The sequence below is a fragment of the Rattus rattus genome, chromosome 7, assembly GCF_011064425.1.
Source record: "Rattus rattus isolate New Zealand chromosome 7, Rrattus_CSIRO_v1, whole genome shotgun sequence".
NCBI classification, from domain to species: domain Eukaryota; kingdom Metazoa; phylum Chordata; class Mammalia; order Rodentia; family Muridae; genus Rattus; species Rattus rattus.
In genome coordinates this window covers 11,282,822-11,354,910 of record NC_046160.1, presented here as the reverse complement: position 1 = coordinate 11,354,910, position 72,089 = coordinate 11,282,822, and the positions used below count along the sequence as shown (strand labels likewise).

The 72,089-nt window shown below is 39.1% G+C and overlaps 1 protein-coding gene, 1 long non-coding RNA gene and 1 other non-coding gene across 3 annotated transcripts in view; 2 read left to right on the top strand and 1 right to left on the bottom strand.

The window, feature by feature from the left end:
- Positions 1 to 11,383, bottom strand: part of Slc8a1 (solute carrier family 8 member A1) — a 336,986-nt gene extending 325,603 nt beyond the window's left edge. The window contains exon 1 of the mRNA XM_032908798.1: positions 11,276 to 11,383. The gene's annotated coding sequence lies outside the window, so the exon portion shown is untranslated. The remainder of the gene's footprint in view (positions 1 to 11,275) is intronic.
- On the top strand, positions 4,394 to 4,536 carry LOC116906515. The gene has a single exon (XR_004388741.1). It is a non-coding gene; the product is annotated as a U4 spliceosomal RNA (small nuclear RNA).
- A 26,747-nt stretch (positions 11,384 to 38,130) lies between the features above and the next one.
- LOC116906299 lies at positions 38,131 to 66,939 on the top strand. Its single transcript, XR_004388591.1, has 2 exons — positions 38,131 to 38,184; positions 66,778 to 66,939. It is a non-coding gene; the product is annotated as an uncharacterized LOC116906299 (long non-coding RNA).
- The last annotated feature ends 5,150 nt before the right edge of the window (positions 66,940 to 72,089 follow it).

Below are 72,089 nucleotides of genomic sequence, written 5' to 3'. Positions count from 1 at the left end.
CTTATGAAGCTAGGCAGAGCCACACACCTCTGCTCAGTTTAGAAGATTGATATTTCAAAATAGCATTTCCAATTTCCAAACGGCATCTCTCTCCTTCTAGATACTTTGATTGGCAAGCACTTGCTTTTGACATATGTGTGCTCTTTTGATGAATATGGATGCAGGGTAGCTACTTCACTTTGGAAAATAAAGCTGTAACTGAATCAGTGATACTTAGACTGAGCATTTCTAGAAATCCCCCAGTGTAGCCAGACAGGAAAATGCCTTACGGAATAGAAATAGGGGTGGAGGAACATCGAGCACGCTTCATGCTTCATTGTGCCCTTTGGTGGTTGTCCCTTTCACCTCAAGAAGGAATCTCAATGCCCACCACTTCCTCATCCAACACATTCATGGGGCCTGTGCAGAGGTTAATGGCAAGAATGTGTCACTGTCTTATGCAAAGTGTGCCAGTGTTTCCAACAGTGTTAAAAAATAAGCATCTATGAGGCGCCTACTATGTCACTCTACTCTCCCCTGTCCCCTGAAGTAAGATCTTAGTCACCAGCGTTGCCTATGTCATTCCTAAGCATACCCCAAATTTCACTCTCAGAGTAAAGTGCCTTCTTTTCTAGGATCCTTAATAAGATTCTGGTTTGTTTTCTTGGATTCACCCCAGGCCATTGAATATATAGACAGAGACGCAAAGTGAATAGAATTCTAGAAGTGAACTCTGGCTGACTGAACTTATAGTCATCTTAAAACTTCAATTTGACAGAGTCTATATGGTTTCCATCCCCAGGGCATTTCCCTTGCATCAGTGTTCATCTGACCTGCACACAACAGTACAACCATTTCAGTGCAGTGTGCACGGTGGAATTCCTCAGGGCTCATAATACAACCGTGGCTATTCTACAGGAATGTAACAGTGTGACTTCTTCATATCTGAAAGGATCCTGACGTTTGTGTAATAGTTCATAGACAGATTTTCCTCGTACTGCAACCATATCAATATTACTACATTTAAAGAACTCTTTCTCAGACCACATTTTGGAAAACCTGGTTTGAAGCTTGCAGCCTTGCTCAGTCTTTGAAGATATAGTTCTCAATCCCTGGCACTAATGCTCAGGATGCATTTCACTGAAAACGAACAATCTGTCAAGTACTTGTGGCATACTTTTTACCTATATTCAAAATGATAATTTGAATGCACATATTGGTTATATTCATTATTTATGTAGCTTGTGTTTTTCAAAGTGTAGGCCCTTTACTTTGACTTTAAGACACAGTAATTGATCAGGTTAAATACATATTAACAGAGTTTTGTTTTTATTTTTATGTCATTTTGAATGTCTATATTTAGTGTATTGGGTGTGGAGACTTTTTTTCTCAAAAATTTTTCCTTTTGTTCATGTGTGTGTGTGTGTGTGTGTGTGTGTGTGTGTGTGTGTGTGTGTGTGTATGTGTGAGTGTGTGTGTGTGTGCATGCTTATGGCATGCATAACTTGTGGAGGTCAGAAATGACCTTGAGTGTTGTCCTTCACCTTCTACCTTGCTTAAGACAAGTCACTGTGCTCACTTATGTGCTCTCCAGATGACTTAGCAGAGGAACTTTGGGGGATTCTATTGTTTCTGCATCATTCCTATCTCTACCAGGGAACACAGGCATTGCAGGTACACGCTAAGTGCCTGGCTTCTCACTGGTCTGGGGATTTGAAGCCATACCCTTGTGACTGTACAGCAGGCATTTTTTACTTACCCAGACCTTCAGTGTTTTTAATTGCTCAGAAAGTTATGCTATATAGTTTATGAATTACTGTGGTGGTTGATTGTGTACTGGTTCCTGATAATGTTTTTAAATGAAGCTTATCCAAGTTTACAGACACCTAGGGGCTGAGAGTACTCTATTATTTGTGCCTCTCATCTTTCTTGTTCCCATTTCTCCTGTCCATTTCATAATACCACCCCCTCTCTCTCTCAAAGCAAAAGAGTACTTATGTTGCAGAGACAGGCAGATAGATCAGTGAAATAGAATAGAAATGAACCCACACACCTATGGTCACTTGATCTTTGACAACGGAGCTAAAACCATCCAATGGAAGAAAGATAGCATTTTCAACAAATGGTGCTGGTTCAACTGGAAGTCAGCACATAGAAGAATGCAGATCGATCCATTCTTATCACCATGTACAAAGCTTAAGTCCAAGTGGATCGAGGACCTCCACATCAAACCAGACACACTCAAACTAATAGACGAAAAAGTGGGGAAGAGTCTCAAACACATGGGCACTGGAGAAAATTTCATGAACAAAACACCAATGGCTTATGCTCTAAGATCAAGAATAAACAAATGGGACTTCATAAAAGTGCAAAGCTTCTGTAAGGCAAAAGGTACTGTCATTAGGACAAAACGGCAACCAACAGATTGGGAAAAGATCTTTATCAATCCTACATCTGATAGAGGTCTAATATTCAGTATATGCAAAGAACTCATGAAGTTAGACCCCAGAGAGCTAAACCCTATTACAAATGGGGTATAGAGCTAAACAAAACATTCACAGCTAAGGATTATGGAATGGCCAAAAAGCACCTAAAGAAATGTTCAACATCCTTAGTCATCAGGGAAATGCACATCAAAACAACCCTGAGATTCTACCTCACACCAGTCAGAATGGCTAAGATCAAAAAGTCCGGTGACAGCAGATGCTGGCAAGGATGTGGAGAAAGAGGAACACTGCTCCATTGTTTGTTGGATTGCAAACTGGTACAACCACTCTGGAAATCAGTCTGGAGGTTACTCAGAAAATTCGACATTCCACTACCTGACTATACCCAGCTATACCTCTCCTGGCCATATACCCAAAAGATGCTCCAACATACAACAAAGACACGTGCTCCACTATGTTCATAGCAGCATTATTTATAATAGCCAGAAGCTGGAAAGAACTCAGATGCCCTTAAACAGAGGAATGGATACAGAAAATGTGGTACATCTACACAATGGAATATGACTCAGCTATTTTAAAACAATGAATACATGAAATTCTTAGGCAAATGAATGGAACTAGAAAATACCATCCTGAGTGAGGTAACCCAGCCACAAAAGAACACACATATCCATATTCACTAATAAGTAGATATTAGCCCTACAGCTCAAAATATCCAAGAAACAATTCACAGACCATATGAAGCTCAAGAAGAAGGAAGACCAAAATGTGGATGCTTCAGTCCTTCTTAGAAGGAAGAGCAAAATACTTACGGAAGGAAATACAGGGACAAAGAGTGGAGCAGGGACTGATGGAAAGGTCATCCAGAGACAGCCCCACCTGGAGATCCATCCCTATGCAGCCACCAAACCTAGTCACTATTGCTAATGCCAAGAAGTGCTTTCTTACAGAAGCCTGATATGGATGTCACCTGAGAGGTTGTGTCAGATACAGAGAAAGATGAGGATGCTTGCAGCTAGCCATTGGACTGAACAGGGGAACTACAATGGAGGAGCCAGGAAAAAGGACTGAAGGAGCCCAAGGGGATTGCAACCCTAGAGGAAGAACAACAATATCAACTAACCATACACCCCAGATCTCCCAGGGACTAAACCACCAACCAATGAGTACACATGGAGGGAACGTTGACTCCAGCCTCAGACAAGGATGGCATTGTCTGGCATCAGTGGAAGGAGAAGCCTTTGGTCCTGTGAAGGTTTGTTTCCCCAGTGTAGAGGAATGCCAGGGCATTGAGGTGGGATTGGGTGGGCGGAAATGGGAGCATCTTCATAGAAGTAGGGAGCATATAGGAGAGTGGGGGGGAAGGGGAAACATTTGAAATAGAAATACATAAAATATCCATTAAAATAAAATAAAATAAAAAAGCCACCTTTAGGGAAACAATATAACAAACTTGTGAATGTGTAGTGAGGAAATACAAAAGCATTAGAAAGTGGATTTGACAAAGTCCTATGCATGCTCATGAGGAGAGGAGGAGGAGGAGAAAAGACTTGTTTTCACTATATCTTCTTGCAAAATGAAAAGCTGACCAATTTTTATTGCTTTACTTTTAGTTTTCATCATAATTTTTATTAAATTAAGTGCATGACTCAAAATATTTTACATTAAATTTCCAGAGGTCCTGAGCTCATAAGTGTAATTTAAAATGTAAGTTGAACATCAAGTGGGTTTTTGTTCTTGGCTTTAGATTTGTGAATTTGAATTTAAATGGGATTTAACACATATGGGAGAATTATAATACTTCCATTTAAAGATTCTTATCTCATTTTTTTTTATCCAAATTCCCATGCTCTATGACAGTGAAGAGTGCTGGAAAGGGTGATTAGAATTTCTGTACAATTTATTCGAATATGAGCCATATGACAGGCTTGATAAGGATGCAAATATAGTCAATAAGAAATGGTTTAAGCTTTGCGCAGTGGCAGCATCATAGCCAATGAGGTTTCTCCGAGGCGTGATTATTGCTAATAGAAATGGTTTAGCTTCCATTTCAGAAGAATGCCCGTGTGACAATCTGAAAACATTAAATTTCTCAGAGCAATTAATATTACTTCTTAATTGGCTGATACTCACAAGGAGCATTTCAAGTGATTAGTTTATTAAACATTTGAAATTAAATAAATGCAACCCAAAATAGCGTCATTTCGTTCTGTGCGCTTGACAGTACTATACAGACTACTTTTAACATATCAGCTTGACTAATTCTTATGTTTAAGAAACCATTATTGGATGGCGTATGGCAGAAACAAAGCCTGGGCTTCCTATTCTGCCTTATTGGTTCCCTGTATGACGTTAGACATCATTTGTCTGGGCATTGGCATCACCATCGGTAATGTGAATGATCACCTCATAGGCCATTCGTCAGGATTAATGAGTGAGTGCATGCTTTTTTGCTTAGAAATGTGAGGAGAAGATAGAAAGGATTCAACCTCTATCAAGATAAATCTTAGTAACTTCGCCTTCAATATGCTAGCAAGCTATCTCGTTGGCATTTAACCATGAGTTTTTCTGAACTTGAACTGAGGCTTTCAGCACATAAAATAATTTCCATCCCACAAAACGTATTTCATACCGATGGATGGCACAGTAGTGAATTTAGTTAAGATTTGCAGATAGTTTGGTAAACTTATGTTTACTGACAATAAATTTAATAGCTTGCTATTGAGCATGTCCCATAATGCCATTTCATATATGATTGTGTCTTATCTCTCAGAACACAGGCTGCTAGATGGAGAGTGAAGTTACAATATTATGTATTGTCATCGTTCCCCGTAATCTAATAAACTACTCTGAGAAAACCTTCAGTGGATTCCTCTGTCTTATTTTCCTCAAAAACACAAGGCTCAGAAAATAATTTATGATACTGATTGTTTCTTGGTTCCTTGCCATAATGATACAACTTAGAAGTTGTATTATGTTTATGTATGTTATTATTCATAAATCTAGAAACTGGAGAGTTGTTACAGCAGGTAGGAACACATATTGCCCTTGCAGGGGACACAGGTTCAGTTCCCAGCACCTGCACAGCAGTTCAACACTTCCTGTAACTCCAATTTTGGGAGATTTGACATGTTCTTTTGACCTCTGCACGGACTTCACATGCACAGACACAGACACAGACACAGACACAGACACAGACACAGATACAGACACACACACCCCTGCTCCCCACTACATAATACACACACACACACACACACACACACACACACACACACACACACACATTCCAAAACACATAGGCAAAACTCATATGCACATAAAGTAGAAACTGATAAAGTGAAATATTCATAACTCCATATACATCTGCGTCTGTGTTTGACCCTGGATATGATATTATTCAGGTTCACCTTGGTGGGATTCAGAACAAATCACAAATTCAGTAGCCTTCATCAGCTTGAGTCTTCAGACAATTCATCTCGGAATGGCCAAATCATTCAAGAAACTTAAAAGAAGCTATGTCTACCCTCCTAGAAGTGACCACTCTTCCCTCAGTGAGCATATTTAGTGATCAGAAAATGAATTGGACTTGGGGGAAATACAAACTACTTATAAGAATGATACCATCATGAGTTGTCATAGAAACTATTAGTAGGGAATAATAGCAAACCGTGTTCACTGTCTAAATTAAACAGTCAGTAACACACCCAAAGAGCCAGGCTGAAACTCACACTGTATCCACAAAGTACCCTTAGCTCTCATCATCGTGACAGCCACCCCTCCTCATAGACTTGCCCAGTGATCTTCCTGTCCTGACTTCCTCAATTCACTTGTAGGCCACCGTGACAGGAAGTTTTAAGTAGGTCTTGGAGACTGAACTGGACTCCCATGTTTGCAAGCAGTTTATCCACTGAGCTACATCAACAGTCCTAAAGTGAGGTTTATCTCTATACATTTTGATATATTTTTGAGGTGAATTAATATTAACATTTTTTGCATAAATTTATACACACCCTCTCCTCAGAGTTCTTGGCCCCTACTGGAAAGATAAAAGGCAAGTGGCATAATTTTTTCATTAATTATTGCTACCAGACGTAATATGCCCATTCAAGATGGCTGTGTGATGATTTGTTAAGCAATATGAAATTTCATTTAGCAGTAACAGTTAAGAACCATAATGTTAATATGCATGGTTTATACTTTTTAATAATTGTGGCTAGTGTTCACATAGGATTTGGGTTAAAGAGTATGAAATATATCAAATATGTGTGGCAGTTCCATCTACAGAGAAATTCTATTTACATATGCTGAAGCTTTTAATCCCCAGCAAACATTACATAGGTTATCCTTTGTTCTCTCTCTCTCTCTCTCTCTCTCTCTCTCTCTCTCTCTCTCTCTCTCTCTCTCTCATCTTCCCTTCCCTCTCCCAGAGTGTATGACTATAGCCCCAATTGGCTTCAAACTCACACTCCTATCTCTGCCTCACCAGTACAGGCATTTTCTGACATTTCCTGCAAACCCTGGCTTTTATTGTTAGTTTATAATCTTCAGCTGTAGACATTTCATTCCCCTTGTTACAATAAACGAGATCGATTACTATGTTTTTATGTTTTTATTGCAAGCGGCGAGTCTTAGTCTTGGCTGTGTGCTGAAATTTTGTGGGTGCATTCAGAAACTGAGCTACCCCTGTCTGGTCCCCACCAGACTATTCGGTTCATCCGAGGTGCCGCTGAGCCTCAACTTCCCTGAGCGACAGAAAGGCACAGGCAGGGTTGAGAACTGTGATTCAGCAAGGAGGGAACAGTGATTGGGAGAGAAGGTGGCTCCTTTTAAATAATGCTAAATGCTGCCCCCCAAATTGCTCTCCCTTTGATTATGTGTGTAATTTGAAAATACCCGCAATAATGTTTTGATGTACAATATTTTTTAGTACGTTGACATGAGACAATCTGTAACTTTAAGCAGGTGAAAGAGCTGTTTCTTGGGCAGGGCAGCTCGCTTATGACCTGGGAGTCTAGGGAATTTCCACTGTTACTCATTGACCTGCAGAAATCAGTCTCTGTTCTTCAAACTCTTCTCTAGTCGATGGTTCCTTGAGTCGTATGCTGTTTGTAATTTTGTTTTTTAATCCTCCTGAGATTTTGGATGCTCTGCTTGGAACCAATCAATGTCTCATTTTTAAGCATCCAGCAAACAGAGTTGTTTAGGGTTTTTTTTTTTTTTTTTTCTCCATCTTTATTAACTTGGGTGTTTCTTATTTACATTTCGACTGTTATTCCCTTTCCCAGTTTTCAGGCCAACATCCCCCTACCAACTCCCCCTCCCCTTCAATATGTGTGTTCCCCTTCCCATCCTCTCCCCATTACCGCCCTCCCCCCAATAGTCACGTTCACTGGGGGTTCAGTCTTAGCAGGACCCAGGGCTTCCCCTTCCACTGGTGCTCTTACTAGGATATTCATTGCTACCTATGAGGTTGGAGCCCAGGGTCAGTCCATGTATAGTCTTTGGGTAGTGGCTTAGTCCCTGGAAGCTCTGGTTGCTTGGCATTGTTGTTCATATGGGGTCTCGAGCCCCTTCAAGCTCTTTCAGTTCTTATTTAAAAAAATAACCAATGGTATTTCCCCCTAAAATGTGGTAAGCTTTCATTTGGACCAAATTGCCCATAGTTCCAGAACGGGAAGAACTAACACTTACTCTCCTATAGACTCGCTCCATTCCCATCATTCCCCCTCAAACCTCCTCGAGCACGTTCTCCTTGTACCTATTATGAAATAATACATCGCAAGAAGCGCAAGGTACCCTTTCTGGCTCCACAATGAAGACCAAAAGCATCGGCTCTGTGTTATGTGCTACCTAGACCCATGCTAGCTTTTGTCACCGTGAATAAGCCTCAGACGTCAGGTTCCTCTACCTACAACATTAAATCCATTCCGTTCTCTTATGAAACACTTTAGTTCTCTCAGGGTAAGATCTTAGAATCAATTTTCTACAATTCACAGTCGCATCTCAATGGATAGGAAGTCGTGAGTCACTGGGGTTTTAATCTCCTCTCTGACTTGGGTTTTCTATTGCCGTGATGAAGCACCATGATAGAAAAACAAACAAACCCCAAACAAACAAAAAACAATAAATAAAAACTAAAAAACCCAACTTGGGTAATAAAGTGTTTATTTCATCTTTCACGTCTCAGGTCCTAGTTCATCATTGAGGGACGTCAGAGCAGACAGTTGAGTTAGGAGCTTGGAGTCAGGAACTGATGCAGAAGCCATGCGAAACACCCCTGGCTTGCGCAGCCTGATTTCATATACAGCTCAAAAGCCACCTGTCCAAGGTGGCACTGTCCCCAACCCTGTCAATCAGTAATCAATATCATACACTAGAGTTCCTGCAGGCAATCTCAGGGGAGGCATTTTCTCAATCGATGGTCCTCTTTGATAATTGTAGCTTGTGTCAAGTTGACAAAACAAAACAAAACCATCATAATTCTCTGATTTCTTTTTCCTTGGGTTGGACATTAACCTTGGAGGGAGATAGTGTGCGTGCTTTGGGCGGAGTTGGAGGGAGACAGTTAGTGATGGATATGGTCAATATAAAGGGTATAAACTTACGGAACATGGCACAAATCGGAAGGACAAGGAGCTTGACCGTCATTAACGTTAGCCTACCACACATAAAACAGCAGCCAATCGCTTCTGTCACATAGAGTGTTTCTTAAATTTGTTTATTAGGGGGGAAACCAGGACCAGACATTTGCCCTGAGTGTGAATTTGCAATGCGCTTGGCAGAATGAGACTGAGAGAAGCGCGACCAGCAACAGGTGAGCATTGCATCTCGTCAGAATGCTGCTAGCACCGGCAGCCTTCTATGACCCTTCTCTATACCGAGACCTGGGAGGGTTCCCTGCGCTGTTTCTCTCTGAAAGCCAGCTGGTATGTGATGTTTAGTTAAGCATTATAGAGCCGTTCTTTTGGCCTTTTCCAGGCCTGTTTCACTTTAGCTAAAGTTATGACAGCTTTGCTCTGTTAGTAAAGAATGTACAACCTCTTTCTTCTCTTCCCCTCTCCCCTCCCCTTCCCTTCCCTCCCCTCTCCTTTGCCCTTCTCTCCCCTCCTCTCCCCTCCTCTCCTCTCCCCTCCCCTTTCTTGTCTTCTCCCCTCTCCACTCCCCTCTCCTCTCAACTCCTCTCTCCTTCTCTCCCCATCCCTCTCCATTTCTCTTACTGTTCTTTTCCCATCTATCTTCTCTTACCCCCTCTCTTTCTCTCTCACAGAATATTAGCATCCTTTAGTGCAGTTTAAGCTACCTTAGAAAGGAAAAGTGCTAAGTGCAAATGTGTTATAAATTGAATGTATTTACCAATATAAATGGATAGGTAGAATAATAGTTTAATTCAAACCCCATCCTTCAGCTCTGAGAGTCTCATGATAGTGATATTGTATTGTTGAAATAAAACTGTAGCTTCTCTTTTCCTGCCTTGTTTGTTTGTTTAAGTGAAGTGAAACATAGCATAGACCAAAACCAAAACGCTATGCACACTTCCTCTGTATTTGTCAAACCTTTTCCCAGAAACTATCTATCCAGAGAACATTTCCCTGCTCGGTATTGCAAGCTATACTTATATATTCAGTATGTTCATGTCATATTTGTTACCAGAAAAAAATCACATTAAATATTTCTGTCCCCCAAAACACGTTATGTCACACAATTGAAACCTAAGGTAAACGGGAGTTGGGTCAAATCTGATACAAATCGTACACACATTGTGCTTAACAAGATAGCTCTGGAATCTGAATTTTATCATCCTTTATAAGAAATATTTCAGTTTCATCTTGGGAAAAAAACTCATGTATTTTGTAAGCTTAGCTTATGTTTTCCTCCTTAACTCTCATGAGTGGTTGCCAGATATACTTTGCTCACAATATTAATAGAAGTCCTTCATTTAATGACCACAGTGTGGCAACTATCTGGAATGGCATTTCAAACTGCAAGGAACATGATTGTCTGGTTAATCAGTTTTCCAGAAACTACTGTAATCACAGAGATGCTGGTGTTGCTACTCTTGTCTTTATGTACGTACTTTGACCCTGAATTCCTGAGTGGGAGTTTTTCCTATTCTGGTGCAAGCCACTATTATCAAAACATGACTAATGAAAAGAGAACGGTAACATTTAGAAGTATTTTCTTTCAAGTTGTTAAGATTTTTGTACCCCTACAATGGAGAAAGAAGTAAAAGAGCCAAAAATACTTAGAAAAAAAGCAGGACATATAGCTACCTTTAATCATCTTAACCCACATGCAGCACACTTAGGAAAACAAACCCGGAATCTTTGAACAGGATGTGACCAATCTATGAGCTGCTGAGAAAAACTGAAAAACTGACTTCAGTTGCTAAAAATAATAATGCCTTTCACCAATCTCTCCCTGTTTATCCAAGAAGAACTAGCCACACATGTGAGTATTTCCAACGAACATGCAAGAACACACACATTGCCCCCACCTACCCTAAAGCACACAGAGTATAGCAGAGCCTCTCATCTAGCCCATCCCCAAACATGATGGTAATATCAAGGGAAAACTAGGTTCACACAAATCTGAATGGCGAGTGACTCAGGAGATTTAATTTGCTAGCCAGTCTGGGTTATCACTTTCTCTCAGTAGTTAAGCTGTCCTGCTTGGTGAAGGAGTAGGTGTTAAATACCTCAGTCATCCACCTCAACTCAAATCTCAAACTCTTTCTAATTTTTTTTTTCAAAAATATTTTGGCATCCTCTCTTAAGAACACCAAGGGCTCTGCTGGGAGTAGCGGCGTATCATGTCTTACGTATGTTTTGTAAAAGCTTTGCACCTACCTGTGTCACGCCGTCTCTGTCTGCAGGGGCTGGATGAGAAACCAACTCGCTCCGAAGGCTGCTCCAGATTGACCAGAAAGAAAGGACCCGGGAAGTTTGTCCTGCGCGTCTCTAAGCATGGCTGCATAGCTGGCTCTCAGCTTATCTGTGCCTTTCGGCTTTCGCTTCCATACATGGACCTGTTCCCAACAGTAACGCCAAGCTGTCGACAAGCTATCTGGCAGCTCTCAGCCTCATCCAACACATGGGTGATAAAAATACACATATAGACATCCTTCCAGCCAGCCCGTTTCCCACCCACAATTCTGTCACTACACACTCTTACGAGTATGCGTTAGAGATTGGCAGCCTTAGTCTCCAGATTTTGGCGTACAATCAATTTCTACCTGATTCACACACAAAGTTTGCAGGGTGTGGGCTTGCTTGAGTCTGGCTGCTTACCAGCCTCTTCACGCGGAGAGACTTAGTAATAAGATGCTAATGGGAACTGAGAGACATTTATTAGATGGATGGACGAATGAATGAATGAATGAACAATAGTTGAATGAACACTCCTCTCCCCCCACTACAGATGAACTACTAGATCTATCTTGAGACATTTATTTAACTGGACATGATTTTTTTTTTGTTGGTGTTTTGCAGTATAGTTTATTTTTTTTTGTAGAGTTCTTTGTTTTCAAGTTTTTAATTGAATATATTTTATGTATTTGCATTTCAAATGTTATCCCCTTTCCCAGTTCCCTTCTCTCCCATCCTCCCCCTGCTTCCACGAGGGTGCTCCCCCACCCACCCACCCACTCCCACCTCGCCGCCTAGGCATTCTCCTACACTGGAGCATCGAGCCTTCACAGGACCAAGGGTTTCTCCTCCCATTGATGCCAGACAATGCCACCGTCTGCTACATATGCGACTGGGGCCATGGGTCCCTCCATGTGTACTCTTTGGTTGGTGGTTTATTCCCTGGGAGCCGTGGGATGTCTGTATGGTTGATATTGTTGTTCTTCCTATGGGGTTGCAAACCCCTTCAGCTCCCTCTGGATGATTCATCTTAAAGGAAAGACATCATTGAGCCAAAGCGGTCAAAATCTCCCTGACAGGAGAGGCAGGTTTTTATTTAAGCAGCTTTACATTTGGGATACTGCGGCAGGCCCACTAAGCTAGTAAGACTTGGTTGAAAAGTCAGGACTTAGAAGATGTTTTCACTGTTACAGAACGTTAGCCTAAGCAAACACATTATCACTGATAATGGTTTTTGTGGCATGCTACTCGGATTTAATCCTTATTCAGGGAATCATTCTGCCCTGAAGAGTAGAGAAGGGACTCCTTGGTGGCACGTAGACTGGGCCTTTTGTTTTGCTTGCTTGTTTGTTTTTTGTTTTTTTTTTTTAATTTAGACTTTGATTTTTCAGGTTTTGTTTTGGAAGTGGAGCTATCCTCCTTATTCTCGACGTCTCTAATATGTGGCACTAATCCCCGAGTTCATTCGTTTTAATTAAAAATCAATTTCATTGTTTCTCCCTAAGAGGAATTAGTGTAGCTGATACATCCACGGGCGTGTATATAAAAATATTCTTTAAATTTGTATTTGTTTTAAAATTTCTGTTATACATTGAAAAGGACAGTCTGGCAGAGTGAGGCCTTCCTCCAATCCAGCACTAGGGAAATGGAGGTAAGAGCACAGGACTTTAAAGTCATCCTCAACTACACAGCAAGACTGGGCTGTGCATACCAGACCCCTTCTCAAACAAACAAATAAACAAGAAAGGAGCACCAAAGGAATTAGGGGAAGAGAGAACTGATAACGTGAAACTATGTAGTAAAAAAATAAGTACAAAAAAGAAGCATTGGTGGAAAGCTTAAGTTTTCTGTAGTTTCTTACACTACAGATAAGCAAGAGGTTCAGAACAATGGCATGTAATAGGTAATAGTATATATATTTATTTTATACTATGTAATATATTTTATAATATTTAATACATATTAAATGGATGACCTTTTATTTCTAATGTAAACTATATCTAGTCCATTTAAAATGATAATTTTAATTTACGACAAAAACTAAACCAGGGCGTATTTAAAAAACCAACCTCATGCAGCCAAGTACTGGGCCTGGCTGATGACCACCTAATTCAGGAGCTGTTTTTACGGTCACCTCCCATAGGAGCTGTTAATACCTAATCTTCTTTTGTCTTTTTCTACTTCTTAAGTCCTAAACAAAGCACTTTATTTTCTTGTTGCCCATAACTAAGAATGACCAAGTAACAGTGTTTCAGGTCAAAAGGTTCTGACAGACCCGAAGGTGACTTCACTGGAGTGATTCATTTACCTGTTAGCGAAGGACCCAGGATTTATCTCTCCAACTTCCTCCTTGAAGAACAAAGTTGAAATGTCCAAGTACACCAAAGTGAGATAGACTTTAGGACAAACGTTACAAGGGGACACAAATAGAGTAGAAGCCAGAATTAAACAAGTACCCTTCAGTTCCTCCTACTACCACCGAGTAGCTGTAGCAAGCAGAACCAGACTTAGTGTTAAGCCTGCATTCCAGATAATAAACTCAGATGCAAGCTATGCTCAGGTCATCGCTTCACTAGCTGAACCCTTCTGACTTCTTGCATGGTACTGTTTACTTCATATAATTCTACTCCCTCTTCTGTCAAGACAGCAGCCATTTTCCTTAGGACAGACTTTATTCCACAGACTAATGTGATGTAGTATCTTAGCACATTGGAAGATGCTAGGTATTTATTCTACAAGGTGATTGATACACAGGCCCCACAGTGACGCTGCAGCTAAATATAACAGGGATGGGGTGTCTGCTTTCTGTCGAGAGGATTTGCAGACATTTGCTTTGACTGGCTGAACTTCAAAACTCTTGGGAATTCTGCTCTGATGTTAGGAGCATCCAAGGTATGGAGTGCTTGTGTATTCCAAATTGTGTTTGCCATGTTGAGCTTGCCAAATTGAATTGGCATGTTCTTGTCGAGGTTGCAGCAAAATGGGCCAGTTTCCTGATTTGCCTTGGATAGGCAGTACTCTAGGGAAAGGGAACTCTCAGGAGACTCATGTTTATTCTATTTTTTTTCCTACTCTTAGGGATGATTTATAGGTCACTTCAATATCTCATGAGAAAGATAAAGAGTTCTTTCCAGGGAAAAAGAGCGAAAGGATTCCTGCGAACTTTGTGGGGGTTATGACTTTATGTATCAACATGTATTTGCCTTACTCTGAGAATAAGAAGTGAAAACAGTTATCTGGGTATGCTGTTTCTTTTGGGGTACTTTGCAGCAACTGTTCATTCAATAAAGTGGATTGCATTTTTTGTCAAAAGTGCATACATATACACACACTTGCAAACACACACACACACACACACACACACATCTATACTCCAGTTTCACATGAATGTGACTCAGCTCAATGTCTCTTTTGAAGTTTTACTTCTATCATTTACTCTTTAAGACTCATAGTAAGTCCCACATCAACTTTTCTGCTTTACGTATTGAATTTTAGCTCCTATAGGACAGGAACTTTGTATTATGTATTGGTGTATCTTCAGCACCCAGAAACATCTGTATTATACAAATCAAACCTTAACATTTATTTATGAAAGAGTCCAATGCACTACTAAATGAAAAAAAAGGATAATTGATAGTTAACTATCAACTATTGATCATTCACTTGGCAGCTCTCTGGCTGTATAAGAAGATATAAACCAGAGATAGCCTGTTGTGCATGTGGATAAACATTGTGAATAGATGTATGAAAAACACAATTTTAAAATATCAACAACATTGACTTAAGCAGATAACCGGGGATTTTCAGGTTTTACTTGAGAACACTGGTCATTATTTTGTGCTTGTCATTCTCATATTGTTTGCCAATTATAGATACAAAACATGGGATCTGATACTAATAAGAATCACGACACTTAAAAACATTACTGATACTCAGTTATTTGTCAATCCATCATTTTTGTCTGAGAATGAAAAGATGTAATGCATGATATGATAAGATTTGAAAGAATTTTGAGGCAGAAGAATAGTGAAATGCCTAGTTTCTTTCAAGATTTAAAGCAGTTGTAATTAACAACTACAAAGCAGAAATTTAAGTAATATATTCATCTATGTACATTTCTGTTTACATTTAGTTCATATCAATATCTTGAATCACTGACTTAATCTGGGACTAAATAAATCATCAGGACTCAAGTCTGGGCTGTATGCAAAAAAAGCAAAAATATAATATGTAAGGCTTTATACAAGTGGGAAGAGTCCAAGAAAGGCTCTTGCTCCCTCTTGAAGAGTTGCCTCAGAATTCACCTTCTCTGAGGTTTTCATGGCCTGTCCTTGGCAGCACAGTCGGTAAGATGACTGAGTTTTATCATCCTTGAGTTCAAACAGCACACATCTAGATTTCTGTTGTAGAGAGCAGCTTTATTGACACATAATCCACATACCATGCAATTACTAGGTTAAGGTGTATAATTCAATGGTATATAATTTACATCCTCTCAAAAATGTGTGAGGGTTTAGCTTCTCCATGTACAATTCGTTTTGGAGTTTGAGTCTCATATATCGCAGTCTGACCATAACCTTCAGTTCTACTCCTTCTTCTGGGATCTCCTGTGTGCTGGGAACTGACTCACAGCTCTGTGCATCCTAGGCAAGAATTCCACCAGCTCTACCAGCCCTCTGGCAGTTCTTACAGTGTAACTTTCTGATTTTAGCTCTCCAAGGACACATAAAAGGGTCACCATCATTTCTATCTTCAATTCACTTATGACTGATATTGTCAAGCAACTTCTTTTTTTTTTTTTTTTCTTTTTTTTTTTCGAGCTGGGGACCGAACCCAGGGCCTTATGCTTTGCTAGGGCAAGCGCTCTACCACTGAGCTAAATCCCCAACCCGTCAAGCAACTTCTTATATATGAATTGTCTGTCTGTACATCTTCCTCAGGAAAGGTTTACTAAGATGCTGATATCATTTTAAAGTTATTTTTTCATCATTCCTGAGCTGAATGTGTTCATACAATTCAGATGTAAGACTTTTATCAAATAAATGCATGGTTGGGAACGTGATCCCCGTCTGCTGTGTAGTTCTTAACTTTCTTCACAGTGTCTTTAGAAGAACAAAAGGTTTTCAATTTTTGTGATGTTCAGTTTATTATTTTCTTCCTTTGCTCATTCTTTTATAACTGTATCTAAAGACCTCTTTGCCAAATTCAAGGTCATGAATATTTTTCTTCTTTGTTTTATTGAAAGAATTGTATGGTTTTAGCTCTTAAATTTCCATCTTTGATCCATGTTTAGTTACTTTGTTTTTAGTTGAGCTTTGATGTGAGACTGAGTTCAATTTCATTCTTTTGCCTTGGATAACTAGTTATTCCAGCGCTGTCAGTAGAGGCTAATTCTTCTCTCTCTCTGAATGGGTTGACTATCCTTGTTGAAGATCAGTTGGCTGTAATCATATGAGTTTATGTAAAGTTCTTCTATCCTGCTCCTGGAGCCACCCTGTGTGGAACACTATAGCTTTGGAATAAGACTTGAAATAAGGAGATATGGTCTTTGTGTTTCTTTTCAACTCACTGGGAACTTCAGAACCTGGTTTTGAATTCTGCAGTAAAGTCAGCTGTGGTTCTAACACTGTGCTAGATACACAGGCTTAGAGAGTGCTGGCATCTTACCAGTGCTAAGCTGTCTGGTCTGTGATAGTGAGATGTTTTCTCTCTTCTGTAGGCCTTTAGTTTCTTTGAATAATGATTTATCACTAGCAGAATATTGATTCATACTTCTTTTGTATTTATGCATGCATATTTCATTATTTTTTGAAGAGTCACAATTTGTGCAATTATGAGTAGAATCTTCTCTTTAATTTCTAGATTGTTCTTTGTAAGTGTATATATAATATAAATAGTTTCTGGTATACTGTTTTTGGGTTCTGCAACCTCAATGGAAGTAATTTACTGGTACATATAGTTCTAGTGGATCCCTTTGGTTTTTCTATGTATGCTCTCTCAATATTGTCAAATACTTGTAATTTCTAGTCAAATATTAACAAGGAAACATGCATGTGTCTTTTCCTTGATCTTATGGGACAGAACATTGAGCTTTTCACCACTCACCATGCTACTGTAAGGATTTCTTAGATGATTTCTTCCAACAGACAGTTCTCTGTATTCAGAGCTTTGAGATCTTTTTCATTTTCTTTTCTTTTAAATCATGGAAAGATGCTGGGTTAAAAAATAGTAGTTGTGTTAACAACTATTGAGGCAATCATGTGATTTTCATTTTAGTGATATTGATATTATATATTAATTTAATTTATACCAAGTCATATTTTTATTTCTGGAGTGTAACCTCAAGATCAGTCTGAGTCTTTTCATTTAGAGCTGGATTTCACTTGTGAGATCTTTACTGAAGACTTTTTGTCCATGTTCATGTTCTCAAGCGTAATTGGTTTATATTTTTCTGGTTATTTCACTCTCTACTTTTGGTGTTGAAGTAACATTGGCCTCATGAAATGCACTGGGAAGTTTATTTACTGGAAGAGCAAATGAAGAATCGTCTCTTCTTAGGAGCTTATAAATTGGTAAGTTTTTGAAGACCAACTCAATCTCTTTACCAATACAGGTCTACTTGGATGATTTGTTCTTGAGCCAACCCAGGTACATTAAAACTTGCTAGGAATTTGTTTATATTTTCTAAGTCACCTATTTTTTTTAAAGCATTCATTTAAGAAATTCTCAAAAAGAGACTTAAGTTAGAGGAGGAATAAATTGTGTACCATTGGATTAATTTATATGTGTTAATTTATATGTGAGGCTAATTTTGTTATTTCTTTATTTTGCTCTTTCTTTCCATGAGATACTGTCTTCTCATTCATTCTGGGCTGGTTTTGAACTCCCTGTGTCACCTAGGCTGGCCTTTAAATTCTCCTGCTTCAACCTCCTCAATGGAGGGGTTATGTTTTTCATGCGAGTCCCAAGACTGACTTATTTACCTCCTCCTCCTTCCTTTGCTTTTTCCTGCTGCAAACAAGGATCTGGAGAAAGAGTTGCCTCCAAAATGTCCATGTGAAATAAGTGTCAGTACAACTGCTAAGAATTAACACGTTTTTCCTGCAGGGAGGTCAGTGACCATGTCCTCTGTTACTTTTTTTTAAAAACCTTGTACCTTAGGCCTTCTCGTTGTTTCTCTTGGTGAATCTAGACACCTCAGTTTGATTCTTACCATGTCACAGAGCATTCCTTTTTAGAGCTGTGTCATGCCCTTTTGTGGTAAAGTCTATCCTGTCCAAATTACTTCAGCCACCTCAGCTTTTGTCTGGTTGGTACTCACGTGCTCGGACGTCCACATTATTTTAAGTGTGTCTTCTGTAAGCAGCATACTTGGATCTTGATTTTCTTTGTATAAATCCAGTCTGACAACCATTGCCTTTTGATTGGATTATTGAATTTGCTGCACGATGATCCAGCTTTCTGTCCCTGCCATAAATCCCATGAGACAAAGCGCTTAAAGGTCGAACTATTTATTTTGGTTCATGGTTTCAAAGTTTTAGTTCACGTTCTTTATTTCTTTTTACCACTTTCTTCTGTTTTAGGTAAATAATTCTTACACAGGAAGTTAATTTATTTAATTATCTTTTTCTACCATACTTTTGCTAGCATTCATCACGTACATATTGGATTATAAAATCCAAAACCAAAGCAAAAACCAAATCCGAAATAAACAAAACAACAAAGCAGCCTGAGGTTTAAGCAATCTGATCTGAAGTCTGATTTAATTCCAGTGATCTGGAGTTCTATTCTTTCTTCTTTGTTTTAGTTATTCTTCTCCCAAATATTACCTCATGACTGCAGTTTCCCCTCCCTCTTCTCCTGTCAGTCTCCCTCCTCCCTCACATACACTGTTACTTTCCCATTTCTCTTCAGAAAATGGTGGGTCTCCTATGGATGTCAACCAAACATTTGGAGCATTACTCTTAACTACTGAACATACATTAATCCTAACAAGACAATAAATAAAAAAAATACAGTGTTAAAATGACTTTACACTTTCTGTTGATACTCTTAGGTTCTTCTAGCATTTTTTCTCCTTACTGCCTTTGAGATGTTGTTAAGAGATATATTCGACACATTATATTTACTATATCATGCTATATATTTTTTAGTTATAGAATCAATAATATATTACATATATAAGTTATAGTCAAAGTTGTAAATAACTGCCATTTAAATTGGCTAATGGAGGGAGAACATATACATTTCTTGTACCTCTAAAGTTTATTATTACATGTATTTATGTTGTATCTTCATGTGTACATGTGCCACAGTGTGCCTATGTGAAGTCAGAAGAAATTTATACTTAGTGTCTTCTCTGTCAACTCCTTGGGTCAAGGCCATCAAATTCAGGTCAAATTCAGGCTTGGAGACAAAGTCCTTTATCCACTGAGTCATCTTCCCATCCATACGTCTTTTAGCGCTATATAGTTACATTTACAGTTAGCCACTGGCTGGCTTCATGTAACCCGATGTTACTGTGTTCAGTCTAACATATTTATAAGGGGATTATTCTAGACAGAAATTGTCTCAGCTGCTGCTTATCAGTTAGGTCTTTTCCTTGCCTTCTTGAAAGTGTTTCTTTCTGGTCATAGGACTCATAGTAGATATTTCTTTTTTGAATACAGCGTATGATGCCCCACAGATAGCTAAGTCTGCTTTTCCATGACAATCTGTTCATCTTACTCTTTTTTCCCTTTTTTATTGAATATTTTTTAATTTAGATTTCAAACTTTATCCCTTTCATGGTTTCCCTCCATAAATCTCCTATCCCATTGCTAATCCTTCTCCTTCTATGACGGTGTTAACCCACCCATCCACCCACCCTTTCCCGCCTCCCTGCCTGTACATTCCCCCCTCACTGGGGCATCAAGCCTTGACAAGACCAAGGGCTTCTCCTCCCACTGGTGCCCCAAAAGGCCATCTCTGCTACATATGCAGCTGGAGCCATGGGTCTGTCCATGTGTAATCTTTGGATAGTGGTTTAGTCCCTGGGAGCTCTAGTTGGTTGGTAGTGTTGTTCTTATCGGGTTTCAAACCCCTTTAGCTCCTTCAATCCATTCTCTAATTCCTCCAATGGGGACCCCTCCTCAGTTTAATAGTTGGCTGATAGTGTCCACTTCTGTGTTTGTCATGCTCTGGCAAAGCATCTCATGAGACAGCTATATCAGGCTCCTGTCAGCATGCACTTCTTGGTATCAGCAATATCGTCTGGGTTTGGTGGCTGTATGTGTATGGGCTGGATGCCCAGGTGGGGCAGGCTCTGAATGGCCATTCCTTCAGTCTCTGCTCCAAACTTTGTCTCCGAATTTCCTCCTGTGAATATTTTTGTTCCCCCTTTTAAGAAGGTCTGAAGCATCTGCACTTTGGTCATCCTTCTTCTTGAGCTTCATGTGGTCTGTGGATTATATCTTGGTTAATCCCAGCTTTTGGGCTAATATCCACTTAATAGTGAATGCATAACAAGTGTGTTTTTCTGTTATTGGACTGCCTCACTCAGGATGATATTTTCTAGTTCAAACCATTTGCCTATGAATTTCATGAAGTCATTGTTTTTAATAGCAGAGTAGAACTCCATTGTGTAGATGTACCACATTTTCTGTATCCATTCCTCTATTGAGGAACATCTGGGTGCTTTCCAGCTTCTGGCTATTATAAATAAGGCTGCTATGAACATAGTGGAGCATGTGTCTTTGTTGTATGTTGGGGCATATTTGGGTATATGCTCAAGAGAGGTATAGCTGGGTCCTCAGATAGTGCAATGTCCAATTTTCTGAGGAACCTCCAGACTGATTTCCAGAGTGGTTGTGACAGTTTGCAATCCCACCAACAATGGAGGAATGTTCCTCTTTCTTTACATCCTCACCAGCATCTGTTGTCACCTGAGTTTCTATCTCAGCCATTATGACTGGTGTGAGGTGGAATCTCAGGTTATTTTGATTTGTATTTCCCTGATGACCAAGGATGTTGAACATTTCTTTAGGTGCTTCTCAGCCATTCAATATTCCTCAGTTAAGAACTCTTTGATTAGCTCTGTACCCCATTTTTAATAGTCTTATTTGATTCCCGGAGTCTAACTTATTGAGTTCTTTGTATATACTGGATATTAACCCTCTATCAGAGGTAAGATTGGTAAAACTCTTTCCCAATCTGTTGGGCTGCCATTATGTCCTAATGACAGTGTCCTTTGCCTTACAGACGCTGTGTAGTTTTATGAGGTCCCATTTGTTGATTCTTGATCTTAGAGCATAAGTCATTGGTGTTCTGTTCAGGAAATTTTCCCCAGTGCCCATGTAATCAAGACTCCTCCACACTTTTTCTTCTATGAGTTTGAGTGTATCTGGTTTATGTGGAGGTCCTTGATCCACATGGACTTAAGCTTTGTACATGGCTATAAGAATGGATTGATTTTCATTCTTCTATATGCTGACCTCCACTTGAACCAGCACCATTTGTTGAAAATGCTATCTTTTTTCTATTGGATGGTTTTAGCTCCTTTGTCAAAGATCAAGTGACTATATGTGTGTGGTTCATTTCTGGGTCTTCAAGTCTATCCCACTGATCTACCTGCCTGTCTCTGTACCAGTTCCATACAGTTTTTTATCACTATTGCTCTGCAATACAGCTTGATATCAGGAATGGTGATTCCCCCAGAAATTCTTTTGTTATTTAGAATAGTTTTTGCTATCCTTGTTTTTTTGTTATTCCAAATGAATTTGTAGATTATTCTTTCTAACTCTCTGAAGAATTGAGTTAGAATTTTGAGGGGGATTGCATTGAATCTATAGAATGCCTTGGAAAGATGATCATTTTTACAATATCAATCCTGCCAATCCATCAGCATGGGAGATCTTTTTATCTTCTGAGATTTTCAATTTCTTTCTTCAGAATCTTGAAATTCTTGTCATACAGATCTTTCACTTGCTTGGTTAGAGTCACACTGAGGTATTTTATATTATTTGTGACTATTGTGAAGGGTGTCCTTCCCCTTTCCTGTTGGGTTGCCATTGTGTCCTAATGACAGTGTCCTTTGCCTTACAGAAGCTTTGTAGTTTTATGAGATCTCATTCACTGATTCTTGATCTTAGAGCATAAGCCATTGGTGTTCTGTTCAAGACATTTTCTTTTTCATCCTGTTTATCTTTTGAGTAGAGGAAGGCTACTGGTTTGTCTGAGTTAATTTTATATCCAGTCACTTTGCTAGAGGTGTTTATCAGCTGTATGAATTCTCTGGAGGAATTTTTAGGGTCACTTAAATATACTACCCTATAATCTGGAAACAGCGATATTTTGACTTCTTCCTTTCCAATTCATATCCCTTTGACCTCCTTTTTGTGCCTAAATGCTGTGGCTAAGACTCTCATGTCCTGAGGGCTCCAGGCTGCTCCAGTCTCTTGGAGCAGAAAAGTTGGTCTTACCTCTGCTCTCAGGTATGTCAGCACTCCTGGAGCCTGGCTTTCTCCTAGCAGGATCTGGGTACCTTTTTATCTTACTCTTATCCCCCTATAAATGGCAAATTGTTTTCTCTTGCCATTTTCAAGATTTCCCACATATTAGACTTTTTAGTTTTTTTTTTTTTTCACTTTTTTTTTTTTTTTTTTTTCCGGAGCTGGGGACCAACCCAGGGCCTTGCGCTCACTAGGCAAGCGCTCTACCGCTGAGCTAAATCCCAACCCCACTTTTAGTTTTTTAATGCTTTACATGCTTGTTTTTCTCTTTGATGTGAAACTCGGTTAGATTATTTTTGGTCAAACATTTGAGAGTTTCAACCTTTATTTTTCCACTTTTCCCCCTTTTCTTTCTTCCATGGGTCTCTGAAAATATCTGTACATGTTTGGTATACTTAATGTATCCTACATTTTCCCAAGGCTCTATAATTTCTCTCTTTCATCAATATATTAATTTGTAAGTGTGTGTGTGTGTGTGTGTGTGTGTGTGTGTGTGTGTGTGTCCATGTACCCATACATATAAGTAAGTGTGCATATGTGGAATAAGAAACAATTTGTGGGATATTTTCTCTTCTTCAGAGATCATGGGTCTTGGGGCTAGTGTTGGCATTTCGCCTAGGCTCTGTCCCACAGTTATCTGGCAATAGTCAGGTGTGCCTGACATAGTATAAAAGGGGCTGCTTGCACTCTCCAATCACTTAGCCTTGCTCCCTTAGCCTCATCCCGCTCTCTCCTCATTCCTCTCCCCCTCTCTCTCAGTGTGCTCATGATCAGTCTCTACTCTCTCTCTCTCTCTCTCTCTCTCTCTCTCTCTCTCTCTCTCTCTCTCTGCCTTTCTCTTAACTCCCCTCCCTACACCCTGAATAAACTCTGTTTTATATTATACCATCCTGGGGCTGGTACTTTAGAGGGGGAAGGGACACCTCAGCATGGGCCTTCTTTCTCCATGTATTTATAAAACACAACAGCTAGAGCACTGGACTTCATACTTGGCAGGAAACAACTTTGCCCTCTGAGCATCTCATCAATCATATTCAATTTTCATTCTTTTCCTCCTTTCTTTTTGCAAAATGTTCTTCCATTTATTTTCAAGTCCCTTGACTCTCTTCTTTCAGTTCAAGTCTATTGTGATGTCCCTTTAGTGAACTTTTACTTTAATTAATAATTTTTTTGTTCCAGGTCTCCATTTGTCTGCCCTAAATAATTTGTTTGCTGTCTTTTTTCTGACCCCAGGTGTTCTCGTGCTGGTTGTCTTAGACCCCATCTCCCCACTGGCCTGCAGTCTACATGAAATCTTCTCTTGACCTTGAATCCTGATACCTCTTTTGACAAGCCCCAGTGTTCTCCAAAATATCCTTGGGCTTGAGATGACACCGTTCTCAGTTGAAGACAACATGTCTGTTCCTTTCTTTGCAAAGAACTTAGAGCCAACTCTTCCAAAATCTTAGGCAAAATCCATGACCTGAGCTACGGCTCAAAGCTTCCTGCCAGAACACTGCTGGGTAGGGGAATGGTAAGGTTCTTTTAGACAATCTTATAGCAGTGGAGAGCTTGGTAGAGAAACTGATAGACTCCAGCCTGATGTCATGGGGTTCCCAAGCCACAGCTTCCTGACCTGAGATAAGGGATGCACGAGAGTCTGTATTTCTCACTGTTTGAGGCAGGGTTGGATGGGTAGTGGGGCAGTGGCAGCAGAGGTATCTACCTGCTCTTGATCATTTTTCCCCGAACAACCTTCCTCAGCAGGAAGTGGAGGAACAACATGATGAAGAAAGCCTTCTAGATAAGGCATGGGAGGACTAGGCACCCAAAATTTCTTGGCACTGATTATTTTGGGGTGAAAGTTCTGTTGCCTTGGTAAGTTGGAGTGCAAGGAAGTGGAAGTGTTCTTGCTTTGGATTCCAAAGACTCTTGCCTTTCTCACTGGATTTTCAGGAGCTGATATTTCTACATTTGTTGTCTACTCTTAGGAACAATTTCAAGGACTGAGTTATTAAAACACAGTTCCTATGAGTTTCACTAGGAGAACATTAGAGATTCATCCTATGCACTTCTGGCAGAAACTGACCATGCCCAGACTCCAATCTCGGGCTATGATATGGTGTGAGAGCCTCATAGGCAAAACACACTTCATCATCAGATCTTGGAGCATAGAATAGTCTCTAGCAGGCATAGTCTCTAGCAAGGCAGTCCCCTTGCCTTGCATTTTTAAAAAGCTCAGATTTATATTTGTTTTCACTTTGAAGCATTTCCATTTGCGCGTATTTCCAAATGAGCATATAGAACTGGAGAAACGAAATTGTTTGCTTACAATGCATAGAAAACCAATGATTTATCCAAAAAACATCCCTGACTCATTGCTTCTTTGAATGTTGTCAGCTTCCCCATTTATCCTTAAGATAAATCACCAGTCAGACGGATCTGTCTCATAAACAGCAGGAATACCAATAATTGCTGTGTGTCTCAGGGCTGGATTTCCATCTCTACCGTTCCTAAGGCTGCATGAGAAAGATACTTTGATACTTCTTACTGCTCTCAATGCAGCTGCTCCTTAAGTGAAACTCGGACCACCCCGCACTTGAAAGGAGACAGCTTTGCCTTAAAGAGTTTGCGAATCCAAGATGATCTTTTTCTACCTGGCTGACAATTTGCATTTGCTTCAAAATTGGATAAGGAACTTAATCACCAGGGGTTATAAGCATAATTCTCATTCAGTGAAGGTAAGAACAAAGCATTAGTTGGCAAAAACAATCTAAGTGATGGGTTATTTCAACCCAAACTTAACATTTTTCCACTTTACAAGTGAAGATGAATAGCATATGGGTGTTGACATGTGGAAAAATAAAGTACAGCTGTTCAGCCCCCACAGCTGTCCTTGGGACCACAGGAGGGAACCAAGGAAGAAGGATCATTATTACCCCAGCTTCATGCTTACAATGGACAATTGACTGTCTGGAGTGACCCTGTTTCTGAATGCATCCCTAAAACTCTTTAAGCCCCAAGTCTTGAGTTTCATGACTCTCTTAGATTTTTTGCCTACTTGTCTAGATTTCTTTCTCCTCTGATGTTTTGTTTAAATTCTTATTTTTGCAAGTGACACATAATGGTGTGTTACTTCTTAAAATCAATTTTGTTTCTTTTGAGTTTTCGGCAGACAAAGTCCATCCTCGCCTTAGCACTTTGACATATTTGTCCTGACATTTTTCTATTATGGTGATAGGCATATAGTAAAAACTGAGGTTATATTTTGAGTTCGTATAATGATAACATAAAATAAATATAATGAAATGTCTTAATCTGAAGTGACAAACAGACTTGCACAGAGACAGTTCTATTTTAATTACCATGTTGGGGTTCAGTTGTCTCTGATATTATACATATTAGTCTATATACAGTATTAGTCTTTAATATATGTGTTTTAGATTCATATAGTATAACCTATATAAAAGGGGAAACAACATCAATGAGTTTATTCATTTTTAAGAAGAAAAATGGAATTCTATACTTTGTGAGTGACGTAACTTTCTCATTTATATAGTATAAACAATTACACACTCTGTTAAAAAAAACACAGCTATATCCCAGCATCATGTGATTAAAAAACAAAATCACTGAAAGCTGGCCCACCTACTTACAATCATGTCAGTGCCATTATTAATTTACTTAACCAGTCAGGATTCCATCCTCTGATCTCATATACTCTTTCTAGGAATTAGTTTACACCAAATTATTTGGGACTTGAAGCTAAATTAAGGTCATGGTTGATTTGCCTTGGCACAGTTTTCAGGGAATATGTCCTTGAAACAAATTCATCTAATAGAAGAAATCTTGAAGGGGGCAAACAAAGGCTTTCAATGTACAGAACAGATTGAAGAAAATCTTTCTGGAAAACTCTGGGCATGTTTACATCTGTTTTCAGTCACGACTTTAACAGCTACAGAATGCTCTTTGTAAAAATTAAGGACACCCTTTTGAGGAATGATTTGCACAAGATCTGGATCTTTCCTTCCCGCGGACGTAAAGCCCTTCCTTGGGATTTAAAGACATTGAATGTTTTACATTCTCAAGGCTGATGGGGAACTAGCCTAATATATTTCCCAGAAGGGTTTCTAGTTCGATTGTATTTAACGAATCTGACACTTAAATGAGCAGTTATCACACTCACAGGGCATAAGAGAAGAACCTATGCTGTCTAAGGCTGTTAGCCCACCCATTGTCTAAAAAATGACGTCTCCATTCTATTTCAGCTTTCCTTCTTGCAGTAACTGTGGACGCCTTTATATTGTTTACTTTGGTTTTCTGTTTACCTTTTAAATATGAGTTGCGACCATTTTCATGTCAAGTGTTGCCTGGGCAATTAGTTACAACTCTTTTGCCCATCAAATTATAATTAGAGAGGAAAAATTCAACCAGCAGTGAATCTGGAATGTTCTTTTCACCATCTTGATGCTAACTGCAGGGCTCTGACAGCTTTCACAGCCCTCCTTACCAGCTTTCTCCCCTGTCCCTTAATTATGCTTTAGCATATATCAAGCTAGGATACATGATAAAATTAAGAATGAGAGTGCATTCGGTCCCCAGCCCCGAAAAAAAAAAAGAAAAAAAAAAGCATAACTAAGAATGAGAGTGCAATGGGGACAGGGCTGTGCCAAGGACTTTGAAAGGTCTCAGAGTTTGTACCACCTGCAAATTAATGAGTTTGCCTGCCGTAGTTTCACGAGTGCCTGAAGAAGTCATAGGAAACCCTATATCCATGTTCATGGCCCAGCAGGAAGCACTGCCATTGGTACTATTGTATTCAGTTCTTCTGGGACTGAAGTTTTGCAGGAATGTTAATGCTGACCCTCAAATAGATGTTTCCACACAGAAGGAGCCATGCTACACGGGAAAAAAAAACCCCAAAGCTTGGAGATCTGATTCTTTTATAATGATTAATGAAATATGGCTGCTCTCTGTCCTAGAAGAAGCAATTTTGGGTGCGGAGAGCATTTCGAGGGCTTTAATGCCGGTTGACCTCAGATGCCAAATGCTGGCATTACAGGAACGTACCGCTATGCTTGACTGGAAGATCGTATTTGTAGTGTGTGCACAAAAGCTACTCTTACACTGCAGAAAGAGATACCATCTTTGTATTCCAAGGTGCACTTTATACAAATACACTCGATCGGAGTTCAAAACAAAGAGCTGTTTCTGCTTCCATTTCCCAGATGTGTAGAACATGGGCGACACATGGAGAACTTCTGCTCAACAAATAATAGCACCCACTGCATAATAATAATAACTTAGTTTTTGCTTAAAATGATGATTTTACTGCCTCAATATTTAGTTGCAGTTATAAAACATAGGCCATTGGAATAGCAGGGTACAACAAGACTCAGAAATTGGGGTGCAGACCGTCTGACATTAACAGCTTTTCTTGCTGCTCGTTCTAAAGGACTGAGGTTGGGTATGGGGAAGCAGATACTTATTGCTGATATTATCACTTCTCTTATCACTTGTAAGTTATGTATTAGATTTGGTATATGAAGAGAAATCAGGTTTTTATATACTATTTCTTCTACCTTTGCATGCATCTTTATTATCTCAACATGATACTTTATTTTCAAGATTAATGAAATAAGAATCTAGGCATAAAAGAAAATTCACTCAGAAGGACAAAAGATTTTGTAAGGTTAAGAAAGCCAACGTCTGTGTTAAATGATTTATGGTTCCCTTCTCTGCTACCAGCATGTTCAAAAACTTTCAGATTTACCATTTTTAAATGACAGCAGCTTCAAAATCTATAGTAGCTCAATATCATACCTGGCAACTGAAATTAGCATAGTGAAGATATAAAATAGTTTCATCGACATGCGGATGCATCCAGCTGCCTCTTTCCAACCCAAACACTGCTCTCCCTTTCACATTAATCAGTGGCAAGGACCAATTCACCCACTCTGTATAATGTAACATCAAAGGAATTTTACAGATGTGCTAATATTTAACATTGGAGAATTGGACTTTCCATCTAGAAGAATACACTGGGAACCATATACTGGTTGTTGTGGCTAATATTCTATGATAGAAATATACTGTAATCTTTCTGATCATTAATCAATGGACAGTCATCTGAGCTATTTATAGGAAATAACTATTAAAAGTAAAGTTTGTGTGAATATCTGTATATAGGTTTTGGTGTGAGCATTAACAATTCATTTCTTTAAGATTAATATCCAGAAACATAATGATATGATCATGGTGTGGTCAGCATAGTTAGTATTTTGAGAAACTATCTCTCTTCCAGAATGGCTATAAAATTTTATATTTCTAAAAGCAATGCATGTGTGTCTGAGTGATTCTGTCTTTCTTCGTCATTATAACCAAATGGTATAACCAAGTGGTAACAAAATAATATTATAAAGAGATAGTGATATTTTATTGATATCCTCTTTGATTAAATGCCTATGTTTTGGCTCTATTTGACTTTGATTTTAAGCAATTTTATATTGATTTTGAGATTCCTTAGATTATTAATCATTTGTAGAACAATTTCCAAAAAATTTCTGTGTCTATTAATCATTGTTCCATCCATTTAATGCTTTTGAAATAGATAATACTCAAGCTATTGATTGTATAGTTCACTAGTTGAGCTTTGATATCAAACCTAACAACTCTTTTACTAGATTAAGACAAAGATTAATTGTATTTTTCTCTAAAAGTCTTGAATTTAAATCCAATGCTCCCTTGTGTTTAATTTCCATAGAAGTTAAGTCTTAAGGTAAATTCATTTCCTACTGTTATGGAAAGTGATCCGTGGTCTTCTGTATTCTGGAAGGAAAAAATACATACTGTTGGTGTCAACATTTCTTTAAACATTTGGGAGTTTTCTGTTGAAACCATTTCTCCATAGAGACGCTATATGTGAATCTTAAAATTGTATGTGCCACTTCATTGGTAGCTCCTTGGCTATTAGGATGAACTGGGGTAATTTGTGTTTTTCAAAGGATGATCTTGCATTAGGATGGCATACTTACCTGGTGATTGCTCCTTGGTTTTGTTTTATTGACCAACTGCCCATCAGTTTCAGAGAGAGGTTTTGAGTCTTTGACTGTAGCTTTTGATCCATCTCTTGCTCTTTTCAATCCTGCAAATAACCAGGTCACTTATTTTGCTGTCTGTTGTTACACTTGTGCATATTAAGATTGTAATATTCTCTTAGTTGATTGGTTCATCAGTCCCTTTATATATGTGTAGGCATTCCCAGCCTCCTCAAGACCCATCAAAGACACATGCTTACCCTCTCCCCCTGTACAATTCTGTAGTGTGTGTTATACTCTCACAGTTTCTATGTGTCCTTACATTTCAGTGAAGCTGTTTTTCAATACAGGATTTAGTTTGTTATGTAGCTCTCTAGGACTATCCCAACTCCATATAATCTCACTGAACTATGGCACAATTTTCAATAAACTTAATGAAGACTAAATTCTTTCTTCTGAACTTCTCTCCCTTCTACTGTTCTTTTCTTTCAGTCCTCCTTGTTTATATTGGATATATCATTCATTGATCTCATTAAATTCCTTGGTTTGGATAATTTTAATTTCCCTTTCTTCTCCAACACTGATTCTTTTTTCCTTTCTGCTACTCAGCTTCTTTGTGAACTATGCGTTTTAAATTTTGTCTTCCAGCTCTAACATCTGTGGAGCTATCTCATAGATTTCCTATGTTTTACAATGTTTTGTCTACTTTATGCATCTCTAGTATAGTTAGGATTGTTTACTGATCATTTTATCATGTCTACTTTATTTCATATTTTAAGGTTATTCTAATGGGTCTGTCTTTTCGTCATTTGTATGTATTTGTTGTCATTTCTTCATTAAATTCTATATTTTTCCTGATTATTACTATGAAAAATGACTTTTGGTAGAAATTATTTCTATGAGGCTCTGAATTTAACTTGAGGGTCAGTTTTAGCTTACGTTCTGGGATGAGGGAAGCAGCATAAGTGGGGTTGCTAGCTCACTATGGCCAAGTAGGTGAAATTCTAGGTCCCTCACTGAGATGCCACTGACATCAGAAGGTGGGATTTCATGGCTGCTGACTGCAGGTGGGAGCCTGCCTCCCACTGGGCTAATGCTACCTCCATGGATGGGAAGGATTATGATTTATTTCTTCTCTTTGTATGGCAGCTATGGACTCATATGAGAAAAGTGGAATCACCCTGGACAAAGCTCAAGTCCAGGTGGATCAAGGACCTCCACATAAAACCAGATACACTCAAACTAATAGAAGAAAAAGTGGGGATGAGCCTTGAATATGTGGGCACTGGCGAAAATTTCCTGAACAGAACTTCAAAGATCAAGAATCAATAAATAGGACTTCATAAAATTGTAAAGTTTCTGTAAGGCAAAGGACACTGTCATTAGGACAAAATGGAACCAACAGATTGCGAAGAATGTTTACCAATTATACATCTGATAGAGGTCTAATATTCAGTATATGCAAAGAACTCATGAAGTTAGACTTCAGAGAATCAAGTAACCCTATTAAAAATGGGGTACAGAGCTAAACAAAGAATTCTTAGCTGAGGAATATCGAATGGCTGAGAAGCACCTAAAGAAATGTTCAATATCCTTAGTCATCAGGGAAATGCAAATCAAAACAACCGTGAGATTTCACCTCACACCAGTCAGAATGGCTAAGATCAAAAATCCAGGTGACAAGAGATGCTGGCAAGGATGTGGAGAAAGAGAAACACTCCTGCATTGTTGGTGGGATTGCAAGCTGGTACAGTCACTCTGGAAATCAGTCTGGGGTTTCTCAGAAAATTGAACATAGTACTACCTGAGGACCCAGCTGTACCACTCCTGGACATATACCCAAAAGGTACTCCAACATGTAAGAAAGACACATGACCCACTATGTTCATAGAAGCCTTATTTATAATTGCCAGAAGCTGGAAACAACCCAGATGCCCTTCATCAGAGGACAGAAAATGTGGTACAGTTACACAATGGAGTACTACTCAGCTATTAAAAACAATGACTTCATGAAATTCATAGGCAAATGGATGGAACTGGAAAATAACCTCCCGAATGAGGTAACCCAAACACAAAAACACACAAATGATATGCACTCACTGTTAAGTTCATATTATCCCAAAAGCTCGGATTCCACAGACCACATGAACCTCAAGAAGGTCAATCAACGTGCAAATGCTTCAGGTCGTCTTTGTTATTGTAAAAATATTAAAAATTAAAATAGGTATTGGTTATCTCTTATCCCGCTAGGTCTGCACCACGATGCCCCAAGATATCTGCTAGATATCTTGGTGGAAACACATACCAACCTCGCCGCGGCGGCCCAGTGTCTCCAGCCGCTGCACACTTTCTTACACTCAAACCCTCACATAGAAGAACACACAACACAATAATCTTAGATCCAATTGATAAGATATAATTGCCCACTTAAACATACGAAGCCCGGTACCATCTATCCCTTGAGGACATTAATAACAATCTGTAAATACACAGAGTGGGATCTTTACATTGGCCTCCATCAGTCCTGCCATGGCTTCTTGGCCTCTCCTCTTCCTTCCTTCCTCTCTCTTTGTTCCAGTCTCCTCCTCTTCCTTCAAACTTTTCTCCCACCCATCCTTCCTTCTCATCCAATGACAGGCCTCCTTCTATCTTGTACCTGCCTCACCTGTGACATCATCCCACACTTCTTAGAAGGGGGAACAAAAATATTCACAGGAAGAAATACGGAGACAAAGTTTGGAGCAGAGACTGAAGGAATGGGCCATTCAGAGACTGCCCCACCTGGGAATCCAACCCATATATACAGTGACCAAGCCCAGGCAATATTGCTGATGCCATGAATTGCATGCTGACAGATACAGCTGTCTCCTGAGATGCTCTGCCAGAGCATGACAAATACAGAGGCGAATGCAAACAGCTAACATTGAACTGAGAATGGAGTCCCTGTTGGAGGGCTTAGAGAAAGGACTGAAGATGCTGAAGGGGCTTGCAACCCCATAAGAACAACAATACCAACCAACCAGAGCTCCCAGGGACTAAATCACCATCCAAAGAGTACACATGGGCAGACCCATGGCTCCAGTTGCATATGTAGCAGAGGATTGCTTTGATTGGCACCAATGGGAGGAGAAGCTTTAGTTCTGCCAAGGCTCGACTCCCCAGTGCAGGGGAATGTCAGGCTGGGTAGATGGGAGCAGGTGGGTAGTTGGGTGGGAGAATACCCTAATAGAAGAAGGGGGAGGAGGGACGGGATAGGGGTTTTTGGATGGGAAACTGGGAAAGGGGTTAACATTTGAAATGTAAATTAAAATTATCCAATAAAAAAAGAAATGGAATTGTCCCCATTGGGAAATTTCTGATACTCATGTTCTGCTGACAGCATCCTTATGGGAAGGAGGGCATGCTTTCCTCTTACAAATAGGAGGGATTCCCCAGCTCTCTAGGGTTTTTTCTTCATTAGTACTTTGCTAGGCAGGATGGTTGCTAGTGGTGAAGATGAATATCCCAACTCCTGCTCATTTTTTTCCCTAGCATTCCAGTGTCAGAGGTAGAGGGCTACTGATGACAGATAGGGGAGACAAACTGAGGATCTAAGCTTCCTACCTGGCCCCATGGTCATAGGCTGGTGCTGCTTGACTAGAATAATTCATTATTACTCAGTCTCTCCAGCTGTCTTCCTAGACAGCTTATTTCTTGCTCTCTTGGATAGAAAGAGTAGCCTTTTGTCATGATTTTTTAAAAATATTAATAAAACCCAAGGTTCCTTTCTGGCTTGCCCAGACCTACTCCCAAATGAACCAATTGTTCTAAGAGTGAGAAATTGTGATAATATGTGTAATTAATTTTTAAGTAGATCTCAGAGTCACTATATTAAGAAATATCTACTCATTTTTCCACCACTGGATACATTGGTAGCTAACTTAAGCTTTGCTTGTCTCGTGGCTGAGTAATCAAAGGCCCCATTCTAGCAGTTAGTGTTAAGTTGGTAAACACTGTCATGGAAGGAGCTAGAGGAGAATCCTCATGATGAGAACAAAATAGATAGATTACCAACTTAGGGAAAAATTAAAATATTTATAATCTTTTTAGCATTTTTGTTTGATGTTTTTCTTATTTTTAATGTAATATATAAAACAAAATGAGAATACTTGTGTTCAGTTGTTATAGAAAGTATCTGATTATAACTATAAGAACAATTTTATATCTGATAAATGAGTCCCGGTAATTAGTAATACTAAAATACACTATAAACCATCTTAAAGTGACAATTCTTTCCCTTTATCATGTTAATGCCTGTTTCTAAAATAATAAAGTAATATTTTAAATTTTAATATTGCACTCAAAGAACAGTGACATTCCAGTTACTAAATCTACATGTAATTCCTTGCAGAGGCAATGCATGTGGTGAGTCAAGACTGGTGGAGGACGTATGATGTTTGGAGGGAGTAGAAAAAAACCTTGACTTGAGGGACAGTGATGGAAACTTGGTTTGGCTTGCTGGTAGAGCTAGCTGTGCAACACTTATGGTCTTGCATCTTCAATGGTCTTCCCTTTGTTGGAAGAAGCACAGCTGAGAACCTTTTCTGGGGTTCCTGTTGGCCCTGGTCCCTCCTGCTGATTCATGCTGAGGCTGAAACCTGACTGTCTCCCCTGGCTAGTGCTAACTCTGTTGATTCACGTTTGCTATCCAGGCTCTACTGAACTGGACTGCTGTAGTATCTATGAAGTGTTTATGAGTGGATCAAGTTGCTGCTGCTGACCTGTGAACTAAACTGCCGATTTCCTAATAACACAGTTGGGAGTTGCTCCAAAGAACTCTCTAAGCAGGTTCCCTTCCTCATATCTTTTCTTTCCCACTACCTCTGGTGGGTGGTGGGCTAGAAGGGAGGTTAAAGAATCTAAGAGCCATCACCCAGATGCTCAAGCCAGGTCCAGTGTGGCCTTTCTCTTCCTGCTACATGAAGATCCAGATATAAAACTAGAACTCTCTAATACCTCTCCAGCACTATGTCTGCTGTTCGTTCTACTTCCCACCATGAAGATAATGGATTAAGCCTCTGAACTGTAAGTCAGCCCCAATTACATATTTTTCTTTATAAAATTCTCCATGGTCATGTTATCTCTTCCCAGCAATAGAAACCCAGAGACACTCTATATATTTTTTCCTTTGTACCTAATTTTCTCTCTGAGATACTCTCCACTCTTTTCTTTGCCTTCTCACCTCTCTTTGAATTTTAAGCCCGAGAAAATCTTTTCTATCTTTTGACCCATCCAAAGCGATGTGGGTACTGAAGTCATTATTTGTCTTCTGGGTTTCTGTGACACCATTTTAGGGCAATTGCTGTTTCACTGGTTTGATATTCAATAAGGCTTCAAGTTGCATATGGTTTAGAAATATATTTTATTTCTGTTTGTATCACTAGACCTGAACAGAGGAAGTATACATCATGACATTTTTCTGATTGGATGGAATGATGGATGAGTGAATTAATTATTTGTGATTTGAAGGATAAAGTTATCACAGGATGGTCATATCGCTTTGGAAGGAGTTGTTAGCTCTTGAAGCAGGATTTACACTGGTGGAGATGGATGCATGTATTCAGAATTACTGAGTAAATAAATAATGAAAAGAAACATGGGAGTTCCAGGAGTTTCAAACAGCTTATCTGGCTTGAATGACAACCAATAGATACCATGTTGCTGGTTTTGGTTTAATGCAAAGAAACCACTTCGGCTAAAGCTGAAGAGACTGAGGAGACAGTGGAAAGCAGGAAGACAAACTCCTGCAGTCGTGTCAGCACTTTAATCTCTTGCATATGTTAAATAGAAGATTTACTTGTCCTGCTTGACTTTTGATGATAATTGAGAGAATATCAAATTTTAGAATATTTGATACACATAAAATATGTCTCATAGGACCAATATTAAATATTTTGCTCCCAGCTTGTGGAACTTTTTGAGTATTTCTGGAATGTATAGGCCATGGGGTCTAGCTGGAGGACGTACTCTACTAGAGCAAGGCTGTCGGGAGTATTTCTACCTTGCAGCTTCTCTACGCCAACCTCTACTCTGCCTCTTGTCCACTGTAAGATGAACATCCCTCCACTGATAAACACCCCATAGCTATGCTGTTTCATTAACTGTAAAGAGGCTATGTGGCTATGGTGTAAACTTTCTAGAATAGCGAGTCCAGATAAGCAGTCAACAAGCAGTTCTGTAAGTTGTTTGTGTAGTAGAACTTGGTCACAGTTACACTAACAATAGTATATTAGCACTCAGTGTTCCTGAGGGAAAAAAATCATGCTTAACGCTTTCTCATCCTGAGGGATAGTTTATTTTCTAGGCAATAGTCAGTCCAATATGAGGCTGGTATAGAGAAGAAGAGGTGGAATGAAGATCACAGATGTGTGTAGTCATTGTTCAGAATGTGCTAAGGTTTCAGTTAAGTGAAAAAAGCAGACGGAATGGAGGGTAGCAGAATAGGAGATCTCTTAGTTGATTCTAGTAGCCTTAAATGACAAGAATATTCAGTTCAGTTAATGGTGACAATGTTAGTTATTTAATTATACATGATACATATCAACAGATTTCATACCACACTTTATAAGAGTCTTTGAGAATCTACATCTAAGTGGTACCTGTGAGTGTTCATGAGGTGACACTGAGCTCCAAGACTCATTATGACTTGTTCAGCAGTATTCCTCTTTCTCTTCAACTTCATAGATTTTCTTGCTTATTCTTGTTTCCAAACGTACATTTGACAGTGGGCAAAAACATTTTCTCTTCACTTGCGAGTGTATTATTCAAGCTTCTCTTCTGAAGCTTGGGACAACAGAATAGAAATCCTTAATTGTTCTTGGAATTTTCTGAGCTCCAAGGTATCTTGGCCATTATAGCAGCCCAGTGGATCTTCTTTAACTTTGGGTTTTCTCTCAAACAGAAAAGGAAGACTGAAAGTAACACTTCAGAATTGTTTAAAAACTAAGGCTGCATCTCATTTAAAGGAGACATAGCCAAATAAAATTAAACAGCATCAAATTCTATTTTTTCTCTTGGATATCTAAATTTAACATTATAATAATATTTTATGAGTCTAAGAACTTTGCTTATTGTGTACTTTATGATCTGTTTTTAATAACTAATATAGCATTTATTCTTAAGTAAATTCCACAGTAGATATTTGTGAACTGATATATTTATTAGTATACTAAGGTATATGGTTCTAAATTGATAATGGATAGTAATTATAAAAATAAGTGCTGAAAGGCTATGCTAATTACTCATAATAGAGAATCATGTTAAGTTTTTTTTCTAGTTTCCTATGTAGACCCCATATTTGGCCTGATCACACCTATTGGCTTATTTGTATAGATCCAGAGATGATTCTAAATAAAGTAAAATGCAGATTTTTGAATTATGTATCAATGGCATTGATTTATGATAGGTAGGGTTTGAAGAGAAATAGGAACATGTAATTTAGGCAAAGCACTGAGAAAAGTCTCCCACTGTTGTCTTTTGGCACTGGAATTGTAACACAGGGATTGATTTGATGAGAGTGTGAGCTAGACATTGGTAAGAGGCACCTCTTTAAACTGCTTGAAATCAGACAGGGTTTGCACAAACTCCAAATTGAGTTACTAAAGCAAAGAGGAGAAGGCCTGATTGTTCTTCCATACCTGTCTTTTTTTTTTTTTTTTTTAAAGAAAATGAAGTTTCTTCAAAAAATGACCCATTGCAGAGCTGGGGAGATGGATCACTGTTTAAAAGTCCTAATGCTTTCCAGACAAGTTAGATTCAGTTCCCAGCACCTACATGGCAGCTAACAACAGATCCTGTCAAGTTCTAGGGGGAGCCACTGCCCCCTTTTGGCCTCTGTGGACACTGCACCCATGTAGTTACAGGCATTCATGTAGTAGGCAAAACACCAGAACTCATAAAATAAATCTTTTTAAGCATCATGATATTAGATAATTTTAGGCACTAATCATATATGGAGGCTCTTAAGAAAATACATTAAGTATATTGTCTGTGTTATGCATTCTCAGTAAAAATAGGAAGTAATTGTTAAGTACACAGCCAATACATAGGGTTATTTTCTAAATTGTTGTATATACTGAGATATTTTGGAACCATGTGCATCTAACATTAATGAGATCATTTCCAAGGAAAACCTAGCTCAGGAAATCATTCTACTTCTCTACCGACTATAGATATTGATTGTAAAAAAATTATTCACATGTGATGGAGAGAAAACTTCTAAGTTACTTATTTAATATGTATCACTTTGTTTATTCACAGGTGTTGGTGAGTAGAAACTACATCTTCCCTGTGACAACACTAGGTATCCACCATGACTCGTTCTCAACTTGTTTGGGAGTTAATGTTGGTGAGTCAAATAGATGCTTCATTTCCAAGGGGATGCATCTCATTAAGGACAAAACTCAAAGTAATGTGTTCTGAGTGGGGAAACATAAAACGAAAACAGATATCAGACAAACAAACAAAACAAACAAATTAACAACAACCTGCTAAAATAGTCAACATCACATGGACCAATAAGGAACTAAAGGTTTTGTTAAGTGTGTAGGGGATGGTTATCCCAGTTGGTTCTTAAATGATCAATAAAGATGCTAGTAACTAATGGCTGGGCAGAAGAGTTGAGACTTCCAGATTCCTGCAGGCAGGCTAGCAGATGCAAGAGGTGGAAAAGAAGATTCACTATGCTTGGGAGGGAGAGAGAGAGAGCAACCAGCCAAGTTCGATCTTGGGTGGAGTGGCCATTGTCCACTTCCCTGAATGGGTGGGTCTGGGTTAGCAGGCAGGAGATTAGAAATGTAACTAAAGTGAGGGCAGATTTAGGGGCTTGAGCAAGGAGAAGGTAACCAGGCAATTTAGGGTGAAGGCAGAATTAGAGGTGTTGAGCTGGGAGTGAAGGTAATGGCACATGAGCTGTGGGAGTCTTAGAAGTGTCCAACCATTGAGCAAAACAGCATATTAAAAACAAGGTAATGTGTGTGTGTGTGTGTGTGTGTGTGTGTGTTTATATGTGTGTCTGTGTGTGTGTGTGTGTGTATCTGTGTCAGTGTGTGTAATTCAAGGGAACCTGAGCGTGGGCTGGTAGTGCTGTGCCGTTCCCCACCCCCCATGCCAACGCCCCCTGCTTAAAGCAGGGTGGTAGAAACTATGCACTATGTAAGTGAATACTGCTGGACAGTTTTGGGAGTGATCGATTGCCTCTGAGAACAAATGCAGACATAATCCACTGTGATTGGAGACATGTAGTTAGAGAAAACTACCTCTGTTTCATGACTCTCTTTAGAATCACCTTCAAACTGCAGCCATCGATCATGGCACTGTCTGGGGAGGAGTAGAAACTTCCTCAATATGTTATTTCTGATATTCTTAATAACAACTATGAGCTGTATTGATTTGAAATTACAAGGAAAAACATCTCCCTAAGGCTAAATGATACACTAGATTCAAACACCAACTTGTGTATTGGACAAGTAATATTCCAATAATAATCTATAGCCAATCAGTCGTTTAAAATGTAAATAAAATCCATTTACTTATTTATTTAGTTTTTTTTTATGACACAGCATTTCTCTGTATAGCCTTGGTTGTCCTAGAACTCACTCTGTAGACCAATCGGGCCTCAGAATCACAGAAATGTGCCTACCTGTGCCTTCTGAATTCTGAGGTTAAATGCATGAACCACCACTGCCCCACTAAATTTATTTTTATTGAATACATAAAACCATAAATTTTACATAGCCAAAGGTACCATGTGATACATATATGTGACTGGTATAATATTTAAATCAACAGATTAAATATATTTATCTCCTTACATATCTACTAATTTATTACCAAGATAATCAGGATTCTTTCTTTCGGCTTTTTCAAATTGTGCAATAAATTTGAATCATATTGTGCAACATAGGCAATTTAGTAACTACATGATATTGATATTTCTGATCCATTCACGCAAAATAGCTTTACATTGTATTCCATATTATATTTTTCATAGTATTCAATAATTTTAGAATTTCTGTGCCCATGTCATTGTAACTTAGACCACATTAATTAACCTCTCCTCATCCCTTGCTCTGCCTCATAAACAGATCCTGGTAACTACGTCTGTAGTCTTAACTGCTGTAAGATCATCTTTCAAAAATATATATTCAAATTAGGAGTGAGGTCATTTGATACTAGTGTTTTTTTTACTTCAGTGTAAGCTAATTGATGTTTTGTTTTCTCTACTAAAATTTGCGTAAAATTTTATTTCCCATTCCAATTAGCACCTACTAGCAGTTTTATTGAAAAGAAAAGGTCAGCTGGCTATATGCAAATGGGTTCTCCACTCGGCTTCTTTCTGTTTGATTGATCCACATGGCTTTTTGAAAAACAAATAAAATGTTGTTTTGATCACTATGGCGTTAGAGTATACATGTAAGGCAGGTGAAGTGTGCCTTTGTTCTTTGGTTGAAGATTGTCTTGTGTTTTTGGGATTTTCTGGTGGTTTTGTAGAAATGTAAGTTTTTAACTCTGTGTTTGCCTTTGTTTAATAATAGCACCCATGAGTTTTTCTCTATAAAACACTCATCTACACAGCAGTGACACTTGGCTTCCTCTTTTCCATTTTGATTCTGCTTTGTTTCTTTCTCTTACCCAAGTTCTCTGACTGTGTCCTTTGTTCATTTTGAATGCAAGTGTGCAAACTGTGCAGAGCAATAGCAGGCCCGACAGAGACAGATTTTCACTTTCCTGTGCACTATGGCATTAGCCATTCTCATATTATATTTGGCTTTTGGGATGTCTTGATCATGAAAAAAATCCAGAATTTTATCAAATACATTTTTCTCTATCTATAGAGATGATCACATAGTTTTGTCCTCCTGCTCTTTGTTGAGGCCCAGATCATGTTTGGAGCCTTCCTTGCATCTATGGAATGATTCCCAACTAATGGTTGTGAATAATCTTTTCAAATTGCTACTGGGTTTACTTTGCTGTTTTTTATTACGTGTGTGTGTGTGTGTGTGTGTGTGTGTGTGTATACATCTGTGTTTTTGTCTGGTTTTACCATCAGGAAAATGCTAGAGTTGAATGGAATTGAAAGACTCCTTCCTCCTAATTATTTTGCAATAATTTAGTAAGTCTTGCAGTTAGTTTTTTTAATGTTTGGTAGACACTATATGATTCTGGGCTGTTTTATTATTGATCCTGTCTCTCTACTTATTTTCTTTTTCTTCATAGTTCAGTCTTGGTAAAATGATGTATTCAGGAACTGCATTTAGTTGTGCATAGTAGTTTCTAATAATCCCCCCTTTTCTTCAGTGTCATTTTAAGTGATGCTCATTTCACCTGACTTGCTTTATTAGAATATTATCCTTTTCCTTAGTTTTGCTAGGACTTTGTCAATTTAATTTAATTTCATATAGAATTAGACCTTCTGTTGACCATTTCTCTTCTTTATTTATGATTAGTCTCAATTTCTTGGTTTGTACAATTTTCTTTTTCTTTCTAGAAATTCTGGGTATGGTCTTTTCAGTTTTACTAGTCCCTTGAGATGCAACGACAGTTTATCTTAGATCCATCTGTTTCTGACGTAGACATTCCCTGTAAATTCCCTCTTCATAGCCCTTTTGCTCTATCCAAAGCTTTTGGAATGTTGTTTTAGGCAATCTTTCATTTGCTTCAAAAAAAATCTTTAATTTCTTTCTTGATTTTTTTTCCCTTGAACAATAGTTTGCTCAAGAGTAAATTGCTTAATTTCTATGCATTTGTACAGTTTACAAAGTTTTTCTTGATAATAGTTTCTAGTTTTATTGAGAGATACTTCATAAAATTCCAACATTCAAAAAGTTTGTTTAGTTTTGTGACCTATCAGCAGATCTGCCCTGCTGAATGCCCCACATGCTGTGGAAATAAAGAAGGTGCGTTCAGTAATAATGCATGGATCGTTGTGTGGATGTTCATGGGTACATTGGGTTGAAGGTGTAATTAATTAATTGTTTTCTGTTAGTTTATTTTCTGTCTGCATGAAATTTTCTGTCAGTTGGCTATTGTAGGGTGCTAATGCTCTACCATTACTGTGTGCTTGCTTTAACTTTAAGTTCTAATTGGTATTGACTGCTTATTTGTATGCCCTGAGACTGGATCATGTAAGTATTTAAGGTACATTAAATGCATCACTGAATTGACTCCTTTACCACAGAACATCCTCCCTCATCTCTTACTGTTTTACATTTAGAGTCCATCTTAACATAGATAAGTATGTGTTGGATTTCATTAGCATGGAGTAGCTTGTTCTTGTCTCTCTTTTTTAATATAATTAAGGTAACTTACAATTCCCCTTATATGTATATTTAATGCTTCCTGACTCCTTCTTCCACAGAATTTACCATTACTCATAGTTCACAAGGGAGGATTATGGTCTCATAAACCCTTTTCCCATCTAGGACTGGTTGTTGTAGGTCTAGTCTTATGTAGGCCCAGTGCAGAGTACTGATTCCTCTGTGAGTTCATGAATGCAATGCCTGTGTCACACATAGAAGATAATATTTCACAACCCTCTCTGTCTTCCAGCTCATATATTCTTTTTGCTTCCCCTTCTAGGATGTTCTCTGAGCTTCACTGGTGTTGGTATAAGTTCTTGGTTTAGAGCCAATCACTTTACAGTTTCTTATTCTTAGTAGCTAGAACAACCATTATAAAAGAAACTTCTCTGATTAAGAATGAGTGTAACGTTTGTCATAGGTGTTAGAAGGCAGTTGTTGTCATATCAATTTAAGATACATCTTTTGAAGTGAGATGGATTTCTTTGAAGAGACATTAATTGATTCATTTAGTTATTCTATGTATTTTAATTGGAGACTCTAATCCATTTACAATCAAGGTAACTCATAGGTAAGTTCTTACTATTACCCATAAAGTAACTTGCTTTCTATTTTTATTGACATGTCTGTCTGCCTATCATTCCTTCTTTCCTGTGATTAAGAGACTTACTCAAGCAGAATGTTTTGATTCCTTCCTTCCTTTTCTCAGTTTGCCTATTGTGGATATTTTGGTTTTAGTTATGAAGCTACACAAAATGCCATTTGACTAGAGGAACTTCCTTTGCTTTGATAGCAGAATAATATGCCTCAAAGATCAGAAAAGGCATAAATGAAGCACAAAATAACTTTATACTTTATCACATTTTAAAGTTTTCACTATTTGATAGTGCTTTTTCTATATTGTCTATCTTTTAACATCCCATTATAGCTATTATTTTAATTTTTCATTATATTCAAACATGAGTTGTTTATATACCATTTTAACAGTACATAGTGTCTTCTGATTTTATGTCTAGAATTACTTCTACCAGGGAGTTTTATATTTTCCAATGCTTTTTCCCTACTCATTTTTTATTTTCATTTGAAATCTCCTAACTAAAATCTTACATTAGTTTCACACTGGAGAAGTTTTTCTTGAATGTTGTTTGTATGAGAATGCCTTTGCCCCAGCTTTATTTAACTAGCTAACTTCACTGAGTATGGTATTTCTGACTGGTGATGTCTTATGCTGTAGTACTAGAAGCATCTCAGACTACCCTACAAGCCTGAGAGGATTCTGCTGAGAACCCAGGGGACTTAGAATAGCCCTAAGACTTACTTGCTTATTTCAGTTGTCTTGATGTGAGGATGTTTTCTTTTCTTCTCTTTTCTTCTTTTTTCAAGTGTCTATTTAACATTTTTTAGATTTATAATCCAGCTGTTGCTCCCCATCCACCTCCCACAGTTCCTCATTGTGGATCCACCTCTCAGAGTTCCTCCACACAAGACCTCCCCATTTCCTAGGGTCTCAAGTCTTTGGAAGATTAGGCACACCTTCCACAGAGACCAGACCAGGCAGTCTGTCTTCTGCTATATATGTATCAGGGGTAGGGTGGGCAGGGCCTGATCCAGACCATTTTATACTACCTGGTTGGTGGCTCAGTGTCTGGGAGCTCCCAGGGGTCCAGATTAATTGAGTCTGTTGGTCTTCCTATGCATTCATCCTCCCCTTTAGCTTCTTCTATCCTTCCTTCAACCATAGGGGTCTCTGACTTCAGTCCAATGGTTGGGTTTAAGTATCTATTGCTGTCTCAGTCAGCTCCTGGGAGGGCCTTTTGGGACAGCCATGTCTATAGTCACAACATAACATCGGTAATAGTATAAGGCCTTGGTGACCCTTCCCCCATCATGAGATGGATCCCAACTTGAGCAGCTCACGGGACGACCTTCTCTCGGTCTCTTCTCAATTTTTGTCCCTGCAGTTCTTTTACACAGAAACAATTCTGGGTCACAGTTTTTGACTATGAGATGGCAGCCCATGCCTCCACTTGATATCCTTTCTTTCTACTAGGAGTTGATTCTACAAGTTCCCTCAACCTACTGAGGTGTGTTTCATTTAAGGCTGTTGTGCATTTCATCTAAGGCCTAAATTTAGTAAGTTCTTTGGGTTATATCCTAGGTATTCTGAACTTTTTGGATAATATCCATTTATTGGTGAGTACCTACCATGCATTTTCTTTTGAGTCTGAGTTACTTCCCTGAGGATGACATTTTCTAGTTCTTCCATTTGCTTGCAAAACTAATGGTGTCCTGGTTCTTAATAGCTGAATAGTATTCCACTGTGTAAATGAACCACATTTTCTGTATCCATTCTTTGTTTGAGGGATATCTGGGTTGTTTCCAGCTTCTAGTTATTACAAAGAAGGCTGCTATGAACACAGTGGAACACGTGTCCCTGTGGTATGGTGGGGCATCATTTGGGCCCAGGAGTGGTACAGTTGGGTCTTCAGGTAGAACTATTTCCAATTGTCTGAGGAACTGCTAGATTGGTTTCTACAGTCGTTGCACCAGTTCGCAATCCTACTAGCAATGGAGGATTGTTCCTCTTTCTCCACACCCTCTCCAGCGTGTGTGTACTGCTGCCTGACATTTTGATATTAGTCATTCTGTTTTCTCTTCCATTACTATTCAGTTTCTCTTAAAACATTTTTTAAAGTGGCTCCAAATCACCTTTAATTACTCTTATTTGCTTTACGTATTCTTTTCTCTTCTGAATATGTTATGTTTTGTTTTAAAATTATATGTAAAAATGTTAGTGCATGTGAGAATGTATGGCACATGTGTGGCTGATAAACAGGTCAACCAGAAGAGGGCATCAATTGCCATGGAGCTAGAATTACAGGACAATGTGGATCACCCAACCTGAGTGCTCAGAACTGACTTTGGGCCCTCTGGCAGAGAAGGCAGCACCTTCAACCACCAAACCATCTCTCCAGATATTCTCCTGAGTAATAGAAATAGGATCATTTAACTCACTAACTTGTTACTTCTTTATGATCTAGCTTCTACTATGTCTTTAACTTTACTTATTATATTCTCAATTCAAAGATTTCTGATGGCTTATAAAATTGTTTCTAACTGGTTAACTTTCTAATTCAGAACATTGAACACTTTCTCGTCTCTTGAAATTTCTTATGTTTTGTTAAAACAGCAATTTTAAATTTTCCACTTGAGAATTCATCCATACTTGTTTCTATGTCAACCAATTTTATTTTCTGGCACTTTGATAGTTAGATGAAGTCATAGTTATTTTTGAAAGTTCTCAGTGATTGTGGGGATCTGATATTGCTAGGTATTTGAGGACAAAGGATTTATCCCAGTCTTCACATAATTTGACCTGTTTACATCTGCTTTTCCAGAAAAAAAAAGGGCAGGTTCCTGTTTCAGAGCTTCTCACTCTCAGGACTGTGCCATTAGATGCCTCTCATTTGATGATTCATTGCAAATTGCTTGTGGTCTTTTACTGTATTTTCAGCACCAGAGAGCTATCTGAGTGCAGGTTGTTCGCAGATCTACAATTGAAGCACTTTAGGGTCTCAGAGTGATCTGAAACATGTTAATTTGTACCACAAAACATTACCACCACTGGAATGGTAGTAGTCCTCGGCAGCTTATATGCTGTTAGCAGTAGACAATAGATCAAAGGCTTCACCAGTAGACTCAGGCCTGGGGATCTCCAGGGTCTTCCTAGGGTTAGGTCTTACCAGTTTAGCACTAAGTTTCGAGGAAATGATCTGAGGCTACTTATCCATCTCACTAGTTAAAGGGTTTCATTCTACCCAAAGTTTCTACATTGGGCTAATGCTGGTGAAGGTACTTCCTTATCTACAGAGGCTGATGCTAAGATAGGTTTCATCTCTGATTGAAAACCACAAAACTAATGAAATCTCAAAGATGAAATTAGACACATACTGAAGATACTTGTGATGAAGGCTGAAACATGAGTCCTTTTTTTCTAGGTCAAAGGTGTCTGCTTGGTAACAGAGAAGCTCATGCTTGAGCCCTGGCCGGGAGAGTTCTGCTATATGAGGTTGGGAATAGCACATTGACCATCAAATCTGATATCAAGTTGATACCTGAGACTCATAGCTAAAGTGTATCTGAAGTCTTGGAAAGGAACACTTAGAACCACTTCAACCTTAGCCATCTTGTGAGTTAAAATATGTCTCTATCCTGTCAAGATACTGGTTTCTGCCCTATAAGGACGAAGTTCACTTTATTGTTGAGGATAGTTTTCGTTACCCTGGGTTTTTTTGTTATTCCAACTGAATTTGCAAATTGCTCTTTCTAACTCTATGAAGAACTGAGTTGGAATTTTGAAGGGGATTGCATTGAAACTATAGATTGCTTTTGGCGAGATGGAGATTTTTACTATATTAATCCTGCCAACCCAAGAATATGGGCGATCTTTCCATCTTCTGATCTCTTTTTCAATTTCTTTCTTCAGAGACTTGAAGTTCTTGTCATACAGATCTTTCACTTCCTTGGTTAGAGTCCCATCAAGGTATTTTATATTATTTGTGACTATTGTTAAGGGGGTCATTTCCGTAATTTTTTTCTCAGCCTGTTTATCCTTTAAGTAGAGGAAGCCTACTGATTTGTTTGAGTTAAATACACACACACACACACACACACACACACACACACACACACAGCCACTTTACTAAAGTTGTTTATCAGCTGTAGAAGTTCTTTGGGGGAGTTTTTGGGATCACTTAACTGCACTATGATATTATCTGCAAATAGTGATATTTTGAACTTTTCCTTTCCAATTTGTATTCATTTCACCTCATTTTGTTGTCTAATTGCTCTGGCTAGGATTTTGAGTACTATATTGAATAGGTAAGGAGAGAGTGGGCAGCCTTGTTTAGTCCCTGATTTTAGTGGGATTGGTTCAAGTTTCTCTTCACTTAGTTTGATGTTGGCTACTGGTTTGCTATATACTGCTTTTACTATGTTTAGATATGGGCCTTGAGTTCCTGATCTTTCCAAGGCATTTACCATGAAGGGGTGTTGAATTTTGTCAAATGCTGTCTCAGCATCTAGTGAAATGACCATGTGGTTTTTTTCTTAGAGTTCGTTTATATAGCGGATTATGTTGATGGGTTTCCATATGTTGAACCATCCCTGCATCCCTGGGATGCATCCTACTTGATCATGATGGATGATCGTTTTGATGTGTTCTTGGATTCAGTTTGTGAGAATTTTGTTGAGTAATTTGCGTCTATATTCATAAGGAAAATTGGTCTGAAGTTCTTTTCCTTTGTTGGGTCTTGGTGTGTTTTAGGTATAAGCAAAACTGAAGCTTCAGAGAACGGATTGAATAGCTCCCTCTGTTTCTATTTTGTATAATAGTTTGAAGAGTTTTGCTATTAGGTCTTCTTTGAAGATCTGATAGAATTCTGCACTACACACTTCTGGTCCTGGTTTTTTGGTTTTGGTTTTGGTTTGTTTGTTTGTTTGTTTTCATTTTTGTTTGTTTGTTTGCGAAACTTTTAATGACTCTTTCCTTAGGGACTGTTATAGGACTGTTTAGATAGTTTATCTGATCCTAGTTTAACTTTGGTACCTGGTATCTGACTAAAAAATTGTCCATTTCCTCCAGATTTTTCAGTTTTGTTGAGTTTTTCAGCTTTTGTAGTAGGATCTGATAGTTTTTTTGAATTTCCTCCATTTCTGTTGTTATGGTTCCCTTTCCACTTCTGATTTTATTGATTTTATTAACTGTCTCTGTGCCCTCTGGTGGAATTACTATCCCTAACCTCAAGATGTATTACAGAGCAATAGTGATAAAACCTGTAAGGTATAGGTACAGAGACAGGCAGGTAGAACAATGGAATGGAATTGAAAACCCAGAAATGAATCCACACACTTATGGTCACTTGATCTTTGTCAAAGGAGCTAAAACCATACAGTGGAAAAAAGATAGCATTTTCACTATATGGTGCTGGTTCAACTGGTGGTCAGCAGGTAGAAGAATGCAAATCGATCCATTCTTATCACTATGTACAAAGCTCAAGTCCAAGTGGATCTAAGACATCCACTTAAAACCAGATACACTGAAACTAATAGAAGATATAGTAGAGAAGAGCCTTGAACACATGGGTACAGGAAAAATTTCCTGAACAGAACACCAATAACTTATGCTCTAAGATCAACAATAGACAAATGGGTCCTCATAGAATGTCAATAGGACAAAATGTCAACCAACAGATTGGGCAAAGAACTTTATTAACCCTACATCTGATAGAGGGCTATTATCCAATATATACAAAGAACTCAAGAAGTTAGTCTCTAGAGAACCAAATTTAAAAAATGGGGTACAGAGCTAAACAAAGAATTGTCAACTGAAAAAACTTGAATGGCCAGGAAGTCCCTAAAGAAATGTTTAACATTCTTAGTCATCAGGGAAATAAAAATCAAAACAACCCTAAGATTCCACTTCACATAGAATCTGGGGGAGGAGGATGGGATAGGGTGTTTCCAGAAGGGAAACGGGGAAAGGGGACACCATTTGAAATGTAAATAAAGAAAATATCCAATTGAAAAAAAATAAGAAAAAAGAAAAAAATAAGTTCAAAAATGGCATTTAAGGGCTCTGGCTTTAATGAAAATCTTTTGTTTTTTCTCTGCTAACCTGACATAGAGCTCCAGTGTGCTCTTGTCCTAGCTTGGCGTCCTATTCTCCAGCCCAAACAGTTGTACTTCACACAGGACCATTGGAGATTGAGTGAGGGCTGAGGAAGGACTCTCATGTCTAGCTAGCTATTGCAGTTCTAGTGGCTCTGTTCACAGGCGCTGTCCTGAGGTCAGGCCTTGGAATGATGTGTGGAGCACTTGCTTATATACTGTGGTGGGTCTAGTGCTGGGTTCCACATGTAAGACTTAGACCCATCATCTAAAAGTAGGAGGTATTTTTCTCAGTGCTGGTTGGGTTAGGGAAAGCAATACAGTCAACTCCTTCCTGTCTCTGTCACTATCTCCTTTTTACTGTGCTAAAACCAGATACTGTAGTCTCTCACTTGGCTTTTGTGAAGGGAGATTGGTGTGTACATAGCTGTCCAACGTGGTGTTCCTGGAAGATGATTGGTGAAAGACTTTTGCAGCCTACCTCTTGCCCAATCCTCTGTTTTTGTACTAATTCTGTTCATATTTCTATATGCCTTAGCTAACTTCTATATGACTCTGCTAAAATACCACTATAGAAGGAACTTAAAAAAGGAAGTGTTTATTTTAGCTTTTGATTCCTGGGGTATAAGAGTTTAGAGTTGATTATTATAAAAGCAGGCAAGCACGGTATAGGCAGGCATGAGCATCCACATCTTAAACCACAAGCAGGACACAGAGAGAAAATTGGGTATGGTGAGAGGCTTTTAAGCCTCAAAGCCTGCCCACATTACCAGACTTCCTCCAACAAGGCCATACCACCTAAGCCTTCACAGGCAGGGCTGCCAACTGAAAACCAACGTTTAGAGCCTATTAGGAACATTCGATTTTATATCACTACACTCTGATTGTATGGAAAAAAATCATTTTGTTCTTCTCAGACTATATCAATATAATCCCTTTATTAATAGAAGCCTCAGGATCTATTTAATGAATATTTGTTGTGGCATATGCTATACTTGTAACATTTTTATTTGGATGCCAGTGTGTGGTTGGAAAGGTACTTTAGCCTGTCTTGTTTCTTGAAATCTCACTCTAAGAGTAATGAAAAAAAATGTAGCTGTATCCATTGGGACTAGGATCCACAATGTTGCATTTTAATTAGCTGTGGTTTTTGGTAATGGCCTCTGTCTGTGGCAAAGAGGAGTGAGGACTCCACTTATCAGTGTTAGTATTTTGGAAAAACTTTCCTCCTATGTATGCTGCAAAGAGAACACATGATGATTGGTAAACTTTTTATTTTGTGCTCTTTAGTCCCTCTAACCATGGCAATCATGAGGGCAGCCACTACATGGAAATCAGATATAAATTAAGTTTTTGACTTTGGATAAATTTAAAAGTTACCCCCCCCCCTTCACTCAATCCTTTTCAACTATCCTTCTCGGTAGACAATGTCTATATTTCCTTTTTTTTTTTTTTTCTGATCAGAGAGACTTCTCTAACAGCCTTGGTGGAGTCAGTGTGGCTCTGGCTCCTGTTGTCACCACTCCTTTTGTCCTTAGAGGCACAGCACTTCCTTTTATTACATATTATTCAGGCCAGAGTCAGTGGATCAAGAGCCTTGAAACCTCTTACTATGTCAAGTTTCTCTGTTTTCTTATGGAGCACTTGAAGAATCAAAAAGAACAATAGACAATCAAGGGAGAATGGAGAGAAAGCTGGCTCTAAGTGTTTCTATTCCCAGAAGAGGGTGTTAACATGTACAGAAGTGTTAGGCCTCTACTGTGAAAATCACAGAGACACATGTTGCTGCAGCTCCCTCAACCCTGGCTTAATAGTTAGTCGCATTCTTACAAGAGAAAGAGTCTCAAGTACAAAATGTACTTCCATATTTTTTGAGTGTTAATGCATATGAAACACTAGAGGGGAAGCCATCATCAATATAGAATGGATATACTCACACCCACACTGAGAAATATTACAGTGTGATTGCTTGAAGTAATATGTAGAATGCTGATTTAATGACATAGGTATAAGCCCATAACCATGAAAATGGCCAAGTCTAATCCATGATATGGACATGATCAGTACCAACTTGTTATTGATGGAATGTGACCTTTCTTTATTTGGTATTTTTGTTTTGTTTTGTGTTTCTTTTATCTCAAAACATCTTATTTTTTAACCACCCTGAGAGGAGGGCTTTAATTTAAAATTCTAATCACTGTGCTTTAATTAATTTAGAAGCTTAAAAAACAGCCAGATCTCACCCTAAGTATTTACAATTGGATAAATGTTGTATTGCGAGCCTGTCAAATGAGAGGTAATGATCACTGAATCTAGGTGTACCATACCCTGGGCAGGGTTTCCTCTGAAAGACTATCACACATGGGGTGGGGCACCGAAGTCCAGCCTCATCATTTCTATATTCCATTTAAGACTCATCTGGGTAATACATAAATAAACCAACTCAATCACATCTTTGAAAAGTCTATCATCTTGACTCAGACAATGTTGGGCTTATCCCACAGCGAAAGATCTAGTACAGAGGTTCTACAAACCTTCCAAACATTGACTACAGGTTTTACTATTTTTAAAGTTCTATTTACTGCATCTATATTTTGCATCAGGAACATTATTTTAGAGTTCAGAAATCATACTAAAAAGCAATTGGTGTCCTTATGACACTAGGACCTATGCCAGATAAAGCACTTTGTTGCCATGGGGATCAGTAAATAGTCCTTGTCTGAGACACTAGTTCCCAATATCAAGATGGGTGGGAGAAAGAGCTTCTCACAGACTGTTTTCTCTAGACTAAAAATATAGTACGCGTTCTACTAAAGGGCAATTAAAAATTCTCAGTTATTTAGGCTTAAGGAAAAACACCCTATCATTTTTAGAACAATGAGGCATCAAGTCAGCTAAACAATACATTGAGATTGTATTTGTGTATAATATTAATTATACTTATGCTCTGTCATGAAAGTTTTGTTGCAAGCACAGCTTTTTTTAGTGGTGTTTCATTTGGCTCATTAAAACGGTTTATGGAAATTCATATATGCCTTACAGATAAAATATGTATTTGTAAGCATTATGATACAAATTTAGCACATTGAACTGAGCTCTTCAAAAGCTCTTTTGGTTTGTGGATACATTATTTGGAATAGCTGTCATGATCCTAAGTATTTTTAGTTGTATTTTGTGGCCAAGGTGTTCACTTTTTCCTACAATCTAATAATAAATAGCATATTGACAAAATTGTAATCAGCTCTAAGATTTACTGGATGCTATGCAAAGTGAAAAGTAGCATTGTCATCAATGATTTTATGATTCTGCTTGGCATGGGGATATTAAGAGTGAAGAATGCTACCACGTTTTGCTAAAGGTGCATAGATGATATGTGCATGGTTGAGGCACATCGATGAAATATCCATGGGAAATACATTATCTTAGATTTACATCTAAAATATAAAATGATTTTGTCTCTTTAAGTGAAGTTAGATCACTTGGGGTTATAATGCCACCCCTCCTCAAGAATAAAAGGCAATCTAACAAAACCCCCACTGTTAAGCATAGGAAACCTGTCCTTAAGTTGTTGGTCAGGCTCCTAAGAGACTTTTAAAACCACTTAGGATATTGCTTTTGCTCTTGGTTGTCTTCAAGAGCTTGAAGCTAAGACACTATTAATGAAGGTGCTTGAGACACAGGGCTTGGGGGACTTGGAGGAATTGTGCCAAAATCCTCTTTCTTGAGGACAGCTTTTCATAGCATCCAAAGGTGATGTGTAAGGTGCCAAGGGAGAAAAGCACACAGCCCACCTATGAAGCCTGCAAACCACAACAATGACCAGCCTGTCAAGACATCCCCAAAGGTGGAACGGTGACACATAATTTGGGGGTAACCGGTACCTAATTGTATTTGTTGTAGTTGTTAAGTTGACACAAGCTAGAGTCATCTGAAAAGAGGAAGATAAACTGAAAACAAATGTTAGTCTGGAAGAAAGCTTCTGTGGAATTGTCTTAATCAGTGACTGGTAAGGTAGGGCCTAGGCTACTGTGTGGCTGATGTCACTCTGAGCAAGCCATGGGGAGAAGCCAGTAAGCAGCGCTCCTCCATGACCTCTGCTTCAGTTCCTGCCTCCAGGTTCCTGCCTCTGGGCTCCTAACTTCAGTTCCTTCCTGAATTCCTTTGAAGATGGAACTAGAAGATGAAATAAACTCCTTCCTCCTCAAGTTGTTTTGGTAAAGGTTTTAGCACAGAGACAGAATGTGTAACTAGGACAATCACTTAGACTCAAGGCCTGCATAATATGAGATCATTTCTTATATTGTAAATGTAACAAACTTAGCCATGGCTGATGAGGTCATGGACCCAAAAGGAGAATCTGCTAATGCCATTTTCCTAAACCAGTATGAGTTCTAATACCACAAGCAAAGTCTAAATACTTGCCCTTATATATACAGGGAAGTGTAGCTCTCACCATAAATCAGATAAGCTTCTTTGTACAGCAGATATCGACTACTATAGAAATCCATGAGTGGTCAAAATGTAGAGTACAGCTGGTGGTGAGGTGCCCAAGCCAAGTTAATGCATCGAAAACACAATCCATGTACCCAAGGCTCAGGAAATATTATGAAATAGAGAGAAGAAAGATCATAACAGCCATAGGACAAGGGCATCTACAGTGAGCTAGTGTCTTCTCCACATAACAGGGAAGCTGCTGCCATGAAATTTCAACAAGAATTCATCTAAATGATACTTTCATATTATAATACCAGTTGACATGCTAACATGGGGAAAAAATCTCCTAAGATCCTTGTCTTAGTCAGGGTTTCTATTTCTGCACAAACATCATGACCAAGAAGCAAGTTGGGGAGGAAAGGGTTTATTCAGCTTACACTTCTACATTGCTGTGCATCACCAAAGGAAGTCAGGACTGGAACTCAAGCAAGTCAGGAAGCAGGAGCTGATGCAGAGGCCATGGAGGGATGTTACTGGCTTGCTTCCCCTGGCTTGCTCAGTTTGCTTTCTTATAGAACCCAAGACTACCAGCCCAGGGATGGTACCACCCACAAGGGACCCTCCCCACCCTTGATCACTAATTGAGAAAATGCCTTACAGCTGGGTCTCATGGAGGCATGTTTTCAAGGGAGGCTCCTTTCTCTGTGGTAACTCTAGCTTGTGTCAAGTTGACACACAAAACCAGCCAGTACGATCCTATACCTTAATGATTATCTACAGACAATCTTTTTTTTTTCAAGAACAAGCCCCGACAGGTAATCCAAGCTCAAGTGGTCAGCCTTAAATACTTTATAAGGTATATGCATATATATTTATGCATATATACAATGCACATATTTATATATGTGCACATATCCATATATAATATATAATAATTATTAAATCTCAAACCCTGGAACAAATGACTGAGGTGATTAATATATAAAAGTGTCTGTCACTAGTATATCCACTGTCTATCAAGTTGTCCCAGTATCTCTCAGTTCCTACCTGTTACAGGTTATGAATGGCATACCCTGCTCTCTACCCTGAACTCTCCAACCTAGAGGCTGGGCTGCCCTTCCCCCCCCCCCCGATGCTTTTCCCTATTCCATCCAGAAAATTTGGATTCCTGCTCGTTTTTGTACCTTTGTCCTCTTGGTTGCTCTAACTTTTCCTCCTCTCTCCCTCCTCTTTCTCTCTTCCACAGTCTGATTATGTCCACTCGGAATGCTCCCAAATGTCTTTGCCTTATAATATATATTTATAGATATTCTATATTATGATTATAAATTAAATGAGATATTTATGTGCATACATATTTATATACTCATTTAATTTATCAATATATTTAATGTAATAATGTATGCATAATCATTTAATATATTATTATATAATAGCATTATATATATATATATATATATATATATATATATATATATATATATATGCTTTTTGTAGAACACCCAGATTTGGTTCTCATCACTCACTTGCTCTTACTTTTCAAGGGTTCTAATAAATTTTTTCTGGCATCCATCAGCACTGAACACACACACACACACACACACACACACACACACACACACACGTGTTTGTATCTAAAAGGAATAATTAGAAAAGTTCACATTGATTTGAATGGGAGTTGGGAGGCACAGGAGGAATTCATAAGACAGAAGATGAATAGGAATGATGTAAATACAGTATTATGTACCTATACATGTTGATATAGATAGATGGCAGGTAAATAGATGGACAGACAGACAGAGATAATATGATACTACAGTGTGTGGTATCTTTAGAAATGTTCCTTCTCAACTGCGGTGTAAGGCAAACAGCACACTTTGCAAACAATGATTTTAATGGCCACCAATGTACCAGGACTTTGGGATTTAGTTCTGTGATAAGATTCTTAACTTTATTTGGATTTTTCAGAAAAGTCAGTTGAATCAAATAGTAATTAGGTAAAAATCATTGCTATCACCATGATCCTATAAAGGATATTTTATTTAAAAAAAGTCTGAGCACAAGGCCTGGAGAGATGGCTCAGCAGTTAAGCGCATGCATTAGCCTTGCAGAGGACTGGCATTTTGTTCTCATTTGAAGGGCTCTAATGCTCTCCTCTGGCCCCATGGGCACTGCCTGCATATGATATAATAATGTACGTGCACACAAAACACTCAAATACATGGAAAATCCTTAAAAATACTGAGCACTAACAAACAAAAAAGCTAATTTTGAGTTCATTATCAATTTCCCCAAAACCAAACATTAATCTTCTTAGAAGCTAGATTACCCTTCCTCCCCTTCCCAGCCTTTCTCTTCCTGAATGACCACTGAGAGTGAAACTTGGTATATTTATTAGTCAAGGCAACAGACCATGCTGTAAACAACCATTATCATCACTCCTCACATTGTCTCCCTTCAAAGACTCTTCTTCATTAACATATTCTCTGATCTATTTCCAGTTCTAATGAGTACAGTTCAAGAGACCATCACTAACTATGGTGCTTGCTTATCGATCAACTGTTTCGGGAGCTCTGGAGTCCATGTTTTCTTTTTCTTATACATCAGTGTTTTTCAGGCATGCATGGCTTCATGAGTGTTCATTTAGAAAGCTGTCATTAGGTTTCCGTCATTTTCATTGTCCGCAGAGAGGAGACTTCTGCTCTGGCCTCTCTAGATCCCTAGAGCTAAATGCTTCGTGTCTTCTCTCAGCTTTCTCTTAGCTTACTTCTACTCCCATAAATCGTCTCAAGGTCTAGTGTAGTTTTTCTAGTTTACTAAGATTAGAGTTGACCCCTATGCCTGCAAACAAAACAAAACAAAACAAAACATCAATCAAACAAACAGAAGCAAAAACCTACTGTTTGCTATGTGAGAGTTAAAAAGAAAAGTACTATAATTCTTAAGGGTTCCTTATTAGATCAATAATTAAAAATAACCAAATGTGTATCATCACACACGGTCTTTATAGTATTATTATATTTTCCTTAATGAACTATCACTCACTCATTGACCTTCTGTACATTGTGCTAGATTTCCATTCATGATCTGTGTTCATCTCCTGTCTCCTCTTTTTCTAAGTCAAACAAAATGTATGTGCATAGAAAGATATTCATTCTGTTTTCACATTAGTGGTTCCCAAATCGTTCCAGTTTTATCCACACTAAGAATACCTTGTTCAGATGATGCCACTCAATTTCAGTCTTAGCAAACAAAAAAAAAAAAAAAAAAGAGAGAGAGAGAATTGCTAGTTGTTCTATAGTCTAAATCTTTTAGTCCCTTGTCTAGTCTGAAAATCTATTTGCTCTGCCAATGAAACTATCTTACCTAGGTCAATAAAGACCCTTCTGCAAGGGAGGGAGCATGGATCAGGTAAGAAGTCAATTCACAAAGGCACATGAATTGCTCTCACCTCCTGAATGCCACCTGCGACTGTGAGTCTTGGCATGCCAGACACTTATTGTAAAGATAAACATCAGTGGTAAAAGCATGTTCCTAATAAGTGTGTTATGTCTAGGACTTGAGTCTTTCCCCTCAGATACTGCTGTTATCTGAGTATGAACACTGCTTTCCTGTCATGGGATGAGTGGGCCAAGGTCTAGGATGGGCATCTTCCACTTCCACTACTGTTGTCCTAAGAGCTCATCACTCCGTTATCTCTGAGCATACACAAAAACATGAGGCCTTGTAATAAATATTAAATAATCCTGGTGAGTGTTTCCTTCCCACCTTAAATCATTTATGTTTCTGGATGAAACACAGGCACACACACAGGCAAGCACACAGGCAGGCACGCATGCATGCACGCACACTCGCATGCACACACACAGCCCTATATTTTTAAATATGCTTAGGCAGCACAATAACTGGGCAACTGGCCAACCTCCATGCTGTTATAATTCGCATTCCTACCAATAACTCAGTTACTTCTTACTAATATCTATGCTTTATCTGGTCTGCTCTTAATTCCAACTGGCCAGCCCACATGGTTACATTTTAATGGCTCAGCTACCCCATTGCTGCTCACCTTTTCCCTCCTGCACAGTCTTCTCTATCCCATGGCGGCTTCTTTCTCTCTCCTCCTCTCCTCATTGTCTCCTCTCTCCAAGTCCTTGAAAACACAACCTCACCTATATTTCTTCTCCCCAGCCAATGACTGCTGGTATCTTTATTTAGGAATCATAATTAACTGGGGGCAGGGTCTTTCAGTGTCCTATGTGTGAACTCTTATCTTTGGGGTAATTTTGTGGGGACTCAAATTAGCATTAGAATACAATCAGTATTAGACCAAACTACTACATTTCCCCCTTTTTATCCAATTCAAAGGGCTCTTTACTCTCAGAACAAATTGAATATAATGTGGCTCAGAAAATAAGACTACTTTCTTCTGTCTCTATCTCTCTGCCTGTGTCTCCTCTCTCCTCCTCCTTCTCCTCCTTCTCCTCCTCCTCCTCCTCTTCCTCCTCCTCCTTCTCCTCCTCCTCCTCTTCCTCCTCCTATTCCTCCTCTTCCTCTTCCTCTTCCTCTTCCTCTCCTTCTCCTTCTCCTTCTCCCTCCCCCCTCTCTCTCTCTCTCCTCTTTATTAAATATATGTCATTTCCTCTTTATTAAATATATGTCATTCCTTTCCTCTCCTCTTTTTTCCTAGTTTGCATTACTTGAGAGATGATGAAAACTTAAGGGCAAATGCAAATATATTTCCTCAAATCCACTTGCTTTTCTTTCTGCATTCCTATATCAGTATGAAGTTGTCCAACTGGTCTGTGGACCTCTTACCTAGATTCTTATTTTATGTCACTTTCACACACACTAAGCTTAGGTCTGATTATTTATTTATTTATTTATTTATTTATTTATTTATTTATTTACAAGGTTTCACTGTGTATCCCTGCTTGCCTGTGGAACTTACTACACAGATCAAGTTGAATTGATCTACAGATCTACAGAGATCTGTTTGTGTTTGCCTCCCAAGCGATGGGATTAGCCTTAGGTCTGATTTTACCTCTCTGTAGCTGCAACTCTTTCTGTGGCTTCCCAGAACTTGCTGTGGTTATGTTCACATTCCTCAGCTCAGCAAATGCACTTCTTCATGATTTAATGCTTGCCTACCTCTTCAGTTTTTTCTCCACCCCTGTCCTGAAGGACCTGCTGCTATACTCAGATTAAACTGCTCCCATTCTCAAGGCCTCTTGTCACTTTCCCTTCTTCAAAGCTCATTCCCTGTCTGTCTGTCAGTCTCTCTGTCTCTGTCTCTCTTGTATATGTTGCATGATATATGTGTATAGTGCAGGTGCATATGTGTGTACCAGTGTGCATACCTATATGTGCATGTGCAGAGTACATCTGGCAGCTCATTCTACCAACTCTCTTATTTACTCCACTGAGACAGGGTCTTTTCCTGAACTTAGAGTTCAACTTGCATCTAGCACGACCCAGAGATTTCTCAGTATCCATCCATCATCCTCAGGAGTACTCAGGTTGCAAGTACATGCATAGTCATGCCTAGGATTTTATGTGGATGATGGATATCTGAACTTAGATACTTGTGTTTTCATAGCAGGGGCTCTTACTGACTGAGCCGTCTCTCCAGCCAGCTTTCTTTACCTACCTAGTGAAGTTCAGGGAATATTAGGAAATCTTCTGATCTCTTTATGATAATGATACTTATTTTTCTATCTTCCATAACATCCTCAGTGTCATACAAGCTTGTGCTTGCTGGGTCATGAGTGTGTATCATTCACTAGACTTGACAACTGAGGAGGAAAGGTGTGTGTCATTGCATCATTATATATCTGATACTGAGAAGTTGCGATAGTGTACTTGTAGAGGTTAAATGTGCTTTGGCAACTAAAAGGCACTGAATGTGTCATTGAAGCTGATGGATAGATGGGTGGAAATGGAATATCAGAGGCATCTGGTAAGACAGACCTGCAAAGAGCAATTCACCATGGAAAAATACTTTCTTTTACAATCTCATCTTCAGTGTTTCCATATTCTTCTTAAAGTGTGCTTTTTAGGTCCAGGCTGATGAATACAAATGTTCTCCAATACTTAAGGTGAGTTTCATTTCTCAACACAATAAATGTCTCTTGGATATCATGTGTTCTTCTTTAACTAAATTACCTTGTTTCCATGATCACATAGCCTCAAGGTTCCCCAAATTTTCTGGTGTTTTCTTCAATTAAGTAGAGAAGAAAGTAAATCTCCATTAGCAGCCATGTCTGTATGTACACAGAAAACCCAATGTCTTTAGTCTTGAATATGGGAATCCTGCTGCTTCAACAAGCTGTGCACAGAAGAAAGACGGCACTGTGGAGATAGAGAATGTACATGGACCCTGGCTTGTCCTTGGTCTGTCATTGCCATTTGGAGTGCATCACCTCCCTCTTCAAGACTCGTGTTCTTGTCTGGAAGGTTGTCAGTTATAGTATTTTCCATGTGTAGTTTTTGACATATGTATGAATGAAATCTATATTGCTTCTAAACTCTGCTTAACACATAGGGAATTCTTTCTAAACACTAGAGCAGTATAAAGACAGTGATTTCAAGTATATTGACATACTTACATTGGTGTCATATTTACAGATCATAGAGTCTTCAGTATTTCAGTTTATTTTAACTTTTATCATCAGTCATTTAAAATGAATGTGTAAGGTAATGGGTTTTATTCTGTTCTTATATGTTCTTGTTGATCCCCTTTCTTCTTTCTTGGTTTTTCTGCCTGTTCTTGTTCATTCCCTTCCTTCTTCCAGTAGCATCTTCTGATTTAATGTTACCTGCATTCTATGGTCCTCTTTTTATTCTTTTCCTCGCCCTTGTCTTTAGCTCTCTCTGTGCTCTTTTGTGATCCACTGGCTGGTTTTACGATTGATATCCATATGAACACACACACACACACACACACACACACACACACACACACACACACACACACACACACACACACAACACAAACACACTCAAACACATAAAGCTTAAGATTTAAGACTCACATATGAGAGAAAACATGTGGTATCAGTCTCTCTGAATGTTGAGCACTTTACTTAATGTAATAATTTTCAGTTTCATTTATTTCCCTGCCTATTCTATGCTTTCTTCTTTCCTTGTGGTTGAATGAAATTCCATTGTGTATTTGTGTCACAGTTCCCTCATCCAATGGTCATCGGACATGCAGACTGTTTCCATTTCTTAGCCATTGTGTGTAGTGTAGCAGGAAACCAAGTGTGCAAGCACGTTTGTGGTAAGACTTAAGATTTTTGGATCGGTAAGTGATGTGTCTGAATAATGTGGCAGTTCTGCATTTAGAGGGTTTGCTTGCTCACTTGTTTTGACACTGGGTCTCATGTAACCAAACTAGTTCCAAATACATATGGCTGAGGAAAACCTGCAACTTCTTACCCTCTTGTTTTTGCTGCCCCATATTACAGGATATAACTTGTATCTATCTTGACTCTAAAGAGTACTTTTTAAAACATCCCATATTGATTTCCTCAAATGAGTGGGTATTCCTTTTTTCTCACAACCATGACAGCACTTGTTGGACTTTTTATCTTGATGTTAGACATAATTGCAGGAGTAAGATGGAATCTCAAAGCAGCTCTAACTTAAATTTCTCTGATGGATAGGAATGCTAAATTTATTTTAAAATATTTATTGTCCATTTGCAAACTATTATTGCACTTATTGATTAGAATATTTTTGTTGTTATTTGATTTTTGTAGCTCTTTATATAGTTTAGATATTAAACTTCTCTCTGCAGTTTATACGTCAAGACATGTTCCCTTTCATTATGCAGTTTCTTCATTCTGCTGACAGGTTGTTTTGCTGTGCATGAGCTATTAAATCACATGTGTCCATTCTTGTGCTTATTTCCTGAGCAATTACAGTCATTTCTAGAACATTCTTACCTATGTCTACCACTTAGATAATTTTCCTCTAGACGTTTTGGTGTTTCAGCTCTCATGTAATACAGATCTGTTTTCCATTTTGAACAACCCAAAATATATGTAAATTTTCAATAATTTTAAATACAGCCCATGAGATAATATTCTCAGAGTTCTAGTTATAAAAAGATACTTTATTATAGCTAAAATATAAACCATTTTAGATATTGCTGTCACTTATTATTTACCAGGTAGAGAGGCCTTCTACAAGAGATTAGTTGATAGCTCTGTAGGCAAAGGACTTCTCTATGGCTCCCTACTGCAAATCCCGATGAAAAGATACAATTCATGGTTTTAAGACACTTATTGTCATGGCAGAAAGCGGATGAGTAAAACTGTACCCCACTTCTCAGGGTGGGCCTGAGATTAAAGACCTTTGGCAGGAAGGATTATCTGGGAAAGAAGGTCCATTGGCTAAGCCTCCAGGTCTTTAGGTAACTCATTAAAATGGAGATCTGTCTTGAGCCCTACATGACCTGTGGTCATGTCCTCTACTTGTGGCTTGGGGCATTGCCATTATGTGACTTATGGCCACAAATTTATGGAGGGCTATGGCTAGTGTGATGGGGGCCTGGTTTCCTGGGAGGCAGATGAAACGCCTATTGTTCCTTCAGGGTTAACAATGGGGTTTCTAGCCTTAGCTCAACCAGGAACCAGGCTGCCTTTCATGAACCCACATATCCCATTTTACTTTTTTTAAAAGAGAGGTGTCACTGGAGTGACTGTCATTTGTAGTGAAAATTTTGGGTGGGGTTGAAGTATCATAGGAAAACACTACACAGGCCAGAGGGGTAACACAACTAAGCTAGAGGGGTAAGGAGGGATGAGGGTGGGGCTTGGGAAGATAAGGACTTATTGAATCAATTAAATGTTCTGTGGGTTGTACAGTTTGAGAATATTAACATTGGTTTTCAACAACATTTGGTTAGTCTAGCTAGACATCATGTTTTTCTTACTATTATGTAATTTCCCCCAAATTCAGTAGCCATTTGGCTTTAGCAAGAGAGTTCATCTGTAGGTTGAAGGTCCCAAGTCTGCCTTCTGTGGGTCTCAGTGTCTCTGGAGTTTTCAGTTAGATGAGGTGTCTGGAGGAAGGTAGCTTTGTTGGCCTAGGCAGGTCTGAGGAGATGGTGTTCGGTCTCAGCTGGATCTGTGGGAGAAGCACCGTAGACAAATCTGTAGGGCGATCACAACAGAGGAGCAGAACCCTAGCATGGGGATGTCTGCATAGGATGGGTGATGTGTGTTAAGCCTGTGATGGTTTGCTTGGGAGCACATCCTGGTTTGCTCTTATGATCCTAGAAAAGCAAGGGTGTTTGAAGTATTCTCTAAGTCTGCTTTGGATCGCGGAGGAAAGAAATATGATGTTAATTATATATCTGGGATAGGCAGTAACAGCTTGTCTGTAAAAGGAAACCGGTTGTTAATTAAGGATTAAATAATGGTTATTAGTATAGTTGGTTAGACCTGTGGGAATAGATTAGATGACTTCTGCATCTTCAAAGAAATCTTAAACATTTTGAAAGTTTTTTGGATGTAAGTCCCAAATCCTAGGGAGAAAATATACATTTAAGTAAAGAAGCATGAAAATTTTGGGTTGAGAAGCACAAGCATTGTCTTAGATATTCCTGTTAAAGAGAACAAGCGTTTAAATAAAAGCCTGAAAACTTTTGAGTTTCAGATATTTTTCCATTGTTTTTGGCCAGCCTAGGTGAAGGGGGAGGGGAAAGAAGAGGGAGAGGGATCTGCTCTGCCATGTTGCAGCTGTATGCACTAGCAGACAGGTCTCCTTGTTTTCTGTTTGTCTTGGCTGGTATATCCTAAATATTCAGTGGAAGGAGATGAAAGGTTCATTGACTAAGCGTCCAGGCCTTTAGATACCTCATTATAATGGGGATCTGTCTTGAGCCAGCATGATGACAGGTCATGTCCTCTACCTGTGGAGGGACTTGGGGCATTGCCCTTATGTGACTGATGTTCACAAATCTATGGAGGACTGTGGCTGGTGATGGGGCCTGGTTTCCTGGGAGTCAGGTGAAACGCCTACCATCCCTTCAGGGTTACCAGGGTTTCTAACCTTAGCTCAACCAGGAACCAGGTGGCCTTTCAGGATCCCACAGTGGGCCCATGCCAAGGTGCCCCCTGAGAAAGCACATCATCTGACAGACCCAGTATAAGGGAGTTTTACTGGGGGAAAGGGGAAGGAGAGAAGCGATAGAAGTAGACAGAAGCAGAGCCATGGGGGGAAAGAAAAGAACAGTGGGGGAGGTGGGATGAGGGAGGGAGGGAAGGAAGGGGGGTGGTGGGTGGGTGAGAAAAAGGAGAGAGCTACAATGGCAAAGTCCTTTTTAATGCAGCCTGGCAGCAGCAGGAAATGGAGGCTGGTGATGACAAAATTCTTGCAAGGTCCTTGGGAGGAGCTCAGCGGCAGTGCCACCTGTAGGCCAACACTGAGGAGCACTACCCCTTGCCCCCTCACCCGCTTCCTTCACGTACACACTGTTATTTCTAAGGCGTTGTCTCTCAGGTTTGCACTCTGTGGCCAACATCATTCAGTTCACTCACATTTCTGGTCTACTAAATGTGATCCCTGTGGTTTCTTGGAGACTTGTGCTTGTCTCTTCTTTCTGAGCGATCTTATTTGACCCCCCTTAACTCCATCCTTCCCGTTTCTGTTGAGCAGCCTGCAACTGACCTCAAAAACAGAAAGTCTCCCTTCCCCCACCCTCCAAATGGATGCAATCAATGAGAGGCACTAGGAAGAGACAGGTTCGGGGAAGACCTGGGCGCCCTGTATTGTCAGCTCATGATTTGCCTGTTGGTCCTAATAATTGCTGTCCTCTTCAAGTTCATAACTTCTGCTGCACAAACTCACAGCCATAACACCATCTAATAAAAGACTTCATTATCTTTATTCTTATGCTGAAGGACTCGAATATAAGAATAATACAGATATCCAAATATCAGAGTTCTTGTCACTCTATATGTCAATGTTGAGTCCTGAATATGTTTTTTTCTATAAAGAAAAAATAATCCCTGCCCTGTTAGGTTCAAGGCGCACCCCAAATGGCAGAGCTGTTGACAATGGGCTAAACAGAAGAACTCTGACCTTGTAGGGCAGCAGAATTGTTATTGGCAAAATAAGTCTAAGTTCAGCATTTCTCAGGGATCTTGCAAGGCAGGTTACTGTTTGTCAGGAAAACAAATCTCTTAAAGTGGGATTTATCTACCAGAAGCCTCCCTTAATCTGCTGTCAAAGGTTAACTACCTCAACTCAAGTCAGGTAGGTTCCAGTTTATCTGAACAGCTGATATCAGCTCAAAGATCCCACCAGCTTGTTCATCACATAAAACCTGCTTGTTACCCCACCGTTTTTTTCCCACCCCACCTTTGGAGATAGCCATGGAAGTTTGATTCCCAATAAACTTTACCATCTTTCGTAATTACCCTTAGAGAGAAGAGGGTAGGCCAGTCAGTATTTGCTTCCTTTTAGTCAGTTGGCAATGGTCTCCTGTAATGTCTAGCATCCCTAGTTTCAGTTATCTGCCCTGTGTCTCAGCTGGCAGTAATCTTTTAAATACAAATCAGACCACTTTTGGCTTAATGCTAAATATATGTGATCTTTATTAGAGTGATTTATATTCTGTGGGCCAGATAGTCCAATTATGGTTGTCTTCAAGACAAGATTTGATGTTTGTTCAGTCAGTCCTTGGTCCTAGATGTCTCAGCTAGTCTTCACTGTCTTAGAATCCTGAAGAAGGGGCTGTAATACAGGTAAACAGTGCCTCAGCAACAGGTTAGAAAAACAAACAGTGAGAGTAAAAGCAAGCAGGTAAAAATAAAAGCTTTCTTCTTCAGTGTCCCATCATAAAGTGTGACCCAGGTTTAGAAGAGGTCTTTCCAGCTCAATTGATCCAGTCAAGAAAAAATAGCTTATAGATATGCCTAGAGGCTTGGATTTTTTTCCCTCCCCCCATCTTTATTAACTTGGGTGTTTCTTATTTACATTTCAATTGTTATTCCCTTTCCCTGTTTCCAGGCCAACATCCCCCTAACCTCTCCCCCTCCCCTTCCAGATGGGTGTTCCCCTACCCATCCTCCCCCCATTACCGCCCTCCCCCCAACAATCACATTCACTGGGGTTCAATCTAGGCAGGACCAAGGGCTTCCCCTTCCACTGGTGCTCCTACTAGGCTATTCATTGCTACCTATGAGGTTGGAGCCCAGGGTAAGTTTAGTCCTGGAAGCTCTGGTTGGCTGGCATTGTTGTTCATATGGTGTCTCGAGCCCCTTCAAGCTCTTTCAGTCCTTTCTCTGATTCCTTCAACGGGGGTCCCGTTCTCAGTTCAGTGGTTTGCTGCTGGCATTCACCTATGTATTTGCTGTATTCTAGCTGTGTCTCTCAGGAGAGATCTACATTCGGTTCCTGTCAGCCTGCACTCCTTTGCTTCATCCATCTTATCTAATTGGGTGGCTGTATAAGTATGGGCCACATGTGGGGCAGGCTCTGAATGGGTGTTCTTCTGCCTCTGTTCTAAACTTTGCCTCCCTATTCCCTCCCGAGGGTATTCTTGTTCCCTGAGACTTGGATTTTAATTCATTCCATATACAGTAGTGCTGACAAACAATTTTAGTCATCACAAGCTCAAAAACCACTTGCTTGAAGAAACTGGAATAGTCCTGGAGATCACATGCTCTATCGGTTCACCTGTTATATGGTCTAAGATACGCTACATTTATCTTTTACAGTGTTTGTCTCGATAAATACTTCTAAAGAGGATACATGAATTAAAAAACAGATTACAAAAGTGTATTACATTTTAGGTGAATTTCCAAATAATTGTGAGCATCAAAAACAGATGTTAGAGGGGATTGCATTGGCCGAATCTTGAACAGACTTTAGGTACACAATGAGAAATGTGTACTTTTGAGTTTGATAAGCAGAAATTATTGTGTCAAAGTCTGATTCTGTCAGATTTGTTGCCTGAATAAATTTATATACATACAGTTAGAACACTAGAGACACACGTGGATTTGATAGCAAGCAAGGGGATATGAACAAAGAGTTATTGGAAAGAAGGGAGAGGAAATTATGTTATTATATTTTAATTTAAAAAATAAGAAATGGATTATTTTTTGCTGGAAGGAGCTGTAAATAGGTAGACCAATGAAGAAAAAGATACAGTTTTCTGGAAAATGCATACGAGGAGCATATGCAAACAAGATTTTCTTAAATTTGGTTCACATTTCAATATTCTGGTCAGATACTAAATTTAACAGGAATTACTCCCAAAGTAAGATAGAGCCCAGAACTTTGGTTTAATAAGGTTCTTGAGGAATTCTGACACCCATGTAACTTCAGGAACCAAGAAGCAAGAAAAGGCAGTGAATATAGTTATGGTTTGGCTGAATAATTGCAAGCAGCGAAGTCTATACTGACAAGGAATCCATAATAACTTTCAAGCTGTTATGTCCGGGAATGCGCCCATACCGTGGCTAAGATGGGGAAGGGGAGATCATTCTGCAGCTTTAATGCTGTATTTTTCTCATTTGTAGGTGTCTGGACTCAATGAAGTTGATCCTACTTGCTCACGGAAAAGTTAAAGCCAGACTCCTTCATTATATGAAATAAGACAGATTGTAGCCATTCTTGGGTTTTTCTAATTTCTACATTTCTATTTTAATGTCTTAAAAATAAAAGCAACAGATGATATGAAATTTTAGACTATATCTTTGTCTATCTGTCTCCCTAACTGCCTGCCTGCCTGTCTGTCTGTCTTCAAGATGGGCTATTTACGTTTTACAGTGAACTTGTGTTACATTTGAAAGAAAATGCAAAATTCCGTATAGCATTTAGGTTTTGGTCCTGGATACTATTTACCAACTTGTTGTCATTTTTGTCTGATTCACCACAGTTTAGGAACGCATTAACAGTAAACTTTGTATGAGAGCCACTGAGAAAGGGTTGGCCCCTTAACCAAGTTTGAAAAAGCACTGTCCGCATGGCGCTGATATTTGCTGAACTTTAGTAGCCTGACTGATTCCTTAAAAGTGTGTTGCAGTTTTAATATTTGTTTGACCTTTGTTTAATGCCAGGTTAATAGTAGTATTTCCTGAAATTTGGACTTAAATATGAAATGTAACAGAGGAAGGGAAATTAAATAAGAAAGTGGCCTATCTTAGTAAACCTGTATCCAGCACTCCTATAAAGTACTGTAAATATACTTTTATAAAAAGACTGCAATGCCCCTTGGAGCCAAACATTCCGGGATGGTTGGGACAATGCAGATCTGGCCGAGACACACTGATAACCAGGTCTGGATCGTGTCCTCCTAGCACTTAACCTTATCAGCTTGCCAGACTCTTCATCCCTAAAATGTCACGGTGACTTGTCCCGAAACGCCCCTCCTGGCTCTACAGTTCTCTCTCAGTTCCATCAACTAATGCTCACTGTAGCTTTTTAATAGAAATACAACTTACTCTGGGAACATCTGCTATAGTTCCTAACATATATTGCAAAAAGCCCTTGACCTGCATTTGACCACAGGGAGCAGATGCTCCATCAGAGCCTGCTCTTGCTTTGCTAAAGGACGTCAAGTATGCTCATACCCTAAGTAGTGTCACTCTGACTGAAAAATATGTTAGATTTGTTAATGCTCCCTTTAGGTGACTTCTTAATCAAGGCTGTAAATACCACTAATGATTTAAATCAGAGCCATTTTAGTATTAGAAGTTATGTAAGCAGCCCTTTTGCATTTTTATTTTTATACACATTGTCAAATAAAAAATATTCTTGCTGAAAGCATCGTATTTTCTCTAATCACACATTTAAAAATAACTCTATGATGCACAGATTTCCATTTTGATTGATTAAACATCCTGTCTTCATTTCTCCTAGTGAATGAACATTGCATTACCGGTCATTGTATTTTTATCTATCATTTACCCCAAAGTTGCTTACAGAACATACAACATTGGGATCTATTTCTTTATTTAAGTGGTCACATTTTTCTTTATTTGTTTTACCATTCCTGACTGTAGCAGAGAGTTTGGGCCATACTCTGGCCTTGTGGTTGGCATCAGTAACCCTAGCATTAAGTGACAGAGGTTACGGGAGAATGAAAAAGGAGAAGTGAAAACCCAGCTTAGGCTACATGATGAGTTTGAGACCAACCGAGTCTAAACCAAACTAAAACTGAACAACATATAAACCAATGTAAATTCTAAAGTCTGGGTCATAAAAATGATAAAATTTCTTCAAATCACTATAAGAACTATCAGTTACCTATCTATATACCTGTCATCTCTCCATTGTCTGTATTACTATTATTATTATTTTATATATGAAAATATAAATATGATATATTTTCATCGCATATATTTATCATAAAGTTATTAATTTAAAAGTGCATTCTTCTATGGTTAGTCACTTTCCCAAGATCAACATTTGAAGCCCTAAATAAGAAGGGTGTTACGCCCCATACATGTACACATTCACTAGACTGGTGAACTTCTGCGCTTCGCCTGTCTGAGCTTGCTTGCCGATCTTCTGATGATGCAGGGAATGCATAGAGGAATGATTGAGTACCTTGAGAAATAGAGCTAATGTTGATTGGTGTTGCTGTGGTTCATCTCTTGTCCCATAGTTACCAGGTAGCAAGCAGTAGTCACCAACCAAGGCAAATCTTGTAACAGATTACAGCTGTAAGTGAGAAGTCTCCTTGAGCCCACAACATAGATCAGTTGCTAGGGTCACATGCTTGCCATATCGTCATTCTATCATGCCTTCTACTCTTTTCTCTTTAGCTAATCAGGCAAGTATCATAGAGCAAATTGGGTTTCCTAATGCTGTTCCTTGCTTCTGTTTGTAGCCTCACATTTTAGTCATAATAGTATGCTTTCAGCATCTAGTAATCACATATTAATATTGTCCCCCCAAATAATTTGACTTTTAAAAGTATTATTATTTGTTTCTGTATATTTGTGTGTGTGTGTGTGTGTATGTGTGTGTGTGTGTGTGTGTGTGTGTGTGTGTGTGTGTATGTAGGTCCACATGCCATCACAGATATGTCTAAATCAAAGGACATTTTTATGGTATATTAGTTTTTATCATAGTTTTTAAAATAGACTTCTTGTTTTATTTGTTTGTTTGTTTGTTTTTACCCAAAATCTATTGACCAACCAATAAAGAAAAAATGATAGTGCCATTTAAGCTTGTATCTTTATGAAAAAGTATTCTTAACAATCTGCAGAAGTATTCTGAGAAGTACAATGGGTTTGTACATGCGTTTACATGGTCTGTTCTGCCTGTCGTCTCACTCGTCTCTCTGTCTGTGCCTGTCCCTTCATCTCCAGTTACAAGTTCTAATCAGCCTGTTTATGCTGGGGTTCCTTGAATATCCACTTAAACTCTTCTGTCCCAGAGAGCTGGGTCTGTGAGGTTTGTTCTTGAAAGATTAGGTACCCACAGAGAGGACTATGAAAAATAAATGGCAGGTTAAGGAACAAATTATTCGAGCCTGTTGAACTCATGAAAGTGTAAAATGCCTAACTGTGGCTGCTTGCCCCTTGTTTTTGAGGCTAAGGTATAAAAAGTCCACCTTGGTAGAGATGTGGGGTCTCAGGAGAGTTACCCGACCTTCTCAAGGTCAGACTACTTGGAAGTATTCCAAGCTTGGAGCTTCTAAATGGAGCTTCGGGATTCTTTCCACTACTTCATTCCCAACATCTCTATTCTGGGAGTACTATCAGGAGTGCCTGAACACGTCTTTGGGAATCTCTGTCACTCACTTAAGAACATTGTAAGGGGCTTTGATTACAAAAGCAGGGGAGACCTGGAAACTCTGATAAGCAGGCAACTAGGGATATTGCAGTCTAACAAGTAGGACAGGCGGAAGGACTTAGAAAACGTCTTTACCTCTTCAAAAGCAGCGTTTCGTCTCCTGAGAGGCTCTGCCAGAGCTTGACAAACACAGAGGCAGTCGCTCGCAGCCAACTACTGGACTGAGCACCAGGTCCCCCATGGAGGAGTTAGGGAAAGGACTGAAGGAGCCGAAGATGTTTGCAACCCCATAGGAAGAACAGCAATATCAGCTAGACCCAGAGCTCCCAGGGACTAAACCACCAACCCAGTAGTGCACAGGGAGAGACACATGGCTCCAGCTGCATATGTAGCAGAGGATGGCCATATCTGGCACCAGTGGGAGGAGAGGTCCTTGGTCCTGTGAAGGCTCGATGCCCCAGTGTAAGGGAATGCCAGGGTGGGGAGGCAGGAGTGGGTGGGTGAGAGAGCACCTTCATAGAAGCAGGGGGAGGAGGGAGGGATAGGGAGGTTGTAGAGGAGAAACCAGGAAAGGGGATGACATTTTAAACATAAATAAATATCCAATAAAAAAAACTCCAAAAACCAAAACCAGCGTTTCCAGAATTGCAAGGGGCTTCTCGGGGCAGCATGAGATGAACGGGGAAGCTTGTACCTTGTTCCCAGACCCATACAGACTGACTTCATTCAATACAAACACACCCTTGTCAATGGTGAAAGAGAGATGTCCTCTGAGAAGTGCATGCAGCGGGTATGATGCTGGGCATCAAATAACACCGTCTTGAGCTCCCTGGAAGGTTTTTGCATAATGTGTGAGATTCTCTGGTTAATGTAGTTATAACGCCAGGTCACATTCTAGTCATTTAGGGATTAGCAAAAAGTACATTTCTGACTTTTGATTCCCCATTTTGGACTTAGTAAATCGGAATCTCCTGAGCAGAGTCCTATGGTTTCTGTAAAAGTTCTCAAGGTGATTCTAATGAGTAACCAGTGAGATAGATATCGTTACGTGTAACATCAACTGTCTAAGTGTGAAAGCATCCATCCATGACCACAGATTAATATATCTACTTATGAGTGCATTTTCAATAGCTCATGGGTTGTGTCCCCTGTTCCTTTAGATGGTGGCTGTAGTCACAATTATGTCATATTAGTCTGCCAAGTCAGGCAGCATCCTTCCTGTGGTAAGTGATCAGAGTGAACAATGACTCAAGACCTGGCCCTGGATCCAAGTCACACAGTGTAGGGGAGAATTCATTCTCCATACTTGTTACTGTTTTCCAGTTGCTGTATCTGCTCTGCTCTTTCTTTGCTTCCTTGACCCTTTCTGTTTCCATATTACCCATCTTATCAAATCTTCTATGCTTCTCAATCTGCCTTCCCTTATTCCTTTGTATTATGTATATGTGGTATGCCTGTGTACATGTGCATGAATACATATGATATGTCTGTGTACATATTCATGTGTATATTTATGTGGTATGTCTGTGTGTATGGTATTCATGTGTGTGTGTGTGTGTGTGTGTGTGTGTACGTGTGAGTGTGTAGGTCAAATGTGTCACTGGCTGTTTTCTTCAGTTGCTTTCTACCTTTTTCTTTATTCTTGAGAGTCATTCAAACATACAATTAGATGCAATTATATATACCCATATCCTTCCCCAACTCCTCTTCATGCCCACTTTTACTATGTCTCTCTTCCAACTCCGTAATTGTTTTTTTTATTCTTCCTTTCCCAAACACATTCTTAAAATCCTCTCCCAATAGTTATCAATCACCAGCAGCTCCTTATCTAGGGGCAGGACGTTGTACATCTCTAATAACTCCCTGCTGGGATTTTGTGTGGCTTGAACTTGCACAGGTCTTTATGACTACTGTGATCTCATGTGCCCTGTTGTGTCCAGAAAACAATAAAGCAGAACAGAAATGCTCTCCTTATAGTCATACCTGACCAACCTTTGGCTCTTATGCTCTTTCTGCCTCTTTTTCCATGCGATCCCTGATCTTAGGTGGAGGGTGTGAAATCCCTGTCATGCTTTGGCCTGAGCAC